The sequence below is a fragment of the Aotus nancymaae genome, unplaced genomic scaffold, assembly GCF_030222135.1.
Source record: "Aotus nancymaae isolate 86718 unplaced genomic scaffold, 86718_ANA_hifiasm-v0.15.2.pri h1tg000019l, whole genome shotgun sequence".
In the NCBI taxonomy this organism is placed as follows: Eukaryota; Metazoa; Chordata; class Mammalia; order Primates; family Aotidae; genus Aotus; species Aotus nancymaae.
In genome coordinates, this window is record NW_026988431.1 from 28,964,147 (window position 1) to 29,017,576 (window position 53,430).

Consider the following 53,430-nt stretch of genomic DNA (forward strand, 5'->3'; position numbering starts at 1 on the left):
CTAATTTAATTCTCTTGCGGTCAGAATATATTCTCTGGCCACAGGGAATTAAAAAGGGATATTACCTCAGTTCTTTTGAATGTATAGAGATTTTTTTAATGACCAACATATAGTCTATCTTGGTGGATGTTCCATGTATACCAGAAAAAAATATGTATTCTGTAATTGGTGGGTATAGTGTTCTATGAATAATAATTAGGTCAACTTGGTTGATGCTATTGTTCAAATACTACATTGTGGTGCATTTTATGTCTACTTATCATATTAATTACTGAAAGAAGAGGGTTGAAGTCCCCAAATATAAGTATGGATTTGGTTATTTCTCCTTTCAATTGTTTATATATTTTGAGGCTCTGTTAGGTTCGTATACATTTAAGATATTGTGCCTTCTTGATGGATTGACTTATTATCATGAAATGTCTGTAGTTATCTGCTTCATTGGATATAAATATGACCACTCCACCTTTCTTATGATTAGTGTACACATAGTGTATTGATTTCCATTCTTTTATATTTTATTCACCTGTTTCTTTATGTTAAGTTGAATTTCTTACAAAGGATATATAATTGGGCCTTCTTTCTTTCCTTCTTTCCTTCCTTCCTTTTTAGAGTTGGAGTCTCACTCTGTTGCCCAGACTAGAGTGCAGTGGTGCAATAATAGCTCACTGTAGCCTCCAACTCCTGATCTTCCCAAGTACCTGGGACTATATGCTCATGCCACCATGCCTGGATAATTTTTAAATATTTTTCATAGCAATGGGATCTTGCTATGTTGCCCAGTCTGGTCTCAAACTCCTGGACTTAAGTGATCTTCCTGCAGTGGCTTCCCAAAGTGCTGGGATTACAGGCATGAGCCACCATGCTCAGCTGGGTCTTTCTTTTTCATTCAGATGACAGTCTTTATCCCTTTAAGTGATGTGTTTATTTATATTTAAATTAATTATTTATATTTGTTTTCTATTTGTCTCATCTGTTGTTTGTTCCTTCCTTCCTCTTTTTCTGCCTTCTATTGGATTCAATTTCTTTTAGCATTCCATTTTATCTTCTCTATTGGTCTATTAGCTATTCTTTTTTTAAAAAATATCTTCTCCAAGGTTTGCAATATGCAGCCTTAGTTTAACACAAGCTTCCAATAATGTTATACGACTTTGTGTAAAGTGTAAGACCTCGTTCTATTTTTTCTTTTCTTTTCTTTTTTTGTTTAGTTTTAACGAGTGGAGAGTTTCATAGGCAAGAAGGAAGGGAGAAGACAGAAGGAAGAAGCTCCCCCACATACAGAGACAGAGGGAGGGGTACTCCAAAGCCAAAAGAAGGAACTCTTATTTTTTTCCTTATAATAACTTTGTGTGGGAGATAGCCCTGATACTTTCTATTGCTCCATTTTAGGTGAAATTCAGTTTCCTGAGCTTATAAAATAAAGCTGCTTTCAAGAAAGTGCTTTTTAGCTTCATGAAGCTCCGTCTTCTGTTGTTTTGTGTGGTATTAAAAATATGGAAGCTTGCTTTCTAGGGTTTCTTGACACTTATTCCTTCATTCACTTTGGTCTAGACCTTCTCTTTGCATCACTGTTATTGTTCCTTCCTGCTCAATTTTGATGCCACCAACTCCTTCTGAGCTTCTATTTCAAGTTCCTTATCTACCCAGTGAGCTACCACATTGACTCTTTCAGCTCATTTAGCTGCCAGAGCTGAAGAACCCAGCAGAAGGCAGATCTTCTCTCCAGCCTAGAACTCAGTCCTAGAGAGGACAGGAAGGGCCCCTGGCTCATGAGCTTCCTGCCCAGGAGTTTCTGAAGACAGGGCCTCACTCCTTCTGGAAATGGCATTTTCACATCGAGTCCTATGTTCTCTCCCTGAAGGTTTCCCCCAGGAAGCCATGGGCATGCCCATCCTTTATGCTGGGCTTCTGAAAGACTCTCCTCTGGAGCTTTACCTGCTACAAATCTTCAGACTCTGTTATCCAAAGCCCAGAGACTGCTGGCTATTATGGGCTTGTGGTCCTACCACCAATTTTTTTATACCAGGAGAGTCAGCCTTGCAATCCTAAGACCTGAGGCAGGAGCCTGAAGACCCAGGGGTTCAACAGGGGTCTTTCAACGGCACTGAGGGAAAGATGTCAAGAACCCCACTTCTGCTTTGTCCCAATTCTAAGAACTTGGAAAGAAAGCCAGAGCAGATAATTAATGTTTAACATTTTAATATATTTGAGATACTAATGGATCCCTTCGAGGATTCATAAAAGGCAGGAACTCTTAGTAACACACACACAAGTGTGCACACACACGCCTTTATATACAATTTTTGTGCATTCATAGCTTCAGTTTAGTGATTCTTCTGTGACCTCACACTGTCTTCCATGGGTTGCGGAAGTGTAGGGATGGAGGTTTGTTGATCCGATTTTAAGTAGATGCTATCCTAGGCAGTTGGTAAGTTTTATTAAATTATACACGTAGACACGTTACATATATGTATTTAAAAGTCTTATCTTTGGGGAATATTTAAAACAAATAAAATGGTAAAATCATTCCATTGTAGAAACCAACAGTTGCCACCAATTATTTGCAAATCTGTACAGGTCCGAGATTTACTCTGGACAGCCAAGAAACCTGGTGAACTTTGATCTTCTTTTGCCATGGCGACTGAGGACATTAAACAAGGGAGTTTACTCTGGGGGCAGTAGAAAGATCAGTGATCAGTTTACTTTGGCCCCAGGAGCACTGGACTCTGCTCAGCTTAACCAGCCACCTCTCACAGGCCCATCTGAAGGTCTTGGGACTTAACTTGTCTTGGTGAAAGAGCAATGGGAAGTACAATCCTTAAATAATGTTGGAAGAAATTATGAATAACACTTCTCAAGAAAGTATGTCACAGGACAGTGGGGACAGCTCAGGCGATTGAGTCCATAGTCCTAGGTTCTAGCTTTCCATCTTGCTGGACAGCCTACCAGTTATGTCCGTCCTCCAGCTGAGCTCAGTTTTTGTCTCTGTAAAATCAGATCTCTCTACTAAATGGTCTCTCAGGGTGTGTTTTGCCAAAGGGCCCAGTAGCAATGGAGGGAGACATAAAGCAATCAGAGCTGCTTCATTAGTTCACTGAGTGTGTATTTGGTATGTAGTCCATGTTGGGTGTTCTGTAATAATGATAGTTGTCATCACCATCTATTGATGTCATTACCATCTATTGGTCAGACAGGGCAAGTACTATAACAGCAATGTGAATAATCTTCAGAATGATAAGGTAGACATTTGTACTCCTATTACTAATGAGAAACAGAAGCTCAGAGTAGATCAGTAACTTGTCCAGTATGATGCAGCTATTAAGTGGTCTAACATCCAAACCCAGCAGTCTTTGACTCCATGCCAAGCCCATTTTATTATTCCACAGCTTGCATGTGACAGTACGCAGTGAATGAATACACAGGTGATTATTAATAGAAGGCGGGCACAGGGAACTGGCATACAGAGAAAAAATGCTGCTAAGATCTGTCGGCTCTGTTCTCTGTGATGGATTGCCTAGGGCTTAGTGGTCAGCATCCTTGCAGGGTCCTTATGAAGTGAGACCTGAGGGGCTGAGCTCAGGAGCTGTGCACATGAGACTTAGAAGCGGAAGATGTTGGTCAGGATATAAATAAAAATTAGATGAAAAATGCTAAGGTGTTGGATACTGTACTAGGTGATTTGCAGTAATTACTAATTTAGATCTCACAGTAACTCTATGAAGCAGGCATTATGATCCTCATTTTCTACATGGGGAACTGGGGCACTGAGAGCTTAGGTGACTTGCCTAATTCACAGTCCATCCTGAAAGTCTTAGTGTATAGAAGTGAATGACCAACCCATGCCACTGTAGTTTTAGTGGTGTCTTCAGTCAGGGAGAACCAGGTCCATGACCTTCTCTTGTCCTAATCTGTGCAGTTATGATCCTCTCCTGTGTTTACCAAATGCCACTTCTACCAATGCTATGTTCCTGCCTTGCAGTGTGAAGATTATTTCCAAATTCGGTTCTGGGAATATCCCCACTTCTGGGGGCAAATTCATCTAACAGAGTTTCTTCTTTTATTTTAAAATCCAAATTCCTGGACACCTGTTGTCCCAGCCCACTTTATGCCATGCTCTCAAAATTTTGCAGCCTTTCTTTCCACTCCCAAGCATCTACTTTGTCACCTGGGAGAGGGGCCTCTGCAGGAAGGGACTGAAGCAGCTCCTGTGACACATGCTGCCTATTTCACAGTTTGGGCTGACATCTTCCCTTCATGGGGTTCAAACCTCATGTGTCCCCATCCCTAACTGCTAACCTCCTTCCCACCTTTGCCAGGCCTGTCTAGGTGTCCTGCAAAAAGTGTGTCAGGGAAGGCTAGCATTCCTGAATGCCTTTGATCAGGGATCTTTGTTCCTCTACACACGAGAGTTCCCCAAGTGCGCTCGGCTCCAGGGTCAGTGGCCTCTCTAGCTGTCAGCCTCAGGGTCAAGAGGAGCTGGGTGAGGTTGAAACTATAGTCATGAGAAAAGGGGTTTCTTGCAGGGTATATCTCTGTCTTAAAATGAGGACAGGCAGCTCCTGTTCTCTCCCAGTTGTAGAAGAATGACTGAGTTGAGGAATAGGAGCCCATGGCTTTGTAACATTGAACAATGTTGAATATCTCTGCTCTGTTATTCCTCCAAAAAGAAGACATTTATGTGGCCAAAAAACATACGGAAAAAAAGCTCATTATCACTGGTCAATACAGAAATGCAAATCAAAACCACAATGAGATACCATTTCACGCCAGTTAGAATGGTGATCATTAAAAAAATCAGGAAACAACAGATGCTGGAGAGGATGTGGAGAAACAGGAATGCTTTTACACTGATGGTGGGAGTATAAATTAGTTCAATCACTGTGGAAGACAATGTGGTGATTCCTCAAGGATCTAAAACCAGAAATACCATTTGACCTCAGCAATCCCATTACCAGGTGTATACCCAAAGGATTATAAATCATTCTACTATAAAGACACATGCACATGTATGTTTACTGCAGCACTATTCACAATAGCGAAGACTTGGAACCAACCCAAATGTCCATCAATGATAGACTGGATAAAGAAAATATGGCACATATACACCATGGAATACTATGCAGCCATAAGAAAGGATTGAGTTCGACGGATCCAAGATGGCCAATTAGGAGCAGCTCAGGATTGCAGCTCCCAGCGAAAGCACAGAGAGTGAGTGGATGCCGCATTTCCAGACAGATTTTTATTGCCCCTAGACCATGAGATTCCCAGGTGGAGGAGCCCCATGGGTCACCAGCGCAGCTGTTTTGGCCAGCATGGCAGGTCTCCACACAAAATACATGGGTATGAGTGCTGTTTTAGCTGGCGATTGGAGCTCCTGGGAGACAGAGTCACCCATTCAACTGATAAAAAGGGGATTGAAACAGGGAGCTAGGCCAGGAGACTCCCGGGCAAAAAAGCACCACGAATCTCCATCTGGCTGTTTCAGCTGGTGCAGTGGGTCACCACACGGGAAATCACACAGATCCCAGCACCTTTTCAACAGGTGACTGGAACACCTGGTAGACAGAGTCACCCATTCAACTGAAAAAGAAAAGGGGGTCTGAGGCAGGGAGCCAGGTGATCAGGCTTGGCTGGTCCCACCACCACAAAAAAACAGCAATCTGAAAAGCTCTGGATTGAGAGTTTCACAGCAAGCACAGCTGAAACCGGGATGGTCCAGCTCTATGGGGGAGGGGCGTCTGCCATTACCAAGGCAGTCCACCACTATGAAGGTAGTCCACCATTGCCGAGGCAGCCTGCCATTACAGAGAGAGTCCGCCATTACAGAGGTGGGCCGCCATTGCCAAGGCAGTTGTAACTATACTTGTATAAACACGACTGCAGGGAAGTTCACACAGCAGCTGGGAGGAGTCCACAGCAGCTCAGCAAAGCCTCTGCAGGCAGACTGTGACTAGGTTGCCTCCTCGCTGGGCAGGGTAGCCCTGAAAAAAGGCAGCACCATGACAGAAACTTATAAATTAAGCCCTAACTCCCCAGGACAGAGCACCTGGGGGAAAAAAAGGTGTTTATGAGTTCTGCAGCAGACTTAAATGTACCTGCCCAGCAGCTTTGAATGAACAATGGAGCTCACAGCTCAGCACTTGAGCTCCTATAGAGGACACACTGTCTCCTCAAGCAGCTCCCTGATCCCCGTATATCCAAAGAGTCACCTCATAAAGGAGAGCTCAGACTGACATCTGGCGGATATCCTTCTGGGCCAAAGATAGCAGAAGAAGAAACTGGCAGCAACCCTTACTGTTCTGCAGCTGCTGCAGGTGATCCCCAGGCAAGCAGGGCCTGGAGTGGACCTCAGCAGTCCTACAACAGAGGGGCCAGACCGTTAGAAGGAAAACTAAGAAACAGAAAGAAATAACTTCATCATCAACAAACTGGATGTCCACTCAGAGACCCAATCTGAAAGTCAACAACTACAAAGATGACAGGTGGATAAATCCACAAAGACGGGAAGAAACCAGTGCAAAAAGGATGAAAACACCTGAAACCAGAACTCCTCTCCTCCTAAAATGGATCACAACTCCTCAGCAGCAAGGGAACAAGGCTGGATGAAGAATGAGTGTGATGAATTGACAGAAACAGGCATCAGAAGGTAGGTAATAAGAAACTTCTCTGAGCTAAAAGAACATGTTCTAACCCAATGCAAAGAAACTAGAACCTTGAAAAAATATTTGATGAAATCCTAAGGAGAATAAACAGCTTAGAGAGTAATATAAGTGAACTGATGGAGCTGAAAAACACAACATGAGAACTTCGCGAAGCATACACAAGTTTCAATGGCCAAATTGACCAAGCAGAAGAAAGGATATCAGAGGTCAAAGATCAACTCAATTAAATAAAACGAGAAGGCAAGATTAGAGAAAAAAGGGTAAAAAGGAATGAATAAAGTCTCCAAGAAATATGGAACTATGTGAAAAGACCTAATCTACATTTGGTAGGTGTACCTGAGTGTGATGGAGAGAATGAATCCAAGCTGGAAAATACTCTTCAGAATATTATCCAGGACAACTTCCCCAACTTAGCAAGGCAGGCCAATATTCAAGTCCAGGAAATATACAGAACACCACAAAGATATTCCTCAAGAAGAGCAACCCCAAAGCACATAATCATCAGATTCACCAGGGTTGAAATGAAGAAGAAAATGCTAAGGGCAGCCAGAGAGAAAGGTCGGGTTACCCACAGAGGGAAGCCCATCAGACTCACGGAAGATCTCTCAGCAGAAACCCTACAAGCCAGAAGAGAGTGGGGGCCAATATTCAACGTCCTTAAAGAAAAGAACTTTCAACACAGAATTTCATATCCAGTGAAACTAGGTTTCATAAGTGAAGGAGAAATAAAATCCTTTACGAACAAGCAATTACTCAGAGATTTCATCACCATTAGGTCTGCTTTACCAGAGCTCCTGAAAGAAGCACTAAACATAGAAAGGAACAACCAGTACCAGCCAGTCCAAAAACATACCAAATGGTAAAGAGCATCAACACAATGAAGAAACTGCATCAACTAACAGGCAAAACAGCCAGCTAGCATCAAAATGGCAGGATCAAATTCACACATAACAATATTAACCCTAAATGTAAATGGACTAAATGCCCCAATCAAAAGACACAGACTGGCAAAGTGGATAAAAAGCCAAAACCCATCGGTGTGCTGTATCCAGGAAACTCATCTCACATGCAAGGATACACAAAGGCTGAAAATAAAGGGATGGAGGAAGATTTACCAAGCAAATGGAGAGAAAAAAAAAGCAGGAGTTGCAATTTTCATCTCTGACAAAATAGACTTTAAACCAACAAAGATCAAAAGAGACAAAGAAGGACATAACATAATAGTAAAAGGATCAATACAACAAGAAGAGCTAATGATGCTAAATATATACGCACCCAATACAGGAGCACCCAGATACATAAGGCAAGTTCTTAATGACTTGCAAAGAGACTTAGACTCCCACACAACAATAGTGGGAGACTTTAACACCCCATTGTCAATATTAGACAGATCAACAAGACAGAAAATTAACAAGGATATCCAGGACTTGAACTCAGACCTGGACCAAGCAAACCTAATAGACATTTACAGAACTCACCACCCCAAATCCACAGAATATACATTCTTCTCAGCACCACATCACACCTACTCTAAAATTAACCACAGAATTGGAAGTAAATTACTCCTCAGCAAATGCAAAAGAATGGAAATCATAACAAACAGTCTCTCAGACCACAGTGCAATCAACTTAGAACTCAGAATTCAGAAACTAACTCAGAACAGCATAGCTTCATGGAAACTGAACAATTGGCTCTTGAATGTTGACTGGATAAACAATGAAATGAAAGCAGAAATAAAGATGTTCTTCGAAACCAACGAGAATGAAGACACAACATACCAGAAACTCTGGGACACATTTAAAGCAGTGTCTAGAGGAAAACATATAGCAATAAATACCCACGTGAGAAGCAAGGAAAGATCTAAAATTGACACCTTATCATCAAAATGGAAAGAGCTAGAGGAGCAAGATCAAAAGAACTCAAAACCTAGCAGAAAACAAGAAATAACTAAGATCAGAGCAGAACTGAAAGAGATAGAGACACAAAAAAACCCTTCAAAAAATCAATAAATCCAGGAGCTGGTTTTTTGAAAAGATCCACAAAATAGACCACTAGCCAGATTAATAAAAAAGAAAACAGAGAATAATCAAATAGATGCAATAAAAAAAGATAAAGGGGATATCACCACAGATTCCACAGAAATACAAACCATCATCAGAGATTATTACAAACAACTCTATGCACATAAACTAGTAAACCTGGAAGAAATGGATACATTCCTGGACACTTGCATCCTCCCAAGCCTACACCAGGAAGAAGCTGAAACCCTGAATAGACCAATAACAAGGGCAGAAGTTGAGGCAGCAATTAAGAGCCTACCACCCAAAAAAATCCCAGGTCCAGATAGGTTCACAGCCGAATTCTACCAGACATACAAAGAGGAGCTGGTACCATTCCTTCTGAAACTATTCCAAACAATCCAAAAATAGGGAATCCTTTCCAAATCATTTTATGAGACCAACATCATCCTGATACCAAAGTCCAGCAGAAACTCAGCAAGAAAAGAAAACCTCAGGCCAATATCCATGATGAACATAGATGCAAAAATCTTCAATAAAATACTGGCAAACTGATTGCAACAGCACATCAAAAAGCTTATCCACCATGATCAAGTAGGCTTCATTCCGGGGATACAAGGCTGGTTCAACATATGGAAGTCTATAAACCTAATTCACCACATAAACAGAAACAAAGACAAAAATCACATGATTATCTCAATTGATGCAGAGAAGGCCTTTGACAAAATTTAACAGCCCTTTATGCTAAAAACCCTCAATAAACTAGGTATTGATGGAACGTATCTCAAGATAATAAAAGCTATTTATGACAAACCAACAGCCAATATCATACTGAATAGGCAAAACTGGAAGCATTCCCTTTGAAATCTGGCACTAGACAAGGATGCCCTCTCTCACCACTACTATTCAATATAGTATTGGAAGTTTTCTAGCCAGAGCAATCAGGCAAGAAAAAGAATTAAAGGGTATTCAATTAGGAAAGGAGGAAGTCAAATGGTCTCTATTTGCAGATGATATGATTGTATATTTAGAACACTCCATCGTCTCAGCCCAAAATCTCCTGAAACTGATATGCAACTTCAGCAAAGTCTCAGGATACAAAAATCAATATGCAAAAATCACAAGCATTCCTATACATCAATAATAGACTTAAAGAGAGCCAAATCAAGAACGAACTGCCATTCACAATTGCTACGAAGAGAATAAAATACCTAGGAATACAACTAACAAGGAACGTAAAGGACCTCTTCAAGGAGAACTACAAACCACTGCTCAACGAAATAAGAGAGGACACAAACAGATGGAGAAACATTCCATGCTCATGGTTAGGAAGAATCAATATCGTGAAAATGGCCATACTGCCCAAAGTAATTTACAGATTCAACATTATCCCCATCAAGCTACCAATGACCTTCTTCACAGAACTGGTAAAAAACCACCTTAAACTTCATATGGAACCAAAAGAGAGCCCACATAGCCAAGTCAATTCTAAGCAAAAAGAACAAAGCGGGAGGCATCACACTACTGGACTTCAAACTGTACTATAAGGCTACAATAATCAAAACAGCATGGTATTGTTACCAAAACAGAGATATAGACCAATGGAACAGAACGGAGGCCTCAGAGGCAACACCACACATCTACAACCATCTGATCTTTGACAAACCTCACAAAAACAAGCAATGGGGAAAGGATTCCCTGTTTAATAAATGGTGTTGGGAAAACTGGCTAGCCATGTGCAGAAAGCAGAAACTGGATCCCTTCCTGACACCTGGCACTAAAAGTAACTCCAGATGGATTAAAGACTTATACATAAGACCTAACACCATAAAAACCCTAGAAGAAAATCTAGGCAAAACCATTCAGGACATAGGCATAGGCAAGGACTTCATGACCAAAGCACCAAAATCATTGGCAACGAAAGCTAAAATAGACAAATGGGACCTAATCAAACTCCACAGCTTCTGTACAGCAAAAGAAACAGTCATTAGAGTGAATCAGCAACCAACAGAATGGGAAAAATTTTTGCAATCTATCAATCTGACAAAGGGCTAATATCCAGAATCTACAAAGAACTAAAACAGATTTACAAGAAAAAAACAAGCTCATTCAAAAGTGGGCTAAGGATATGAACATACACTTTACAAAAGAAGACATACATGAGGTCAACAAACATGAAAAAATGCTCATCATCACTGGTCATTAGAGAAATGCAAATCAAAACTACATTGAGATGCCATCTCACACCAGTTAGAATGGCAATCATTAAAAAATCTGGAGACAACAGATGCTGGAGAGGATATGGAGAAATAGGAACACTTTTACACTGTTGTTGGGAGTGTAAATTAGTTCAACCTTTGTGGAAGACAGTGTGGTGATTCCTCAAGGACCTAGAAATAGAAATTCCATTTGACCCAGCAATCCCATTACTGGGTATATATCTAAAGGATTATAAATTGTTCTACTATAAGGACACATGCACACGAATGTTCATTGCAGCACTGTTTACAATAGCAAAGACCTGGAACCAACCCAAATGCCCATCGATGATAGACTGGACAGGGAAAATGTGGCACATATACATCATGGAATACTATGTAGCCATAAAAAACGGTGAGTTCGTGTCTTTTGCAGGGACATGGATGAACCTGGAAACCATCATTCTCAGCAAACTGACACAAGAACAGAAAATCAAACACTGCATGTTCTCACTCATAGGCGGGTGCTGAACAATGAGAACACATGGACACAGGGAGGGGAGCATCACACGCTGGGGTCTGTCGGGGGGAAATAGGGGAGGGACAGTGGGGGGTGGGGAGTTGGGGAGAGATAGCATGGGGAGAAATCCCAGATATAGGTGATGGGGAGGAAGGCAGCAAGTCATACTGCCATGTGTGTACCTATGCAACAATCTTGCATGTCCTTCACATGTACCCCAAAACCTAAAATGCAATAAAAAAAGAAAGGATGAGTTCATGTCCTTTGCAGGGACATGGATGAAGCTGGAAACCATCATTCTTAGTAAACTAATACAGGAACAGAAAACTAAACACCCCATGTTCTCACTCATAAGTGGGAGTTGAACAATGAGAACACGTGGACACAGGGAGGGCAAAACCACACACTGGGGCCTGTTGTGGGGTTGAGGGCTAGGGGAGGGACAGCATTAGGAGAAATACTAATGTACATGATGGGTTGATGGGTGCAGCAAACCACAATGGCACATGTATACCTATGTAACAAACCTGCACATTCTATATATACACACACACACACATACACACTCTATATATATGCCTATATATACTACATATATGTACTGAAAGTGTATATATATATAAAGTGTACATATATATAAAGAAATAATTGTGGATTTTGATAGCTGGAATAATAGCATTAAGGGCCAGATGCTGTGGCTCATGCCTGTAATCCCAGCTTTTTGGGAGGTTGAGGTGAGAGGATTGCTTGTGCCCAGGAGCTGGAGACTAGCCTGGGCATGGGCAACACAGTGAGACCTCATCTCTACTAAAAATAAAATAATAAAATTAGCAGGGTGTGGTGGCATATGCCTGGAATCCCAGCTACTCAGGAGACTGAGGCAGGAAGATTGCCTGAGTCCAGGAGGTCGAGGTTACAGTAAGCTGTGATCATGCTGCTCTACTCTGTCCTGGGCGACAGAGCAAGACTTTGTCTCCAAAAAAACCATTAAGGTTATGTAAAATTTCTTATATGTTAGAGATGCATACTTTTATGGGAGAAACAATATGACAACTTTTGTTCAGAAAAAAAGTAGGGGAGGAAGAATAGGTGAAATATTAACCTTCCCTCCCTTCCTTCCTGAGTCTGGCTCTGTTGCCCAGGCTGGAGTGCAGAGGCATGTTCTCAGCTCACTGCAACCTCTACCTCCCGGGTTCAAGTGATTCTCAATTCTCATGCCTCAGACTCCCAAGTAGCTAGGACTACAGGCACGTGCCACCATGCCCAGCTGATTTTTGTATTTTTAGTAGAGATGGGGTTTCACCATGTTGGCCAGGCTGGTCTTGAATGCCTGACCTCAAGTGATCTGCCCGCCTTAGCGTCCCAAAGTGCTGGGATTACAGGCATTAGCCACTGTGTCCAGCCTCTTTTGCATTTCATTTACAAACTTTAGAATTATGTTGTTAATTTACATGAAAAAATATTTGGAATTTGATTGGGAGTACATTGAATTTATACATCAATTTGAAGAAAAGCGAAATCTTTATAATATCAAGTCTTCCACTCCATGTTCAAGATACAGTTTTCCATTTACTTTTTCTTAATTTATAGTCTAGTATAGAAAAGTTTTAGATGTCTTTTGATAGATTTATTCCTAGGCATTTGTTTTCCTTATGTTACTTTAGGTAGCATTTTTCATGTTTTTTTTTTTCAATTTGAGTGTAGAAATATAATTGACTTTGGTATATTTATCTACCTTATCCAGCTCTTTTTTTTTTTTTTTTTTTGAGACAGGGTCTCACTCCGTCACTCTGTCACCCAGGCTGGAGTGTAGCGGCATGATCACGGGTCACTGCAACCTCTGCCTCCCAGGTTCAAGTGATTCTCCCACCTCAGCCTCCTGAGTAGCTGGGACTACAGGCGCACTCCACCACACCTGGCTAATTTCTGTATTTTTAGTAGAGATGGGGTTTCACTATGTTGGCCAGGCTGGTGTCAAACTTCTGACCTCAAGTGATCCGCCTGCTTCAGCCTCCAGAGTTCTGGGATTACAGGCGTGAGCCACCATGCCCAGCCTTAACTCATTATTCTAAGGTATACTCTAGTTTCTTCAGAATTTTATACACATACAATTTATTATGCATAAAGATGAGAGTTTATTTTTTCCCTTTTCAATCCTTTCACTTACTATTTCTTTTTCTTTCCTGACTGGACTGGCAAGGGCCTCCAGTAAAAAGGTTGACTAGAAATGATAGTAATAAACATTCCGGTCTTATTGCTGATCTCAACAAGCTTTATTCAACATTCCACACTAAGTAGGATATCTGTAGATTTTTATGGTACACAAATACTTGATATCAGACTGAGAAAGTTTTGTAGAATAAGTTTGCTAAGCGGTTTTATTATGAATGGATACTGAATTTTACTAAATGATGTTCTTGTACTAAGTAATAGGGTCATACCAATTTCCGTTATTATTCTACTAATATGATATATTACAGTGATTGATACTTGAAAAGACAGCTTACATTCCTGGAAGAAACCCAAATTGGTAAATATTTATTAACCTCGTGTCAGGCAGAGGACACTGAGTGGGGGAGAGGAAGAACTGCTCCAAGCAGACAGAGGCTCTTTGTTTGCTTTGCTTCTGTGTCAACTGGGCAACATTTGGAAACAACAAATATTGTTTCAGAGCCCACCGCTTTCTTACCCACCTCCTGCTGGTCAGCTTTTCCAGCTTTCCTGCACGTACACACAAGTGTGGCCATTTCTTTAAGGGTCAGCTCGTGGTTGAAATTTAAGAGTTTTGCCCCGATTGTGGTGAAAGATTTGGTTCATGCTTGGGTTGGTCTAGAACTGGAAGCTTCCTTTATGTCCTCTCTCAATCTCTTTCTCTTTCTCTCTCCCCTGCCCCGCTTTCTTTTCTCCCCCACTAAATAAATAAAGAGAAGGTCAATATCAAGAAGGCAACTGTGGTCTGGAGAAGACTGAGATTTAGGAATTTTGAGTTCAGGTCTCAGAGCTCCATGAATAAGGACCCATCATTTGACTGTAATGTCCACATCTCACAAATGGAGGTACTGATCTTATCCTGCAGGACTGATGGGCAAGATTCCACAATCTTGCCTCAATGATCTTGCCCCATGACAGTGCCTGACACATAGAAGGGGATAAAAACATGATATTTTCTTCCAGCTGAGCACAATCAAGCCAGTCCATGGCTAAGGATCTGCAGTTGGTACTGAGACCTCTCCCAGACTGACCAGCCCCTGTGCTGGCAAAGCCCTGGGGGCTGTGTGCCAGTGGAGACATGGCAAGGCTGGGAGTCTCATGTGTGTCCCTCTCTTGATGTGACCCCAGATGAGCTCCTTGGCCCCTGCGTGTCCTGGTTTCCTGGGAGAGGTAGTGTCCCTGGTGCGTGCGTACACTCTGGAACCAGACTGCCTTCTTTTGTATTCTGACTTTGCAGCTGATCTTGGACAAAGTATCATACTCTGTGGTACTCAGTTTCCTTGTCTCATCTGTAAGATGCAGATACTAAAGCACCGAAGTCAGAGGGTTATGGTAAGTGGTCAGCAAAGCTCCCAGTAAGTCTCAGCCATCATTAAGCTATAAAAAGGGACAGTGAATTTCAACTCCAGAGCATCTCTGGTGTAGAGTTGAAGAATATAAGTGACAGTACAGGTACAAGTGTCATGGACATGGAACACTGTCATGTTAACCTCTTCACATGCTCCTATAGACATATACCGACATAGGGACCCCATACAGCTAGGGCCCTGTGCACATGTACACTCCAAAAATAGCCTCACCTCCCCTGCCTACCCCACCCAAGGAATGGCAAACATGAGGCTCTGCTGTTGTCCTCCTGAGCACAAGCCAAGGCCCTGGATCTCCCTGTCCAGGTGTGTGTAGATGAAGTGGGAGAACCAGCTCTCTATGCCTTGTCTGAGCTTCCTTCATATCCCATGAGGCTGTGTACTTCCTTCTCAGCACCTGTCTTGGGCTTGGAATCAGAGGACCCCACTGAGGACAGGGCATAGAGTTGTCTGGTCTGGAGAGGACTCAGCCTGGCCAGTAGTTGCTCCCTGCTGAGGGGTTCTGGTTAGGCTATGGGCCTGTGGCTGGAGGAGTGGCCTCAGGGGTGCTTACTCTGTGAATGTAGAAGGGCTCCAGGGAAGGAGAATCACTGACCATCTTGTTTCCATGCCCTGAGCTGAGCTTCCCTGAGTTTGTGGCATGAACTCAACCTTTGGTAACTGCACTTCCTGCTCTCTGGCAGACCCTGCACGCTTACTACAGGGCCTGTCCATGCATCAGCTGTATGTGTGCATGCTGTTCTGCTGGGTGACTCCCAGCTAGCCTTGCCCCTGACTTTTCCTGCTCATCTCACATCCATACCTCAAGGTCTCCAAATGACTCCAGACCATTGCCTAGGGCCTGCGGCAGGGGCAGTAGGAATATAGCCCTCATGGCAAGAGGGCCATATTCTTCTTTCCCCATGGCTAAGCACAAGGGGCCCATGGAGGGGGCAGGGGGGAGTAAGACAGGGCAGCAGTGGTCACCCTTCCTCACTGGGGAGGCTGGTGTGTTGGGAAAGCCAGGTTTGCCTCTGTCCCCACTGTAAACAGAAAGCTTCTGCAGCTGACTCTAAAGTGGGAGGTGTGTAACCCCTTTGCATATGAGACAATCTTTTGGGGTGTGAGAGAACATAACCTAACTTCCAGTTGTATTTGTTTTTATTACAAAAGATTAACGGATTATCATTCACTCTTATTGAACATGTGAATTGGCCCCGTCTCCCATCTGAGTCTGCAGTCATGACAGATGGAGGCTTCGAGGTGCCCTAAGGGAAGATGGGAATCACCTCACGATGCTATAGGTTGCGAGGGGAGTGCCGACCCTGCCCTTTGGTTTGACATTTTTGTTTCCATATTTTGTGGTTTGTATGTGCCCAGTTAAACGTATGTACAGATTAGATATTCTGGCTTTAACTCTCCAGCCCTCACTAGACACACACATGCCTTAAAAAGATTCCTACAAAGAAACTAGCATTAGGAGATAATTCTGACAACAGAAAAACAAGTGAACAAAAATCAAATGAGTGACCTGACATGTCCACTAGGCTTGGTATGAGCTCGGTCAGCTGAAACATGAGACGGAATGAATGACCATCTGGTCAGGCTGGATAAGAAGTAACTTTTGGCAAAATCTCTGAAGTCTGGATACACTTCGTGGAAGGAACCTTGACCTTTCTCCAAGTATAGTGTGCCTTGAGATGATAATTCCATGTAAGCCCCCATAAGCAAAACGACATTTGGGTTTCATCCGTAGTTCATCCTTTTACAAATTTCTATTCCTTGTGCATGATTGAAGTGTACACATTTTTTAAGTTGAAATATGAGCACATAGAAGGTACAAGTTCAATACTTTTCATTATAAGGACGTGCAATTAAACCGGTTAGGAGACTCATGGGCTAGAGGGGGCCACGGTGGCCCCAGGCTGTAAGAACAGGCCACACCCTCCACGGGGCGCTTGCTTTGTGCTAAGATGGTGCTTTGTTCTGAGCCTCACAGGGTCTTGACCACGCTCCTGGAAGCTTCTTGTGGGAGGGAATTCATCTTCCCCTTTGACTTTGTCCCTAGTCTAAGGTGTCTCACAGGAAGCTAGGAAGTTTTCCAGCCCAAGAGCCTGAGCTCAGCGGGGCAGGAAGAGGGAGCAGCTCCTCCGCGGGGGGCCTTGGAGAGTCCAGGAGCGAGATTTCCAGGGACACCTGGTGGGGAGAAAAAGGTGCTGAGCCTGTCTTTGACCTTGAGCCCAGCTTGTTTCTCCTGCATCCTCTCCTAAAAGGGGCTTTGCCTGTCATTCTCCAGTTCTAGCTGGGGTGGGCGCAGTTCTTTTCCCTCTCCAGCCTCGGAGTCTCCCTCTGTGGGTCGCGCGGATAGGGCTGGTGGCCCGGACCAGCTCGGCCTCCCTGGAGTCAGGAGCAGAGCCACCGGCTCCTAGCCCACCGTAGTCGCTCCTGGCACAAAGCGAGCCGCGATGACAATGGCTGGATTGTGCTTCCTGTCCCTTCCATCAGCATTTCTGTGCTGGACTCCTTCCACTGGCGGGTCGGCCCCAGAGCTCAGGAAATGAGGTCATCAGTGGGGCGAGTAAGGGAGAGGGGTCGGGAGAGCGGCGATTGGGCAACCGGGCTGCACAAACACGGGAGGTCAAAGATTGCCCCTAGCCCGCCCAGGCTGGGGATAAAGTGACGCAGGACGCAGGAGGCTGCACAGAAGTGAGTCGAATTGCGCTCGCCGCTCCGCGCAGCACCCGGAGGATGAGACTCGCCGCGGGAGCGCTGCTGGCCTGCGCCGTCTTGGGTGAGTGCGGGCGCGGGGAAGCACCGCAGAGGCGCCCGCCTGCGCGTCCCCTGCAACCTGGCCGGCCACCGCGCCGCCTGCACTCCGCGCTCAGTCTGGAAGCTCGGGTGCCTTTCTGTTGCCCCTCTGCGCCTCACCCCTGGCCTCTGCCTGGGCCTCAGAATACCTTTCACTGTGCTCACTGCGCTCACTGCCTCCTCCTTCTCCTCCTCTTTGTCCAGTAAATTTTGCAGCAGTGAAATACAACAAACCAGAGCACGTCTAACCAGATTATCAAAACCCTTTGCTGCTGCCTCTTGTCAAGTCCAAACTTCTTAGCATGGCATTTAAGGCCTCAGGGTCTGACCATTCCCCCCTTCAGAGTCTGATGTCCCCTGGGTGCCCTGGGAGCTGTAGATGCCCTGCCAAGGAGGCAGTGCCATAGAGTGGTTGGAGCATGGATTTGAAACCAGACTTCTTGGATCCAAATCCTAGCCGGCTCCTCACCAGGGAGGGGGTCGTCACAGCACTTGCCTGGGAGGGTCAGGTAAGAGTCAGTGAGGTGTTGGATGCTGGGCACCAGTGGCGGATGCTGCATACATCCTGCTGTGGGGCAGTGACTGACGCCTCACTCCCCGACCTCCTGAGGTGGGGCCCCCTTCATACTCCAACTTCTGCCTGCCATTCATGGGGCATTTGTCGCATTGCTGGGGCTTCCACGTTTAGTTGTCTCTGCCGGTAAGCAAGCAATTCCTCCAGAGAGGACCCCACACATCACTTGCCTTTATCTCCGCACAGAGCACTTCACAGGCTGTGCAAGGTGATATTCCATTGAGGACACATTCTCCTCTATGGGAGACCCTGGAGGTGTGGCTTTTCGGAGGGGCTGCCACAGACTCATGTTGCCTCCTAGGATTTCCCATGGGCCAAGGGAGATAATGAGATCCACAGGCTTTGTGGATCTCATCAGAGCCCATGAATCAGCCTTGCTGTGGTGGCCCACAAGGAGTGGAGATGACAGAGGACCTTGGGGACGGGGCAAAAGCCCATGTGATAGGGATGCTCTCTCTGCAACCACATGGATTTTCATAGTTGCCCATGGCTGGCTTCAGCTTTTTTTCTGAATGGCAGCCAAAAAGTGTGGTGAAAATGGAGGGAGAATTCAGTGGGAACAGAGGGGAGACTGTTGAATTTGTTGTTTTTTTTTTTTTTACTTATTCCTACACAGAGAGCAACAGACAAGTGTCACAGACAAATTAATTATCTTTTTGTTAATTTACCCTCAGCTATTGGCCGAGGGGTGAAGGAACTCAGAATATTTTCTTCTTTTGTGCCCTGAGTAGCAGACCCAGGGTCTGGAGACCCAGGTTCTAGGCCTGGCTGGGCCAACAAGAAGATGACCTTGGGTCAAAAAAAAAGGCATCATTCTCTGAGTCTCACTCCCTCTTCTCAAAAAGATGGCAATTCCTCCCCTCCTGGTTTTCCATCGTTGCAGTATCAAGCCAATGTGTTGAGGTAGCTGAAAATGCCCCGTGCACACTGAGGCTTATATTCCATGGCAGGCCAGCGGCCAGGACAGTGAGGGGAGACACGGTGGATACAGAGGAGCAGATTGTCGTCTCCAACTGGGAGCTGATGGTCATGCCTGCATCCCTCTGGCCAGCATGGGGTGGTCAGCAGGAAACTGGGAGGCCATTAGGGCAAACTTCTATTGGCCCAGTCTCAGAATGCAGTGAACTTGTGCCCTGTAGCGTTTGTGGACAGGAGTGAGGGGAGGACAGGACCGAGGGGGTGTGGCCTTCTCGGGGCGATGCTGTCGCTCCCTCAGCACAGGAAGTGGGTCCCTCCATCTCTGGCCTCTCTCCCCCAGGGCTGTGTCTGGCTGTCCCTGAGAAAACTGTGAGATGGTGTGCAGTGTCAGAGCATGAGGCCACGAAGTGCCACAGTTTCCGTGACCATATGAAAAGTGTTCTTCCACCCGATGGTCCCCGTGTTGCTTGTGTGAAGAAAGCCTCCTACCTTGATTGCATCAAGGGCATTGCGGTAAGTTGCTGCTGCCTAAAAGGGAGTGGAAGAAAGCTGTACTTTCTCAGTCTCCAGTCACTTTGGAACAATTATTTACTCACACGTAGGAGGCTGATGTATGGGGAAGTCAACCCTGTTACTAAAATCACTTCAAAAATGGAAATAGGGGAGGTCATCTTTAATATGTCTGGAAAGCAAAAGTCAAAAAGTCCATTGACTTTTGCTTTTCAGACACAGTAGACACAAGGGTGACTTGAGACACTAGGTTCTCTGAACTCGGGAAAAATACAAGAATGCCCTCTATCAGGCTGGATGCGGTGGCTCATGCCTGTAATTCTAGCACTTTGGAGGCTGAGGCGTGTGGATCACTTGAGGTCAGGAGTTCGAGACCAGCCTGGCCAACATGGCGAAACTCCATCTCTACTAAAAAGTACAAAAATTAGCCAGGCATGGTGGTGCATGACGATAATCCCAGCTACTCTGGAGACTGAGACAGGAGAATCGCTTGAACCTGAGCGGTGGAGGTTGCAGTGAGCCAAGATCCTGCCACTGCACTCCAGCCTGGGTGACAGAGCAGGACTCCATCTCAAAAAAAAAAAAAAAAAAAGAATTCCCATTATCAAAATTATTTTATAACCTTTGGCAGCTCTTGATACATAACTGGGAGATGAGTGATGCACGCAAGGGGAAGAGAAGTGTCCTGATTGCAGATGACAGCTGAGCCCTTTGCTCTTAGGTTTACAAAAATGCTCTTCGCCCTTTCAACGTTGCCCCACCCATCTGTACATGTCAGATCCTGTGCTGGACAATGGGGCTGCAGTAGTGAATTAGACACACTGGTCTTTACCCTTAGGGAGCTCACAGCCTAGTCAGGAGAGCAGAAAAACACATGAATAAGTAAACAACTAATTCCAAAATGTGGGATGTACAATGGAGGGAAAGAAGAGAGTGTTCTCATGGGGACTCACAGAAAAACCTGCTTTGTCCTGGGTGGTCAGGGACCATCTCTCTGAGAGGGATATAATGAAGCTGAGACCCAAAGGCTGAGCCTGGGTGGGCTCCAGGTGTAAAATATACCAGGCAGTGAACAACAGCATATGCAAAGGGTCTGAGGCAGGGCAGAGCGGGCTTATATAAGCTGCTGGGGGAAGCCAGGGTGACGGGAGCTGCCAAGGACAAGCACAGCCAGATATTAGTTTAGGCAGTGACAATAGGTTTCATTCAGTAACTACTGACAGTGGGGGAAGAGCTGCGCTCCATTCTGATTTGTGCAGCATGATGTGGGCATTTTAGAGGGAGAATGAGGGAGGGGAAAACACAGGTCTCCGTAGAGTCAGAGAAGTAAAAAAGTAGGAAGGGCTGGTCAGTGTAAATGTGGGGAGGCCAGCTGTATCTGCTAGCTGGCAATTCTCTTGATTAGGACTCTATTCTCTAGCAGAGACCGGGAGACAGATGCCCTATCCATCCTGATGATTGTATTGCAAAGGAATAGCTCTCAGTCCTTGAGAGAGATGCTTGTGAGTTTCAAGAGATACATATTCACAGATTTAAGCCCTTTTTAGTAAATGCATTTGGAGAGGGAGGGCAGGGGCCTGTCATGAGTTGTGTGTTGGCTAGAAGAAACAGGTACATTTTCCTGGCAGCATTGAGTTTTCTCAGGCAAGCACTTTAAGGGGAACTGGGGCCATCCTAGGGACACAGATTTGTTCTGCTAGGAGCCATGCCAGAGTTTGGTCAGGTCTTTTAGTGCAGGGGTTTGGACAGACTTGTTAAGTGTGGGAAATTCTGCAGTTCTCAGCACAAAGCAAGCAGGAGGCTGGCCGACGGGAAAAGGTGGAAGAGGTAGACAAATCCAGATGGAGCCTGGCTTCCCTCCAGAAATCTGTGTTGTGGGGTTTTCCTCCTCTACCAGTCTCTTCCTGCTGGCTTCCCCTTGGCTTCCCTCCAGCCCTCTCTCTGTGGCCTTCCTTCTTCCAGGTTTGGTTATCTTGACCTGTGAGAGCATGCTTGATTATAATCCTGTCCCTCCCAGCTGGTGCAGGTTCCCCTGAGAACTCTAGAGCTGGTCCCTATGTTTTAGGCCTTAGCTCTTCAGCTCCCTGAGCCCCTGAAATGCCAGTGATTTCTTGGTGTCTTGGCCAAGACAGCCCAGGTTCCTCACCACGCTCCCAATCCCACTGCACTGGGCAAAGCTCTTGCTTGTTTGCTTCATTTTTATTCAACAATGTGAGGGATAGGAAGAAGAAGGTGTTTGCAGATGAAACAAAACCATAAAGTGTGTTTTATACTTGAGGTCTAGTTGTTGTAGAACAGAAAGGCCCATCATGTCTCTTAATTTTTTGTTGTATTGTGGTATATTAAAAATACGTTTTACGGCCAGGCGCAGAGGTCAAGCTTGAAATTCCAGCACTTTGGGAGGCCGAGGAGGGCAGATCATTAGGTCAGGAGTTCGAGACCAGCCTGGCCAACATGGTGAAACCCCATCTCTACTAAAAATACAAAAATTAGCTGGGTGTGGTGGCACATGCCTGTAATCCCAGCTACTCGGGAGGCTGAGGCAGGAGAATCATTTGAACCAGGGAGGCAGAGGTTGCAGTGAGCCAAGATCACGCCATTGCACTCCAGCCTGGGCAACAAGAGCGAAACACAGAGTTTCACTCTTATTGCCCATATATACGTTTTACAACTCAAATATCCATTGATGAGTGAATGCATAAATAAAATGTGGTATATACAAACGATGAAATATTTTTAGCCTTAAAAATAGATGAAATTCTAATATATGCTGCACTGAGATGAACCTTGAAAACGTAGGTAAAGCAAGCTAGATACCAAAGGACAAATATTGTAAGATTCCACTTACATGAAGTATCTAGAATAGTCAAATTTATAGAAACAGAAAGTAGCATAATGACTACCAGGGGCTGGGGTAGGGGAGAAATAGGAGGTGATTGTTTAATGGGTACGGAGTTTCAGTTTCTGGAGATGGATAGAGGTGATGGTTATACAGCAATATGAATGCATGCACTTAATGCCACTGAAGTGTACAGTTGAAAATGGTTACAACGGTAAATTCTGTATTATGTATATCTTATTGTAATGAAACAACAAAAACAACCTTAACCATTTTTTTAAAAGTCAGCTAAACAAAGATATAGTTTGGCTTACAACATATTTTACTTCATTTAGAAATACTATTGTCTTATTGCTTGCCAGTAACACAACAAAACTCAGGCAGTTATAGTTTTTGCTTTATAATTTGTTTTGCTTTGTTTTTAAGACGGAGTGTCACGCTGTCACCCAGGCTAGAGTGCAGTTGTGCAATCTCAGCTCACTACAACCTCTGCCTCCCAGGTTCAACCGATTCTCCTGCCTCAGCCTCACAAGTAGCTGGGATTACAGGCACCACCACCACCTCTGGCTAATTTTTGTTTATTTGTTTTGGTAGAGACGGGGTTTCACCATGTTGGCTAGGCTGGTCTTGAACTCCTAACCTCAAGTGATCTGCCTTCCTCAGCTTCCCAAAGTGCTGGAATTACAGGCGTGAGCTCCTGGCTTGCTTTGTAATTTGATCAATAAGAAATCTTCACAGAGAACTGGCAAGGGCTTCTTGAAAAATTATTTTGATTTAAGACATCTAAAGCAAAAAAGGAGTAAAACTATGCTTTTAAGTGTCTAAATAAAAGATGGTTTCGGTCACTTTAAGGATTTACATAAAAAGAAAATAAATTATAGATCTAGTACGAAGGCAGCTATAATATTTCAAGGGACCTGTTGATTTAAAGATGAGGGTTTACAGAAGCACAAAGTCAAAAAGAAACATAACCTGAAGTAACAGTATAATGATAAGAAACAAACCCGGACTGTCTGGATCAAATCCCAGCTCCGTGACTTACTAGCTATGTGGCCTGGGGAAGTGACTCAAGCTTTCTGTGCCTCAGACTTTGCACTTGTAAAATGGAGCTGAGATAGAAAGAGAGGTGAGCTGCCATGTGTTGGAGCAGACAATTTTACCAGAGAGGAGAGCAAAAATGGAAGTAATAATCAAGCTTTTGATCATTCAGTACATAGTATCACCAAGAAGCTAAAAACCCACAGAAAGTGCCCAATCCCTCAGCAAAAGGGTCCTGCGGTTTTATGGATCCCCGGACAGGAAGGAAGAGCACTGGGTACCAAGTCAGAGTGAAGATGAATGTTTTCAAGGTTTACATCTTCCCCTAGAAAATAAATCTCCACAGAAGCACCTGAGGAAGACCTCAAAGGAAGTCTCAAAATAAAGAGGTCTCTGAGCAAAGGTCGTGGGCTAGGAATGAAAGCACGTGTAAGAAGAGCGTGGCCACCCCAAGCGAGCGGCGTCCTGACAGCAGTCCCCTCCAGAGACTGTGTTGCACTGGCTGCGCTCTGTGTCTGGGGTGGTGAAGTGCTTTCTCCCACGGAGCCTCCTGGGTCAAGCCTTGGTAATTGCCTATGGTAAAGTCACGTACGATTTTTGGCCAGGAGCTGGGAACTTCACCAGGGAAAAGAGAAACACAGTCTATCCCTCCCTCTATGCAGAAGGAATAGGAATTTGGTGGCTAAGTGCCCTTTTGAGGAGACAGAGTCAACTAAATCCAGCAGGGCTATGCATGGTCTGGTCAAGTTAAGGTTCTTCTGTCCCTGGGCCCGTGGAGTCCTGGTAGCCATTCTCTACTTGTGTGGGTTGAGTTGGGCCTTCTTTGGAAGCCACGGTGTCATCCAGGTCTGGTCTGTTCTCTTTCAGGCAAACGAAGCAGACGCAGTGACGCTGGATGCGGGTTTGGTTTACGAGGCTGCCCTGGCTCCTAATAACCTGAAGCCTGTGGTAGCAGAGTTCTACGGGTCAAAAGAGGGTAAGTTCTCCCTGGGAACCCAGGAAGGAGTTGTTATCCTTATTCTCTATGCTGCGTCTTGTGTTTTACAGGCAGGTATTGGATATTAGATACTAATGAACATTCATCTTTGGAGAGTGAGTAGGGAATGAGGGCCCCATCAGCCACCACAGCACACATCAAGGCCTCTGTGGGCTTTGGGCTGACTGATGCCTGGTGCTCCTAACACTGACCCCTGGGCCAGGAATATGCTCATTGGAGAAACACAGCAGGCTGTTTGCAGCTTGACCTGAAGGCTACTGCAGTCTAGTGATATGTCTAGGGTATCTGGAGGCCTCTGGAGCCATAGGTACCACATACAGGAGAGGTCACTCTGGAGCACACACTCAGATGCCAGCAGCCCTGCAAGTCTTCTGAGATCAACCTGACTGTCCCTGGGCCTGTGCCAGGGGACAGGAAATACTTTGATGGGCCTCTGTTGCCACAGCTCCAGTTTCCTGGTGGGCTGGGGTTGGCAGGTGTAGGAAGACACGCTGCAGGGCCAGGGGAGGCAAAGCATTCAGGACACGTGTGTGTGGCCTTCTTGCCACTGTTTGCCTGGAGGGGTAACATTACAAATACACCTTCAATGATCTCTCTCCCCTGCAAGCCTAGGAAGGTTTTCCAGATTCCTCCCTCTTTACTGCCCAGTCCAGGAAAAGCATGGCCTCTATGCTCCCCTCCCTCCTCAAGAGTCCGGTGGTGATGCGCCACGTTTCCCTGCACCAGGCTGAGGGCCTTCCATTCACACTGCCCCTCTGCAGATCCACAGACTTTCTATTATGCTGTTGCTGTGGTGAAGAAGGATAGCGGCTTCCAGCTGAACCAGCTCCGAGGCAAGAAGTCCTGCCACACGGGCCTGGGCAGGTCCACTGGGTGGAACATCCCCATAGGCTTACTTTACTGTGACTTGCCTGAGCCACGTAAGCCTCTTGAGAAAGGTAAGCTGGCAGGAGGCTAGGTGTCCTCAAGCAGGTGCCTCTGCTCCAGATGCCCACACAGGCCACACTGGGGTCACAGCAATCACCATCAGCAGACGTGTGGGATGAACTCAGGTGGGGAAAAGAGGTTAACTGACTTTAAACTGGCAGGTCTGCTGCACCAGCAGCGCTTGGGAGGTGGAGCTGAGCTTTTTCTGCTCTGAGCTCCCGACACCCCAGCAGAGGCTTTCTGTTGAGTGAGGAAACGGCGCAAGGCTTAGCGGAGGGCTTCAGTCTAGATGATGGTGGCCCTTTTGTCCACTTTTCTGGATTTCTTTCCTGGAGGTTTTTCTGGAGGCCTGTATCTCTCTAGGCAGTTCTCCCATGTCTGGGGCATGGATCCCAGTGGGGACCTCTCTCTGAGCTCTTCCAGCCTCCGACAAAGCAGGGAGAGGGTACGCTGAGAAAGACTCGAGAGAGGCCTTGGTTAGTGGGAGGCATAGGCCTGTTTCCTCGGATGGATGGTGGGAAGACAGAGGTCACTGTGTTCCTACTGGAAGTCCTTGATCTTGCTGAGAAAGACTCGAGAGAGGCCTTGGTTAGTGGGAAGCATAGGCCTGTTTCCTTGGATGGATGGTGGTAAGACAGAGGTCACCTTGTTCCTACTGGAAGTCCTTGATCTTGATGAGTTAGCATAACGGCAGCTGGGACTGCACATGCTGGTTTGGTTTCAGTCTCTCTCTGTTCCCTGATGGGCCTGGGCCGGGTGGTGCCATTGGCTGTGGCCAGCCTCACTCATGCTCTGTGGTCCATTTCTCTGTGCTGAGTAGCAGTGGCCAGTTTCTTCTCGGGCAGCTGTGTCCCCTGTGCGGATGGGACGGCCTTCCCCCAGCTGTGTCAACTGTGTCCAGGGTGTGGCTGCTCCACCCTTCAACAATACTTCGGCTACTCAGGAGCCTTCAAGTGAGTGAGACATCTGCTGCTCCATGGTGGCCAAAGTGCCAAACGTTCTCAGGGTGAGAGTTCTTTGCTGGCTCACAGCAGGAGTCCTGCCTGCCACAGGGACATCAAGTGGCCTAATACCCTCCCAGTGAGTCAGAAGCACGACTTGGGACTCCTAGGCCAGGCCAGCCCACGTTCCCTTTCATCTGACCCCGACCAGTAGGCCCTTTCCTGGGGGCCTTTCCTTTCTCCCCAGAGCCCTCAAGCCTGGTCAGTGTCTCCTCTCACTGGATCGGGCAGAGCCTGAAAGGACAATCATGCCCCTGGTCTGGGCCCACTCTCCAGGGACTGGCCCTCTTCTGTCAATCCCAGCAGTGTTACCTGCTCAGCACACTGTGTCTCTCCTGCCCCCATCACTGTCTTGATCTCGGAAGCTGGTTTCTTGCTGTCTCTTTTTACTGTGATTATATCCTGAAGTTTTACAGCCAGTCAAGGGCACATTTTCACCCTCAGGAGACACTATATCATTGTCTTCTATTTCAGAAGTTTAAAAACTCTTTTCTACATGAAAATATCTTCAGTTGCATTTTCCTTCTTTGGGTTATGAGGGCTTTTCATCTCGTGTGAGCTCATTCCCCCATCTCAGTGCTGCCCTGGAGGTCTCTGCACAGCAGGGCACTGCCTCAGCTATGGAGCTGCACAGAGGCCTTCCCCAGGCTCTGTTCTTATGTAAGCACCGGACACTGTGATCAGACCCTCCAGGTGCAGCAGAAGGGCTTGCCCTGCAGGAGCCCTGCTGATGTGTTTCTTTGACACAGGTGTCTGAAGGATGGTGCTGGGGATGTGGCCTTTGTCAAGCACTCGACTATATTTGGTAAGTATGGGAGAAGAAGCCAGCAGGGCCCCTCCAAGTAGTGGGTGTTCTTTTCCCATGCTCCCTATTTCATGCTTAGTAGTTGGGTATGAACGTACTGTGTTTCTCCTTTATCACTGCCTGGGTTTCCACCTGTGCAGAGCTAGGTACCTATGGAGTCCCCATCTGGATTCCTGGGCCTCTTTCCATCATTCAACCTCTCCACACAGTGCTTCTGCCTCTGGGGTAGGCAGTCTGAGTTGCCATAACCAAGGACTGGGGCCGGTCCTGCTAAGGTCAGGCTCATGGTGGGATGGGGGCAATCACCTGCTGTATGGGCATCAGAAGCCTTTACCTGGCTGTAGGGTTTGGAGCAGGTCATTCTCCTGCATGTTCCCTGGCCTTCGGTGGTCACTCCAGGCCTTTTAGCTCACACTTTCTATGATCAATGGAATTTTCAAGGGTGGGCCCCACAGCCCATGGGTCTCCTGTAGTTGGCTCACCTGGGCTTTCTGTCCTCAGAGAACTTGGCAAACAAGGCTGATAGGGATGAGTATGAGCTGCTTTGCCTGGACAACACCCGGAAGTCAGTAGATGAATACAAGGACTGCCACTTGGCCCGGGTTCCTTCTCACACCGTCGTGGCCCGAAGTGTGGGTGGCAAGGAGGACTTGATCTGGGAGCTTCTCAACCAGGCCCAGGTATCCCCACCCGCCACCCTCCCCTCAGGCTTAGTGCTCCCTGCTTGGACTTGGGGATTTTCCTCCTGGCCATCTTGTCACCCTGGAAGTCTGTGTGTTCAGGATACAGTGGGAGCCATGCCGCATGTCATTAACTTCTCTGAAAGCTGGGATTCCTCGCAGAGCAGCGGGAGTCAGCTGTGATGCCATGGTCTGCCGTTGTTGCCTTTCTGGCTGGTGACGTCTGAAGAGGCTCTGTATTGCTCTGTTCCATTCCTTTCTACCTAAACCAGACCTTCATGGCCCAAAGCTAAACCCCTCCCCAAGGAGGCTTTCCATGACCCTTCCAGAAGGAAATGGTCTCTCTCCCCATGTCCCTCAGCCTGGCTGTGAGGGGACTGCTCGGACAGCGGCTTTACTTTCCGAGAGCTGTGTGATTTGGGCTCAGCCAGCTTCCTCTTGCCCAGCCCTCCCATCTGTCCACTGAGAGTCTGATTGGCAACCACACAGGGCAGCCTCTGGATTAGCCACGTTTCTTGTTCTCACTGATGTCTCTTCCGGGAGACAGGCACAGAAGCAGGTTCAAGGAAATCGTGGTCCCACGAGGGCTATGGGCAGAGGAGGTGCTAGGTGAGCAGGAGCAGGTCCGACTGCCCTCTCTCTTCTCCTGGCACCTTGAACGTTTTCATGTTGTTTCTGGCAGAGATTTGTTTTCTCTTCAGTCCCATGTCTCAGCCTCCTTTCTTCCCTGTTGCCATCCACTATTCTGCTTTTCTATGAACAGGAACATTTTGGCAAAGACAAATCAAAAGAATTCCAACTGTTCAGCTCTCCTCTTGGGAAGGACCTGCTGTTTAAGGACTCTGCCTATGGGTTTTTAAAAGTCCCCCCCAGGATGGACGCCAAGATGTACCTGGGCTATGAGTATGTCACTGCCATCCGGAATCTACGGGAAGGCGTATGTGAGTACCTGGGAGGAACTAGGTGACCACAGGCGCTTGGGAAAACTGGTGAGCACAGGGGCCAGTGACTGAGTCTTTTCAGGGACCTGCACACCTCTCCTGATGCTCCTTTTTCTGACATGTCTGTGAGCCCAGTGTTAGACTGATGCTGAATGGCATTAGTCATTATGAGATGGCCTGGACGTCACCAAGGGCTTTAAAGGAAATCTACATTTAAAATGACTTGGGTTGGTTATAATATTTCCTTTTTTTTTTTTTTTTGAGACGGAGTTTCGCCCTTGTTACCCAGGCTGGAGTGCAATGGCGCGATCTTGGCTCACTGCAACCTCTGCCTCCTGGGTTCAAGCAATTCTCCTGCCTCAGCCTCCCGAGTAGCTGGGACTACAGGCGCGCGCCACCATGCCCAGCTAATTTTTGTATTTTTAGTAGAGACAGGGTTTCACCTTGTTGACCAGGATGGTCTCGATCTCTTGACCTCGTGATCCACCCGTCTCTGCCTCCCAAAGTGCTGGGATTATAGGCGTGAGCCACCGCGCCTGGCCTCCAATATTTCCTTTGCATCGATCAGGACGCCTTACCTACTTTGTGAAGCCAATTAGCTTATCACAGAGTAAGTGAAATAGAACAAAATTGCTATATATTGCACATCTCTAGCTAGTCAACATGTGCCATAATGAAGAGGAGCTCTGAGAGAGGTTGATTCCAGTCCTGAATTTCATTGGGTTTCTGTGGTTTTGTTTGACCATTCATTTATTCAGCAGACATTTATCATCTAGCCATACGCTCTGCTAGGTGCTGGACACAGGATAGCATGACAAATATATATTTGACTTTAGTGTCCCAGAAATTTCAAACTGCAGAGAAGATAAATATTTAATGAATTGTCACACTATTGAATGACGAATTATAAAATGAGAGATATGCTTAAAAGGAAAAATAGCCAGGCACGGTGGCTCATACCTGTAATCCCAGCACTTTGGAAGGCCGAGGCGGGCAGATCATGAGGTTAGGAGTTTGAGACTAGCCTGACCAACACAGTGAAACCCCATCTCTACTAAAAATACAAAAATGAGCCGAGCATGGTGGTGTGCACCTGTAATCCCAGTTACTCAGGAGGCTGAGGCAGGAGAATGGCTTGAACCCTGGAGGCGGAGGTTGTGGTAAGATGAGATTGTGCCATTGCACTCCAGCGTGGGCAACAGAGTAAGACTCCATCTCAAAAAAAAAAGGAAAAATACAGTAGGCCAGGTGCAGTGGCTCACGCCTGTAATATCAGCACTTTCGGAGGCCAAGGTGGGCAGACCACGAGCCACAAGGTCAAGAGACAGAGACTATCCTGACCAACATGGAGAAACCCTGTCTCTACTAAAGATACAAAAATTAGCTGGGCATGGTGGTGCATGCCTATAGTCCCAGCTACTTGGGAGGCTGAGGCAGGAGAACTGCTTGAACCCGGGCGGTGGGGGTTGCAGTGAGCCGAGATCGCGCCATTGCACTCCAGCCTGGCAACAGAGCGAGTCTCTGTCTAAAAAAAAGTAGGGGTTGGGGGAAATATGACAAAAAAATACCATGGCTCTAAGAGGGTGCAAAACAAAGAAAAACGGGCCCTGGACTTGGGGTTAAGGCAAGGCTTCCCTGAGGAAGTGACCCTTGAGCTCAGTCTCAAAGTTGAGCAGATGGACCTTTATTCATCAGACATTTATTATGCTGACCATGTGCTAGCATTGCCCTAAGCCTGAGGATGCCCTGGTGAACAAGACAGGCAGGGCCCTTTCTGTTGGAGCTTATGTTCCCCTGCAGGAAAACTGTCAATAAACAATGAACATATAAACAAGAACACCTCTGGTAGTTAAGTGCTATCTGAAAAAGAAGAAGGAAAAAACAGCCAGAGGTCATATAGTACCCAGAGGTTAGAAAGTTGGCTTCTCAGAAGAAGTAAAAAGCTAAATCTAAATGAGAAGTCAACCAAGAGATTGTGCATTGAGTTTGCTTTCTAAGGTGATTAATTCCTTGAATGGAGTCTGTTTATTGCTGGCAAATCCCAGCATTTGCATGAAGACAGTGAGTAGTGCTGATAAACACCAGGCAACAGTTAGGGCCGCTTCTTATCTGTTTTTTTTTTCTTTTTTTTTAATGCCATAGGCCCAGAAGCCCCTGCGAGTGAATGCAAGGCTGTGAAGTGGTGTGCGGTGAGCCACCACGAAAGGCTCAAGTGTGATGAGTGGAGTGTTAACAGTGTAGGGAAAATAGAATGTGAATCAGCAGAGACCACCGAAGACTGCATCGCCAAGATCATGGTATGTCACTCCAGCCTTCCTAGGGCAGCGTCCCTGCCAATGCTGCCTGCTGGTCCCCAAGGCCAAGCCAGCGAGTGTTCCTGAGAATGATGCAAAAACCTGGCTCCCAGGAACCTTGCCCTGATTATGTGAGCACAGCCCCACAGGAAGTTCAGAATCTTTGAGCTGGTGGATCTGAAGGATGCCCACAGGGCTCCGTTTCCTCCTCATATGAGCGTCTGGTGGGAGGGCAGGCTGAGCAGTGCCTGCTTAGGGAGGCTGGACCGTGGTGTGGGTGTCCTGAGACTAGTGGTGTGCTATGATAACTGTGGTAAGATCCTGACTACCTGGTAAGATCCAAGCAGGTACAAATTTGTTTTGTTGATCAAAAGAGTATCCTAGCAGGGCATGGTGGCATGTACCTGTAGTCCCAGCTACTTAGGAGGCTGAGGCAGGAGGACTGTTTAAGGCCAAGAGTTCAAGGTTGGCAACACAGCAGGACCTTGTCTCTAAAATTTTTTTTAAAAGAGTATTCCATGTTGGCTTATAGAGAACTTTTTAAATCCTGAATGAGATAAAGAAGAAATAAGAGTACTTTTAATCCCATGTAATTCAGAGAAAATCCTCTCATTGGGATCATTTCACGTAGGTTACTTGCTATATACCTTTTACTCACCTCATGGTATCTAGTAAGCTTTTCCCATATCATAAATCATTCTTGTAAAACCTGATCTGGAGCTTCTGTATCGGTGCACACATCGAGACAGGGGGAGGGTGGTTTGCCTAAAGAGAACATGAAGTGCCAAGCTCCACTCTTCATCCTCCCCACATTTCTTGCCCTCTGTGTCTCTTCCATTTGGCTATCCTTGAGTTGGAAGCTTTACAATAAATCAGTAAATATACTGAAACAAAGATGCATATCATAAAGGCTCTAGTATCTCCTGCCATTGTCAACTGATTTTTGCTGAAATATGTTAATTCTACTTTTTGAGCACTTATGAATAACCATGTATCCGCAGAACTATCTACCATGAAGCAAAAAGGGACCGTCAACCTCATTCTTTACATTTCATACAATTTATAAATATCACTCTATACTATTTTAACCCACCTTCCATTTTATTTCTTGTCTGAGTCAAGACAAGACCACGCTAAGTTAAAGCAGAGCCTACAAATTCAAAACCTGAGTCTATACAAATCTGTTAACAGTTTGAGTGCCTGGGCTTCAATATTATCCTCTGGATGTGATACAATAGATAAAGTTTTTACGTATGTAAAAAAAAGTAAGAACAAAAGACTCTTGGGAACATGTGAAATCTTAAATGAAGAAGATGAAGTACAACCAAATGGAAACATTTTTTAAAAGATTATTCTTGGACATCATGATTTGCTCTACTATGAAGATGTCATCATTTGAGCTTTTAATTTTGGAAACAGCTGACAGATGTTGGGGCAGAAACCAAAGACCAATATTGCCATGTTCCGTGAGATCATGGCCAAGTGGATGATTGCTGCACATTGCTGTGTGTTTTATGCATAACATTTAGTTCATAAAATCATATGCTACTTTAGAAGGTCCAGGGTTTGTGGATTATATGAAAGAGAAGTAATCAATATCATTTCTAGTAAAGAACTACTGGAAACAAAGTTGAAGGACGTAGTTTATTTGGTCCCACACCTGTGGCACAGCATCACTGTCAATGGGAAGCCACTGACTTGTCCTAGTTTCCCAAGGCTGTTATCGTGGACACCATGGCTGCAATAGAAAGTGGAGGTGCATGTGGAAAACAGATACCAAAGCAACTAGTGCCCTCAGTTATGGCATTAATCATGTTCATGAGTAGAGACACAGGACTTCCAAAGGGAGTCATCATCTCGCATAGACACATCATTACTAGTATAATTGGGATGGTGGAAAGGATTCCCAGACTGGAAGTGGAAGATGCCTACACTGGATATTTACCTCTGCTTCATGTTCTAGAATTAAGTGTTGAGCATCTTTGTTTTTCTCATGGATGCCTGTTTGGCTACTCTTCACCCTAGACTTTTGTGGATCAGTCTATAAAAGAAATGGGCTTGGCACTGTGGCATGCAGCTGTAGTACCAGCTACTCACAAGGCTGAGGCAGGAGGATTACTTGAGCCCAGGAGTTTGAGTCCAGCCTGGGAAACATAGTAAGACACCAAATTAATAAAAAATAAAAACGGAAGCAAAGGGACTACTTCCAGGTTGAAACCAACACTGATGGCAGCTATTCTGGAAATCATGGATCAGATCTACCAAAATGTTATGAATAAAGTGTACGAAATGAGTAGTCTTCAACATAATCTGTTTATTCTAGCCTATAATTATAAAATGGAACACATTTCAAAAGAGCATAGTACTGCATTGTGTGACAACTTTGTTTTCTGGAAATTGCGAAGCTTGCTAGGTGGAAATACTCAGCTTTTATTGTACGAAAGTGCTCTACTTTCTGCAACATGCAGTGAGTTCATGAATATCTGTTTTTGTTGTGGTCAGGGATACAGACTCACTGAATCTACAGACGTGTGGATTACAATACTGGCCCAAGTGGGAGTCCCATTAGTTTGCTGTGAAATGAAATTAGAGAACTGGGAGGAAGGTGGATACTTTAACACTGAAAAACCACATCCCAGAGGTGGAATTCTTACCAATGGCCAACATGTGACAATGGGATGCTACAGAAATGAAGCAGAAACAAAAGTTGATTTCTTTGAAGATGGAAATGGAAAGAAGTGGTTATATCCTGGAGATACTGGAGAGTTTGATGGTTGTTTGCAGATGATTGATCATAAAAAGGACCTTGTAAAACTACAGGCAGGAGACTATGTTTCCCTTGGGAAAGCAGAGCCAACACTGAAGAATCTCCCAGTAACAGATGACGTTTGTGTATTTGCAGTTAATCATTCTTCTGTCATTAGATTTGTTGTGCCAATCAAAAGGAACTAACAGAACTAAGTTGAAAGAACGGACTTACAGGAACTTGGGAGGAGCTAACAGCTGTGAAACAGAAGACAAGGTGTTGTAGTCTCCTTTATCTAAGGTTTCACTTTCTTGGTTTTACTCACTTTCAATCATGGTCCAGAAATGTTAAGATATTTTGAGAGAGAGAGAGAGAAAGAAAGAAAGAGAGAGAGAGAGAGAGAGAGAAAGAGATAAAGAGAGAGAGAGAGAATAAGCACATTAATATAACTTTTATTACAGTATGTTATAATTGTTCTGTTTTATTGTTGTTAATCTCTTACTGTGCCTAATTTATAAACTTTATCATAGGTTTGTATGTATAGGAAATAAACATTGTATAGGGTTTCAGCTTCCAAGACTGGGGGTCTTGGAACGTACCCCTAGAGGATAAGAGAGGACTACTCTACTTAAAGTACTTTCTGAAGCTGCTATTTGAGCATGTCTGATAAAGTTTGAAAATCCATTAAAAATTTGTTTGCGCCCTGACCCATGGACCCTGAAACTGGTCTGGTGACAGATGCCTTCAAGCTACAACACGAAGAGCTTAAAACACTTGACCAGGCAGACATCGAGTGAATGTGTGGAAGAAATGATTTTTCTCTTTTGGCATCAGTTTGCTACAGTGAGCTCAAATCAAATAGGAAATTATTTGAAATGCATGTTTCAAGCTGTGAGGCAAGCTCCATTCCTCATATTAAACCTAGACTATTACTTCTTAAGACATCACCATTTCCTGTGGACAGGATACTAAAAGAGTAGGACAGCAAACCTGTGTCTGTCTCTTTTTTCCTTTTCCCCTCCTACAATTACCTTTACCTCCTGTGACTGTATTGTCAGTATAAGGAGTTTTCTGAATCAAGTTGAGAAAGCAGATTTTTAAAACCTCAAGTTTCTAACATGACCTAAATGTTCAATAACTTTTTAAAGTTTGGATGTGTAGAGGGAGGTATTGAAAATATATAAAGTGGCTGTTGGTGGGTGCTTTTAAACTTACAGTATTAAAAAATGCAAGGCTGTTGATGTGAAATTATGTAAATTTCAAATGCCGATGAATCAAATCATTATTGAAGATAATATTTGCTGATGTGTAATTATTATATTGCATGAATTGAGAGAAATAAATATAGCCATACTATGTTTTAAAGAAAAAAAGATGATATTTTAATGTTGATATCTATTCCATAGCATGGATGTGCTTCAATTTATTTAGCTATTTCTCTGTCATTGAGCATTTAATTTTCTTTTTGCTATTATAAATCACACCTGTTATTTTTGCCCACTAACACATTTTGTCCAAATAGTTGCCCACCATCTGATTGTTCTTTTATGGTTTATTACTAGGAAGTATATTGCCAGGCCAAAGGGAAATCTTACAAACCTTGTTGAATCTAAGCATCTCACAAACCTTGTTGAATCTAAGCATCTCTGAAATTTGGGGCTTATCAGAGCTGAGATTTAGATCACTTGAAAATATCTGACTCATTCATAAACATGTACGCACCAAACACAGAAATACGCTCAGCCAAGGAGGCTGACATTAGAGGCTAGAGCCCTCCTCAGAAGGTGCTGTGTTCCACAGACAGCCGCGAGTCCCTGGCGCCACTCATCCATCTGCACAAGAATTCTTGGTGTCAGCAATGTGTTGTGGGAGAGTCTCTGGGATAGTGTGTCCTACAAGAAGGCAAGAGGACTGAATGTGGGTCTTTGCTCTTGAACTAGGCACCTAGAGTTGATCAGTTCATGAAAATAAACTGATCAGTGGGTGAAAATGAGAGTACATTTAACTTTCCATGCTGACTGTGCTGGACTGATCCTTTGGGGGTTCAGTATCAGCACCTGCTGTCTCCCTGGCATTCATGTGCTTGGAAGGCTGCTTTAAGGAAACAGCTGGAAAGGTGGGTGGAACAGGAAACAGCCTCTTTTCATCTGCTGTGATTTGCTGTGTCTTTGCAGAATGGAGAAGCTGATGCCATGAGCTTGGATGGAGGGTTTGTCTACATAGCGGGCAAGTGTGGTCTGGTGCCTGTCTTAGCAGAAAACTACAATTGTAAGTGGTGGGGAGCACCTGTCTGTGTTTTCTTCCCTCTGGGCCATGGAGAGAGGAGATAGAAACATCACAGCCTGATTCATACCGCAGCTGCCATAAAGCTTTCCCTGTCTGAGCTCCTTCTACTTTGCAGGCTCTCTGGGCTCCTTCATCTCAAATCCCCGCAGTCATCATGAAGCTTGGGAGTTATAGTACATTCCAGAAATGGGAAATGAAAGTTCTGCACTGGGAAGTCCTCACTAAAGATGACCCCATTGCAAAGGACAGCTGGGATTTCTGGCAGTCTTCCAGGTTCCAAAACTCACACTCTCCCACTGCCCTATTGCAGAGATTTAAATATAGTTGGCCAGCACTCCTCTGTGGGCTCAGTGCAGACAGAGCAGGAAACTTGACATTCAACAGTTTGTGGATGAATAGTAGAGGCCAAGAGGTGTAATGGACTTGCATGATCCAGAGAGCCTGGACTTGTTGGGAATTGGTGACATGTATAGATAGTTTTCTCTGACTTTCTTTATTCTTAGCTGCAGCATAAAAAAGGCATGATTTCCCAATCTATAAATAAGGGTTTGATGCCTTCTTCATTTTTTTTCTCCAGCAAAGAGCGCTAATTGTGAGGAAAGAGCAGAGGAAGGTGAGTTGGGATTGGTAACCTCTGGAGTTAAAAGGTAAATTCCCATTGTTTTGGGGAATTGGTTAGATTGATTTAAAATTCAAGTATATAAGACACTGTAAGAGACCAATTTTTAGAATGCAAGAGAATCATGGAAGGATAGTAATTGATAATGATGGTTATTCCTTTACATTTCCCATGACTTGTACACAGGATGTTTCATTTAATGCCATAAGATAGGTTTTGGTATCCTCTAAGGATAAACAAGTGGACCGTATCCTCTAAGGATAAACAAGTGGACCCTACAGCTCAGAGTTTACAGGCAGATCGTCTAGGATTAGGCATCTAGGAAGGAAATCCAGGTATTTCCCACTGCTCCTCACCTTACGTGACATGAGGCCTGCACGTTTTCAGATAAGAGTGAGCACCAACCAAGAAACTTTGCTTATTTGTTCCTTACAGGGCTCAGGACAGAGCCTCACACAGGCAGGTATCTAGGAACATAAAATTATCTGACGTCCTAGCCAGGGCTGGGTCCAGGAACCCAGGTCAACCTGGTTCTCACCCAGGGCTCTGGCTAAGGGTACATGTGAAGAATGGAGCATAAGCAAGTCAGGAAGTCTTACACCAAGGTGAGCACTGGGCCCCTGTGCTCAGGCCCCTGCAGGTCACATTCCAGACAGCCATTACTGAGCAAATCTGTCCTTGTCACCTCCATGGATTACAATCTCCCAGCTTCTCCCCATCACTTGGGGAACTAAGCCCTTCAGTAGGTATAGAAAAAGCCGTTCTTATTCTATGGATAATAAGGATTTTGTTTTCTGTTAGAAACTGTCATCTGAATTAATTAAACTGGCAAACTGAAACCATAGGTTAATGTTCTATTTCCCGTTTTAAGGACCAGGATATATTTGCTGCTGAAAATGGCAGCTGACTTGATATTGAAATTTTCCATTTTGCATATTTGTTTTGGTATAAAACTATATTCTCCTTATCAGAAAATGTCTGGCCCAATTTTTCTCTTTTGCTTATTGATCTTTTACTACTATATCTCAGTACGTGTTAATTTATGAAAGTTTGTGGTTACATTAGCTTTTTCAGTATCCATTCCTCTGACAGGACATATTGGAGAGAATTGCTGGCTTACAACTTCAGTGACTTTATGCATTTAGGGAAAGGTTATATACCCAGCCATTGAGCTAATGATGATGTTTTCACAATATTTTGTTTTTAAATTTCAGATTAATCTCCTCCTGACAGAGTACCTTGTACTCCCCCTCAGTCAGTTACTGGGAAGATCCTCTCAAGACACAATGACTGATTCAGGATGTCTTTGTTTCTCTAGGGAAATGGTGGCTTTGATTGGATGCAGACACTCTGGAGGCCCCAGAGGTTTTAATAAATCCTTTTATGGCGTCTTTCTTGTAGGGTATTTTGCTGTAGCAGTGGTGAAGAAATCAACTGCTGACCTCACCTGGGACACTTTGAAAGGCAAGAAGTCCTGCCACACAGCAGTTGACAGAACCGCTGGCTGGAATATCCCCATGGGCCTGCTCTACAATAAGATCAACCACTGCAGATTTGGTGAGCGAATATGGGGAAGGAGGGCTGGTGAGGGCTGTGCCAGAAAGCAGGGTCCTGCCTTAGGGAAGAGGAGTGTGGCATAAGATGCTGTGGGCTCTGGCTCTAGAAAAGTAGAATTTGGCAAAAGAACAGTAGAATTTGCTGTCCTTAAGGACATAGCAACAAGGCCTGGGAGGGCTGGAACTGGGTTGCTGAGTCGGGATGGTTCATTTCGGTTACACATAATGGCAGGAATCAATACACATTTATCTCTCATGAGAAAGACCAGAGGTGAGCAGTGCATGGCTGGTATGGTCATGAGAAACCCAGGCTCCTTCACACTCTGAGCATGAGACTTCCATCTTGAAGGTCATCCCATGGTTGCCGTCACATCCATGATCCAGGCATCCCCAATCACCAAGGGATTACAGCAAATGGGAGTTTATGCCAGCTTTTTAAAGGCACTCTCTAGAAAGTCTAACCAGTTATTTCAGCAAACTTTTCATTGTCCAGAACTTAGGTACATCACCACACCTAGCTGTAAGAAAGACATGTAATCTTTCATTTGGGAATTTCCCTATCTCAGTTAAGACCAGATTTTTGTTACAAAGTACAAGGAGAAACAGATATTGGGTAGACAGGTAGCAATCCCTGCCACAAGGTTTTGTAGGGTATGTGAGTATGGGTGATCCCGGATCTCTTTAGGGTGTTGGCAACCTCACCAAGTCCCTGCCCAGCTCCTAGGAGCCTTCTAAGCAGTAGAAGTCATCTCATTTTCTATGTCCTCTGACTATCACCAGGTATGGGCTTATTTCTAACCCCCTTAAACTTCTAAGTTCCCCCACAGACAGATATTTTCCAGTGGTTCTGATTTACACTAGCTTCCTAAGAACTTTGTCCCTGCCACTTCCAAATTTGGGCAACTCTAATAAAGGAAAGGCCTCTAAATCTGGTTAACCCAGAAAACCCTGTGGGGTTGGGGGAGTGGTGATGAGAGCATGTCTCTGTACCAGTGTGCTTTGTGACACCACTTAGACATGAAGAAAAGTGCAGCCAGGGTGACATTCAGAAAACTCAGGAATCCCAGTGACAAAGGCACTACCTCTGCTCTTCCGAACCTCCTAGCACTTTTATGGCCACAGGGGAGCGGCTGAGCTGCAAAGAAAATTCCCCATCCCTTTCCTGAGGTTGGAGATGTTAGCAAAGGCTCTTGTAATGAATGGCAGGGAACGAACAGGAACATCTGAAAACAGGTGGCACAAGCTCAGGAGGCAAGACCTTCAGTTTTGATCCTTTTTCTGTCCCCTTTCATGACATTTTTCATTTCTTCTTTCTTTAGCTTAGTGATGACATCATCATTGTGCTCAAATAAATTCCCTCTGTCCTGAATTGTAATGATCATTAACTCCTTTTCCCAATCTCAATAGGTTCCCCTTTAAAGCCCATAGCCTGGCAAGTCCTGGGTTGGTGGTGGCTGGTCACAGAATTAATGAATATGTTCTTTTTTTCTTGGGCCATGCAGCCCTGTTATGTGTTAGGTAAAAGCTGCTTGCACTGACTCAGGAAAAGCTGACTTCCTCTTGTCCTTTGCACAGATGAATTTTTCAGTGAAGGTTGTGCCCCTGGGTCTGCAAAAAACTCCAGTCTCTGTAATCTGTGTATGGGCACAGGCCCAAACAAGTGTGAACCTAACAGCAAAGAGGGATACTATGGCTACACAGGAGCTTTCAGGTGAGCCTTCTAGCCCTGACACAAATAGAATAACACACAAGCCTTGGCCAGATTTCTTTTGGGCACTAAGGTAAGATTCTTATGTTCCTATAATGTCAGTGCTGTATGTATTAAGAGAGTAGATTTCACAACCAGATGTAGAGCCACATGGGGAGGGGCAGCCACACTCCCCCAGGATGCTTACATGGCTGTCAAAGACAGCAGAGACTTGTGTTTGGTATAGTTTAGCAGTTTCCAGCTGGGGATGACCCCGGGTGACATTTGGCAATATCTGCAGATATTTTTGATTGTGATAATGTTGGGGCAGGGGAGGAGGTGCTACTGGCATCTAACACATAGAAGCCGCTAAACATCCCACAGTGCACAGGATAGCATGGTATAACAAAGAATTACCCAGCCCCAGGTGTCACTAGTGCCTTGGCAATGATACCCTACTGTGGTTGAATAAACACTGCATCGAGAGTTTGGTTCAAGCTTTTCCATGCACCTCTGGATAATCTAGAACAATACTCACCTGGAAATACAGAATAGTACATGATTTCTAAATTCCTAACCACAATTGTACTTTATGGAGTGCCTATCATTCATTTTCATAGAGACACTTTGCTATTTTTTCATTTGTTTTTCTGAGATAGGGTCTCTCTCTGCTGCCCAGGCTCCAGTGCAATGGTGCTCTTATGGTTCACTGCAACCTCAACCTGCTGAGCAGCTCAAGCGATCCTCCCACCTCAGCCACCCTAGTAGCTAGGATTACAGGCATGTACCACCACACCTAGCTAATTGTTGTTTTTTTTTTTTGTAGAGACAGGGTTTTGTCATGTTGCCCAGGCTGGTCTCAAACTCCTGGGCTCAAGCAATTCTCCCATCTTGGCCTCCCAAAGTGCTGGGATTATAGGCGTGAACCACCGCATCTGCCCCTACTTTTTAACTACCCATTCTGCTCCAGGCCTTCTGTTACCTGGTGATTGAGGAATCCATGAGCTGCACAATGATGATGGTATTATAACTGAGCTTCCCGGTAGTGATGTAAAAAACAAAGGTCATTCCTATTTTCTAGTTAGAGCCACTTTGTAAGTTAGATTAAGTACAATTCACATTCCCCAAGTTTCTAATTTCACAAAGTAGACTGTGTTGTTTTCACAAAAATTGAAGGGTTTGGGGACTTAAAATAGAGTTCCCCCTTGCATTTTTATACCTTGTCTTTTTCGGGTGATAGCATATGTTTGAGAATTACAGGTCATGAGAAAAGGCTCAAATTACATGCATGTATAAACATGCTTAAAATAAACATGTATAAAGGCTTCTTTTTCTAAACATATCTTATAAAACTTAGCTATGAAGTGAAATGTATGAGATTGATAAAAAGACTCCAAACTCCAAAGAAAATAAAATTAAATCAATATATGGCACAATAGGTACCCTGCCTTCTCAGCTAGCTACACCCAAAAGTCTTGAACTGATGCATGAAAATGCAGGTTCTTTTCCTTGAAGCAAGGGGGTTAAAGTAGACGGAGAGCAGGGTTGGGTCCATTGTCCAAGAGTCCAACCCACTCGACTCATCGAGGAAGACCTTGTGCAGACTTTGAAGTACACACTAGTTCATCATCTGTGTGGTATGTCTTTTCAAAGGACTGGAAGACAGTCAAAATTAAAATTGGAACCATACTAACCACAGTTTATTTTATTACTATTTTTTTTCCTGAAACTTCTTGAGGATTTGTAGCTCAGAGTTGTGTTACAACCCCCAGTACCACACCCCAGAGATATACGGCCTGGGAGTTAGTAGAGTCAAGTCACTTATGCCAGGTTTTGCCATATTCTCTGCATTTCTCAAAAACAAAAACCAAAACCCCACAACATAGTAAATGGCCCATAAATGTTAAAATTCTTTTTCAAAGGGATGAAGGATGGCACAAATTGCAATTTGTGATAGAGTGTCAGTTTCTCACAAATGTTGCCTAGACATTTGCCTTGTACAAGAATCTGAAGGAATTGAGTTTTTCATTCATATACTGGGGAGGCATCACCTCACTGGAAAATCAATTCCCTTCTATCCTTGTTGATGCCAAGGAAATTATGTCATTTGTAAGAGAAGCTGTACCCAAAATTAAGATTTAGTATGTAGAACTGAGACTGTATAACTATAATCAATTCAGAGTGTTTTGTTTCTGTTCTCTTTATTCCTTACATTGCTTACTGTTAGAATGGAAGTTACGATTGCTGTTTTCAGATGGCCACCCTGAATCTATAAGGTAGTCCCCTGGATGAGCGATAAGTCACTCTGACCTCCTCTTTTTTTCTCCCACTGTCTGGACCTCTGCAGGTGTCTGGTTGAGAAGGGAGATGTGGCCTTTGTGAAACACCAGACTGTCACACAGAACACCGGGGGTAAGTGCACCTGCTCGTCTGTCCCCGTAGATCACTAGATCCTGGTTACTGGTATTCACTTGTATTCAGGGATGCTTTTGTGGAAGTATTATGTATGCTGTCAGACTCTGAAGCTCTGATTCTTAATCTATCTGCTCAGTGAAGAGAGACATGTTCACTTGAGTGCACAGAATGATCAGGATCATGGGGCCCGAATGGTCCTAAATCCTCCTCAATGCACACTCCCACAGCTGCAAGCCTTGTGCTCCTTTCCCCTAAATACTTCAGTGCCTATTTCCTATGAATAAGACAATCTCTTGCATACCCACAGTTCGATTACCAAGATCAGGACATTTTACATTATGTGGATTTAATACTTGTCACATCCACAGTACACATTTAAATGTTGTCAGTCATCCCAGTAATGCCTTTTATAGCTATTTTCTGTATTTCTGGGTTGTGTCCATTGAGAAGGCCTAGAGACAATGGCACACCAGCAGGAGTAAGCACCAACATATTGGCTTGTAAGTTACTCTTCCTTGCTAAAAGGAACCAGAACTCCTTGGAAAAATAGCTGACTTCAGGACTGGGGCAGGAAAAATACATGCTGAGCCTAGAACACCACACTGAAGTGCTCAAGCAGTGATGGGACACTCAAAGCATATAAGAACCTGTTAGAAGACTCTCCTGTTGCCAAGTCTGGGAATTTTGAGCATTAAAATAAGTAACGGTAGCAGTAAGGAATAATAGCCCGTTGAAAGAAATAAGAATGCATGAGGCAATACTGATTAAACAAGTGAAGAAGGGAAAACTAATGAATGTGGAAGGAATGACAGAGTTAGAAAACTGTCACTTGGCAACCAATATATTGATAACTGATTCAAGTAAGAATCATCAATGGGTGTTAACTTGTGGGTGAACGTTGGACAGCCATGACGTTAAAAACAAATAAAACAAAGCAAAACAAACATTGGCCCCACACCTGACCCCTCAGTATCCCTAAGTGCTAGGAGAGCCCCCTAGAATTCAGGCTGTGAATACTTCTCTGCCTTCTCTCATGCTCATTCCTCCAACTCCTCACCTTTCCTGGGCAACTCATCCAGAACGAACCAGCTCAGCACCAGCCCCTCCAGGAAGCCTTCCCGGATGGCATGTCCCATCCTACAAGAAGAATCCTCTGTTCCTGTTGCTATTATGATTGAATTCATCACATTCTGTCATACACTTTGGCTATAGAAACTCTGCGCTTTTTCTTCCTCTTATATTTCCAGTACCTAGTGTAGCACGTAACACACAATAATTGCTAAGAATTTGTTTGATGAAATATTGGATTGACTAATTTTCCTTTCTTCCCTCGTATTATTTTTGCTTTTTCCTTTAAGGGCTCTCCTTCTTTCTCCTGCCAGAGTGTTACCCTCAGCTTGGCTCTTTGTCACCCTTGATTTCTTTCGGTACTCTTCTGAGTACAGCTCCCCTCTCTAAGCTTTGACCCTCTACTCTTTGCAATGACTCAAAAATTCTTACCTCCTGAATAGAATTTAGATAGGAGGCCTGAGCCCCAATCTCAATTCCATTCCACTCTATTTTCCAAGGTGTCACTTTATGTACACAGTACACTGGCATTGCAGAGCCAACTGTCCTCATCTTTTTGTCAAAGTTCCCTCCTCTTCTCCTAGCCTCTATCCCTATAGAGAATCCTGCTATACTCCCTGGCTGTCAGGCCTAGATTAAGTCTGTCAGTCAATATCGTATTTCTTCAAAATGTGTCTTTTTTAAAAACTAAATTTTATTGTGTCCATTTAAGGCAGAAAACATAATTTTATAAAAGCCAAGGTAATTTTGATGTATTGTAAGTTTGGGAACTACTGGTCTAATATCCCTGATTTAATATCACATTCCTGATAAATATTACTAACTATAGGTCACACCATGTCTGATTCATCATACTTATACTTTTGCACCTTCTTGCCTTCTTCTGCCATTATTTTTTTTCTTTTTCAACTTTTATTTTAGATTGGGGGTGCATATGCAGATTTGTTACCTGGTGTATTGCATGATGCTGAGTTTGGGGTATGATTGAACCTGTCACCCAGGTAGTGAGCATAGCACCCAATAGGGAGTTTTTCAACCCTTACCCCCATCTCTACCTCCTCCAAAATCTGTCTTAAGTGCCATGGTATATACAAGCAAGAAGCAAGACACAAAAACACATGAGCTTTTTTTTTTTTTTTTTTCTGAGATGGAGTCTCACTCTGTCACCCACGCTGGAGTGCAGTGGCGCGATCTCGGCTCACTGCAACCTCTGCTTCCTGGGTTCAAGCAATTCTCCTGCCTCAGCCTCCTGGGTAGCTGGGATTACAGGCACCCACCACCATGCCTGGCTAATTTTTGTATTTTTAGTAGAGACGGGGTTTCACCATGTTGGCCAGGATGGTCTTGATCTCTGGACGTTGTGGCCCACCCGCCTTGGCCTCCCAAAGTGCTTTGATTACAGGCATGAGCCATTGCACCCAGTCTACATGGGCTCTTTTATCTCAATTTGTGTGTGTGTGTGTGTGTGTGCGCGCGTATTGTATGTGTGTGTGTGTAGGAAAAAGAATGTTAAGAATGTACTAATTTTGAAGGCGTAGGCTATGAAATTACAAATGCTTCAAAATTTTCTTCCCAATACTATGTAGCATTTTACAAATTCCCATCAATAAATGTGCATTATTTTTTACTGAAAAAGCATATTTTTAACATGCCCCTCTAGATGCCCTTCTAGTCAGACTGAATCACCTCTCATCTAATTTGTCTTAATTTTCTACCTTCAGGTTCTGACTCATTCATTAACATCAATTTCCTCACAAATCCACTTTTCCTCTTCCCTGAGCACCTCACATATCCCACTGCCTGTGATGTTCAAGAGGCGGGTCTCCTCTCTTCATTAGAAACACCAGGCACACACCTGCCCCCAGTCTCACCTGCACTCTTCTTTCCTCCCACAGAGAGGCATTCCTTTCTCCTCCTCTCCTCCTACACATACTATAAGAAACATCTGAAATCTTGCTGTCTCCAGCTAGTTTCTTAATTCATTTGTTCTCAAAGCCCTGGTTTGAGCTCACACAGCATCTAGAGTGTTTCACAAAATATAAAATATTATTACCCCTGGCTTGAATTTTTGGTTTTGGTATGTGTGTTACTTTCACCTCCAATAAGATTGTGCCTTGGAGAGGGCTGAGAATAGAGTAGTAGTATTATAAATAATAAATAAAATAACATAAAAATGCACATAGCCTTTGAACTAACTATTCCACTTCTATGTAAGCATAATTATATGCCAGTAACACTAATTTTAACACTATTGTAGTGGCAAAAATTGTAAACACCTCAAATGCCTATTAAAAGAGGAATGGTTTAAAAATACTATTATAGCCATACTATGAAATATAATATAGTAGTTAAGAAGAATCAGCTTGATTAATATGTACTGACAAGAATCTACAAGTTATGTAAACAGTTGAAAAAAAGCTACAGCATTTTACATTTGTCAAGATCTAACACTAAACAAAATTAGAAATATGTGACATCCATATAGACATGTAAAAAAATACATATAATGAGACATGAATGGAAACTCCCAAATGTGATATTAAGGACTAACACTATAAGACTGAGCGAGATTTGGGGAGTATAGGAAAGGAGGCTTTTAGTTAATATAGAGAGATATTCAAAAATTTATGAGTGTGATCTTATGTACTAGTTATTTGGTTAAAGAAAGAAAATTAAATGAAAAATTCATTTTTCATTTTTTATTATTTTTATTTATTTATTTATTTTTAAAGATGGGGTTTCACCATCTTGGCCAGGCTGGTCTTGAACTCCTGACCTCAGGCGATCCACCCACCTTGGCCTCCCAAAGTGCTGGGATTACAGGAGTGAGCCACCACACCTGGCTGAAAAATTCATTTTTAAAAAGGTCACAACCTTGAATTATGGGAGATAAATAAAAATTAGCAAAACATATTTGCAAAGTGCCTCAGGAGGAAGGAGCCAAAACCCTAAGAATGGGTGAGATTTTCCTTTTTTTAGAACTACAGAAAAGAAAAGGCAAAGGGGGCCAAGATGGGATACAGACCTGTATCACACAGGCATGTGCACATTCTCACTTAGAATTGGAACAAGGGAGTCAGATTTAAAATTCTGGTGCAGATTCCAGAGGTGTCCCCTGCGGAAAAGTTCTTTTGTTTGGAGATGCCATATATTACACCACAGAAATTGATCCACCTGGCTTAGAGTGTCACACTCTTCCTCTGCTAGAGCAAGAGGTACAGAAGACTTTGGAATTTAGTGGAAAGGAAGATCTTTTTGAAGAGCATCCACAGAATGTAGTTCACTCCCACCTGGCTGGGTGGGGAAGATTGGAAAGGGGTGGTCAATAAGCATTCCTGGCAGTTGTGAGTCCGGTATTGCCTTGTAGACCACATGGGTGTCTCTTCCTGTCCACATCACTGTAACCCCAGTGTGGGCATTTCTGCTGGCCAGAAGGCCCAGGTTCTCTACACACCACTGAGTCAGTCCCATCTCCCTAGTGGGGCACCTTGACCAAAGCCGCCAGCCAATCCACCTTCTTTCTCTCCCTAGGAAAGAACCCTGAAGCGTGGGCTAAGGATCTGGAGGAAAATAATTTTGAGTTGCTGTGCCTCGATGGTTCCAGGAAGTCTGTGGAAAACTTTGCGAGCTGCCACCTGGCCCGAGCCCCGAATCATGCTGTGGTCACACGGAAAGATAAGGCAGATTGTGTCCGTCAGATGCTACTTAACCAGCAGGTATGGACCAGCCAGGGCCTCCCACCTTTTCTTCCTAGATGGCTATAGGTTATTTGGGGGGAGTTTACAACTAAGTGCAGCCATGACTCCAGCACTTTCTTTTCTGAGAACTAGAATTTCATGCATTATGCCTTTCATGCCATGCATTGTGGACTAGAATATCAGGATTCAAATCTCAGCTCCACAGCTTCCTAGCTGTGCCATCTTGGGTATATTACATAACCACTCCATGCCTCAGCTTCCTCATATATAAAGTTGTAATAATAATACTTTTCCCTACTTCTTGGTTAATATGAGTATTAAGTGAAGACATGCACCCAAAGGGCATAGGAAAATGCCTGCTGTATAGGATATGCTCACACGTTAGCTGTGCAATTATGGAACTAGACCTCCCAGGCCCAGCTTTGCTTCTAGCTCCTGATCACTGGCAATTAGTCCCCATCTGATCCATGCACTCTTGGGGCCAGAAATATGCCTTTCTGCTCCCCTAACCTTGTTCAGGGGTACTTTTATTTCCTCTACTCCTGTCCTTCCCAAAAATGAAGATGACGGACCCTGTTTCCCAGCGCTTGCTATACAAGTCATGAAGAGTGGATTTCTGTTCCTCTTGCCTAGGCAGACTAAGCGCTGTTATCAACTGTCTGAAAAACACAGGATCCCTGCCCTTGGAGAGCCTGCCCTCTTGGGGGACAACCATTTAGGGCAGCCTTGTTGGAGAGAGGGACTCTAATCCTAAAGGCCCCTCCGCATATACACACATCACCTTCCTTTCAGGCATAGCTGCCTGCTGTTGATTCACCATTATCTATTTTTTAAAAAAACTAAGATAGCGTATATTTAGAAGTCCTTTTAAGGTACATGATGACAATAATGAGCATGTAACAAACATTTCCTAGCTAATATATGGAAAGTTGAACGTTTTGTGGTCATCATTTCACTTACAACCTTTGGAGACCTGGAGAAGTTGAGTGGCTTGCCCAAGAAAGGATTCAAAATTCAGTCAAACATGAACTTTTTTTTTTTTTTTTTTTTTTTTTTTGAGATGGAGTCTTGCTTTGTCACCCAGGCTAGAGTGCAGTGGCCCAATCTCGGCTCACTGCAACCTCTGCTTCCTGGGTTCAAGTGATTCTCCTGCCTCAGCCTCCTGGGTAGCTGGGACTACAGGCGCCCACCACCATGCCTGGCTAATTTTTGTATTTTTAGTAGAGCCGGGGTTTCACAATCTTGGCCATGCTGGTCTCAAACTCCTGACCTTGTGATCCACCTGCCTTAACCTCCCAAAGTGCTGGGATTACAGGCATGAGCCACCACACCCAGCCTCAGATATGAATTTTTAACAGCTACCTCTGCTGCTCCTCTGGGAAGATTCACATTTAATATCTTCTTGGACAATAACATCTGAAAGGACCTATTATTGTCCTCTCATTTCCTATAAGCAGCCCCCAGTGAAGGGCAATGAAGTGGGGAAGACAGATCAGAGTAGGCAGGCATGGGTGGTGGGTGGGAGGGACTTCTCAGAGGAAGGTGGGACTGGGGACCCTATAGATGATTGTGGGGGCATCATGAAAACATGGGGCTGGGGCCCTAAGTGGGTAAATGGCAGCTAAAGGAGGTAGAAAATTCCCAAGGCATACTCTATAGCATCCTTTTTCCCCAGGGCTGATTCAGAGCTTTCAGACCCTTCTGATCCATGTGTTCCCAGCTGCTAAAGACCACAGGTCCTCACCGACTTTCTGCTCACTTGACAGAAAATATTTGGAAGGAGCGTGCCTGATTGCTCGAGCTACTTTTGCATGTTCCAATCTGAAACCAAGGACCTTCTGTTCAGAGATGACACAGTATGTTTGGCCAAACTTTATGACAAAAACACATATGAAAAATACTTAGGAGAAGAATACGTCAAGGCTGTTGGCAACCTGAGAAAATGCTCCACCTCACGTGAGTAGGAGGAACAGCACGGGGAAGTGGCAGCCAAACATGGTGGTGATTGCTGGGGTGGTGGGTACAGGAGGGGTAGACTGTGGCCCTCGGGATAGGACAACATGGACAAAATGAAATGGTGAGTGAACAATCTAAGCCCAGCGTGTATGACAGGCTAGCCTATATGGGCAGATAGTAAGGGGACACAGGCTCAGAACACTAAGGTAGTGAACTTATTGAACGTAGAGAATTCCATCTTATTTCTAAGAAAAGGAACAGGTTTGTGTGCACATGCCATTGCTCTGCAGTAAACTTTTGCTTAGAGTTGCCTTGTCCAATATGGTAGCCACCAGCAAGATGTGACTATTTAAATATAAGTTAATTAAAATTAAAGTAAATAAAAGATGTGTTTCTTCAACCCCAACCAGCCATATTTCAAGTGCTCAGCAGCCACATGTGGCTCGTATTGGTCAGTAAAGAGAATGTTTGCATCATCATAGAAAGTTCTTACAGACAGCGCTGCTTGAGAGCTTCAACAATGATAGGTTCTGGTAATGATAAAGTTGCCATACATACTACTCATTTGAAACACCAGTTTCTGAGAATTGAAATACAATAAAACACACCTTTGCAGTATAACTATGTTGGGTGTAACTGAGTCACCTGAAAAAGTTTGGAAGATGTGGGGGAATAACTCATGGTAGTGTAGGGCAATTACTCTTTCCACAGGAGTATACCGTTAAGGGAGTCTTGATCCTTATTTAAATGCTAATTCTCAGAGCCTTGAGATACTGATTTAGCAAGTCTGTGCTAGGTCAGGTATCTGCATTTTAAAAGTTGCCCCCATGTAATTCTGATGGAAGCAGCATTGTGCTTGTCTAGGTTCACTGTTGTGAGAATCAAGTTGATATCTACCTAACCTATATTCTCCACAAGGGGAGACGGTCTGGCTCTGCTGTTCTCTCCTCCATCCTTATCCCTCAGCACAGAAACTAGCACATTGTAGGTGCTTTTTGACAAGTCAGTTCTTCACCTGCTTAAAGAGGTCAGGGAGGACAGTCTTCCTGGGCGACTCCTGACCTCATGAACTCAGATGTGTGACCCTCACCCAAAAGAAACAAAGTGGGGAACCCTATAGGACAGGAAAATCATGTTACAGCTTTGGCATGGGCACTCCTCAGGATAGGCACAGGAGCCGTGCAGGCAAGTAGAAAAGAGCACTGGGAGAACTGCCCAGTTCACAGAAGAGGAGGCAGCGAGTCTGCGCACCTTTGTACTATGCTGAATTGTTCATTCACTCAACAGTTCAGAAATAAATATAGGAAGATTTTGAAAATCCTACCTCTCTGCTCTGTTCCACAGCACTCCTGGAAGCCTGCACTTTCCACAGAACTTAAAATCCGAGAGGTGGGGCTGCCACCAAGGTGGAGATGGGAGCTCAGATGATCCATGAGTTTGCCGTGGTTCCGCTGGCTCGAGTGGTTTATGCTAACCACGTCTGTCTTCACAGTTCTCTGTTGCCATGTGTGCAGAACAAAAAATAAAAATTATTGATTTTATATTTCAAAAACTTCATTCTTTCCTAAACATTTTCAACAGAAGGATTTCTTTATGCGTTCTGCTTAAATACCTATGCAACTGAGCTCTTCCTTCTCAGCTCAAGACTCATCTGGCCTTTCCCTAAAGCTTTGTGTCTGCCATGGCCATACCTCCTGAGTACCGACCAAGGAGCAATCTTTTCTAAAAGGGTCTGCGTGATCATTAGAATAATCAAATGTATATTGGTGTGTGTGTGTGTGCGTGCGTGTGTGCATGTGTGTGTGTGTGTGTGTGTGTGTGTGTGTGTGTGTCTTACCAGGGAAGGGGCAGGAAGGAGGATACAGAGTGAGTTACAGAGATCAAGTGCTCAAGTGAATACAGAAAGGCTACAGAAGACTTACCTTTATTTTGGTATTTTGAGTGAATTCCATCAGGCATAGCTGAGATCCTGATTCTAGCTAGTTGAAAAAAGTGAAACACTGACACCTGTTTTGCTAAAAAGCACTCGAGCCTGATGCCACAGCAGATACTGCTCTGTCTCCTGCCCTTCTCAGCCCAGCTTTCTGTAAGGTGGAGGCTCACTTTTCTGTCTCACTTCTGATTATTGGCTGAACACATAAAATTTTGTCTTCTGCTTCACCAGTTTCCCTGAATGTACCCTGGCAAAAATCACCATCTACCTGCCAACTATTAAACCAATTCAGGTCTTCCATTCCTAAGCCTGTTTCCTGCACTTGATACAGTTGACCACTCCCTCTTCCTTGGAATTCTTCTCAGTTTCTCTGACATGGTAGGTCTCTGCTTTGATTCCTACCTCTCTCTTTTCATTTGTAGTCTTCACTGTGGGCTCATTCTACCGGCCTAGAAACCTTAGGGAAATCTTCCTGGGGTTTTCCCTTGATCCAGTACTCCTCTCACTTTGCAGGACCTCCTTCAGCGATGCTCATGACTCCTGGGCATCTATATCTATGGCTGTGACCCCAGCCTCCAGCAGTATCCCTGCACTTACACATCCTACTACCTACCTGTGATCTATACTCGAGTCTTGAGGCAATCAGAAACCCAACAAATCAAAAATTGAGGTGATCATCCTGCTCTTCTCTCTCTTGCTTCCCTAAACCAACTGTTGTTAGAGAATATTCCATATCAGCTGAAGACATGGTCATCTACCCAACACATAAGCCATAAATAGAGGGGTGAAATTTCAGCTCACCATTTTCCCTCACACTACATCCAGTGTCACCAAGTTCTGTTGATTTTGCTTTCTAAATAACTTCCATTGGCTCCTTTCTTTTCCTGACTCCTAACACAGTCTCAACTCATACTTAAATGCAGAACTGCAGCTAGGGGGTTTCTGGACACAACATTCCACACCTCTCTCAACCGTGTGGTATTCAAGAAAATAGGACTTTGGGTCCACTTTGTAGTCCAGACCTGACATAGACCTTTTCACACATAGCCCTGCTTTTCTCTGAGCCTGTCAACACTCTGCCTTATTTAATATTCACCTAAACTCCACACTTACCCCAAACCCTATAATAACTGTGTCTTTCCCTTTGTTTGGTGAGATATCCCATGGCTCCCCTGCGATGTGATCTGTCTAACTGCAATGGATCAATAACCTAATTTTATTAGACTACAGGTATATTCCTGGAAATCTTAGGCAACTGGGCTAGAACAGAAACCTTAAACATCCATTCTTAATTAATAAATTAATTACTAAAATAGGGTAGACAGGTGTTATTGGGCCATAATTTTATATACACGTTAACAAAAGCTAATATATACCTAATGGTGAAGAAACAGAAGCACTCCTACTAAAGTTAGGAACATGAAAAAAAAAAGTTGATTACTATGAATCTTAATTTACAATGTTTGGAACAGGTGGCCAATCCAATTATTTAAGAAAATTAAATAAGTTATAACATTTAAAGAAATGCCAAAATTACTTTTATCTGTAAGTGATTATACACTTAGGAAATCCATGAGAACCAAATAATAACAAAATATTACAGCCAGGCATGGTGGTTCATGCCTGTAATCCCAGCATTTTGGGAGGCTGAGGTGGGCAGATCACATGAGGCCAAGAGTTCGAGACCACCCTGGCCAACATATCACAACTGCATCTCTTCTAAAAATATAAAAAATTAGCCTGGAGTGGTGGTGCACACCTGTAGTCCCAGCTACTCAGGAGGCTGAAGCATAAGAATTGCTTGATCCTGGGAGGCAGAGGTTGCAGTGAGCCGAGATCACACCAGAGCACTCCAACCTGGCAACAGAGCAAGACCTTGTCTCAAAATAATAAAATAATAATAATAAAAAATAAAATGTTAAAAGTGGTAAAATAAAATTCAGTAAAGTGAAAAGAAATATTAAAACATAAAATAATTTTCTTTTATACAAATAATAGTGAGTTAGGACAATAATAATTAACAAGAATAAATAAAATGTATCATTCAGTAAATTAATAAGAGCTACATTTAAACCACACTTATCAAAGTAAAAAATAATGTAAAAGAGACATATCCCTTTGGATAGGAAGACTCAGTATGGTAACGATGTCAACTCTCCCTAAATTAATCAAAATACAATTT

General features: G+C 44.2%; 2 protein-coding genes across 2 annotated transcripts; both read left to right on the forward strand.

Moving 5' to 3' along the window:
* Window positions 1-17,700: 17,700 nt before the first annotated feature.
* On the forward strand, window positions 17,701-50,694 carry TF (transferrin). The gene is given in 17 exon segments (NM_001308518.1): window positions 17,701-17,743; window positions 19,593-19,765; window positions 24,507-24,615; window positions 25,398-25,574; window positions 26,384-26,516; window positions 27,314-27,369; window positions 27,871-28,049; window positions 28,813-28,990; window positions 31,133-31,287; window positions 36,205-36,298; window positions 36,894-36,929; window positions 38,337-38,492; window positions 40,067-40,202; window positions 42,526-42,590; window positions 47,193-47,377; window positions 49,126-49,315; window positions 50,660-50,694. Coding segments are annotated over 17 exon segments (2,100 nt in total).
* LOC135275905 (fatty acid CoA ligase Acsl3-like) lies at window positions 33,019-36,195 on the forward strand. The gene is given in 3 exon segments (XM_064378920.1): window positions 33,019-33,040; window positions 33,446-34,219; window positions 34,222-36,195. Coding segments are annotated over 3 exon segments (966 nt in total). The 3' UTR covers window positions 34,392-36,195.
* Window positions 50,695-53,430: the final 2,736 nt, after the last annotated feature.